Source organism: Vicia villosa, unplaced genomic scaffold (assembly GCF_029867415.1).
Source record: "Vicia villosa cultivar HV-30 ecotype Madison, WI unplaced genomic scaffold, Vvil1.0 ctg.002503F_1_1, whole genome shotgun sequence".
Taxonomy (NCBI): domain Eukaryota; kingdom Viridiplantae; phylum Streptophyta; class Magnoliopsida; order Fabales; family Fabaceae; genus Vicia; species Vicia villosa.
In genome coordinates, this window is record NW_026705950.1 from 22025 (window position 1) to 94113 (window position 72089).

General features: G+C 37.5%; 3 protein-coding genes and 1 non-coding gene across 8 annotated transcripts in view; 2 read left to right on the top strand and 2 right to left on the bottom strand.

Moving 5' to 3' along the window:
• Window positions 1-23724: 23724 nt before the first annotated feature.
• LOC131639028 (small nucleolar RNA R71) lies at window positions 23725-23831 on the bottom strand. The gene has a single exon (XR_009294832.1). It is a non-coding gene; the product is annotated as a small nucleolar RNA R71 (small nucleolar RNA).
• Window positions 23832-29975: 6144 nt separating this feature from the next.
• Window positions 29976-32229, top strand: LOC131639016 (uncharacterized). Its single transcript, XM_058909539.1, has 5 exons — window positions 29976-30031; window positions 30134-30426; window positions 30589-30806; window positions 31251-31481; window positions 32209-32229. Exons 1-5 carry the CDS (start codon window positions 29976-29978, stop codon window positions 32227-32229), a joined length of 819 nt encoding a protein of 272 aa, XP_058765522.1.
• A 22937-nt stretch (window positions 32230-55166) lies between these two features.
• LOC131639012 (protein RRP6-like 3) lies at window positions 55167-61378 on the top strand. 2 transcript variants are annotated; one of them, XM_058909535.1, is made up of 12 exons: window positions 55167-55548; window positions 56008-56243; window positions 56348-56446; window positions 56690-56773; window positions 56928-57014; window positions 57652-57772; window positions 58132-58313; window positions 58395-58439; window positions 59056-59561; window positions 59648-60122; window positions 60260-60966; window positions 61081-61378. In XM_058909535.1, exons 1-12 carry the CDS (start codon window positions 55314-55316, stop codon window positions 61085-61087), a joined length of 2784 nt encoding a protein of 927 aa, XP_058765518.1. In that variant the 5' UTR covers window positions 55167-55313; the 3' UTR covers window positions 61088-61378. The 2 variants fall into 2 exon arrangements, with proteins under 2 accessions (XP_058765518.1, XP_058765517.1); XM_058909534.1 differs by having other exon boundaries at window positions 61137-61378.
• A 4438-nt stretch (window positions 61379-65816) lies between these two features.
• The window catches only part of LOC131639025 (NEDD8-activating enzyme E1 regulatory subunit AXR1-like), an 11572-nt gene continuing 5299 nt past the window's right edge, over window positions 65817-72089 (bottom strand). For 2 of the 4 annotated variants that reach the window (XM_058909546.1, XM_058909545.1), the window contains exons 11-14: window positions 71689-71774; window positions 71477-71560; window positions 67467-67647; window positions 66409-66689 (exon numbers count right to left, since the gene is read on the bottom strand). In XM_058909546.1, the coding sequence (XP_058765529.1) occupies window positions 66606-66689; window positions 67467-67647; window positions 71477-71560; window positions 71689-71774 (435 nt within the window). In that variant the 3' untranslated portion in view covers window positions 66409-66605. Of the gene's footprint in view, window positions 66690-67466; window positions 67648-71476; window positions 71561-71688; window positions 71775-72089 lie in introns of all 4 variants that reach the window. The other 2 variants (XR_009294830.1, XR_009294831.1) reach the window with 2 other exon arrangements.

Here is a 72089-nt window from a genome sequence, read left to right on the forward strand (position 1 = left end):
ATCATGATGATGACCTTCAATTTCATTTATTTTTGCTCTAAGGTTATTAATTTTATGATGAACACGAAGAACCCTAATTCTGAGATTGATCATGAAATCGTGTATGATTGATGAATTGTGAAATTGATTGAGGGTTAATGATCAGTGATAGTGCAGAAACAAGATAGCAACTCAATTTTTCATTTATGATGCATGTATGTATGAGTTTGAAGTTCAAGTAGCTTACCTTCAAAAACGGCCAAACTGGAAATTGAAATCGTGCCTGGAGGTGTTACATATGTTGTTTCTTGATCTGGACAGCATCAATGGACCTTATGGAACATGTTTGAATGCTTGGAACAGTTTGAATTCACCTGAGCTAAGCTATGGAACCTGAACTGCAGTTGCTTCAAGTATGAATCGAATTTGAAGATGGAGATGTTACAGGTCATATGTGAGTGTTTAGATCATTCATATGAAGTATATGGAAGGTGTTAGAAGTGTTATTTTGGACAGAAATGATCTTGAATGGATTTTGGCATGATAAGGCTTAGATTATGCATATTTGAGAAGTGAGGTAGTGATTTTGAGTTTGAGATGTTTTTGGAGTGTGTGAGTGGATCAAACACATCCCATATGATGTTTGTGGTTTGTGGGAAGCATCACTTTGGTCAGAAATTCAAAGGTTTAGAGGTTGAGCATTTTACCTCTTTGAAACTTAAGAAACTTGCATTCTAAGAAAGAAAGAGAAAGCCTATAATTTGTGTGACTTTGGTGTGAGTTTGAAGATGATTTGAACCTCTATTTATAGGCCAAGGATTCTGAATGAAGAGCTCTTGCAAGTTGCTTCAAGAATGATGATTTGGCTTAAGAGATAAAATGGAATCTTTCACATTAAATGCAAATGGTTAAAGTTACTAAACCATGGTTAAATTCCAAGCTTCCTATCCTCTTCCATTCTGATCTTCAAATCAGAAAATATCATTCAATTATTGCCTCTATGCATCATTACTTGCATTATTTGGCAAATTGGTTCATAACTTTGCAAAAATGGCTTGAAATTTCAAGTGAAATGGTCACTAATGTCAAAATTCAAAACCATGGCTACACTCCATATTTTTTCATGCTCTTGGACATTTTGGAAAGCTCATATTACACACTTCAAAACCCTAGTTGAAAGTTTCTTCAAGACCTTTAAGGAAATGGGTGAAAAAGATCCATGAACTTTGAAGAAAATGAAGTTTTAAGTGAATTTTTCAAAAAGTACCAACTTTGAAGCACCATATCTCTTAAATGGTTGATCTTATGGAAAAAATTTATATGTGACAAAGTTGTTTATTGGATCAAAATCTACAACTTTCATGTTGGAAGTTTTTTTCAGTTTGTAGGTGAAATTTTGAGAAATTCCCTTTCAAAGTTTGGAAAAAACCATGAAAAAACACTTAGAAATTTTTCTAAGTATGGAAAGTCAAACTTTTGACTTTTTGATTCTTGATTGATTTTCTTGATTTTTATTGATCAAATGACTTCTCATATCATATATTGATGATTTAAAACTTCAAAAGTCATGGTTGACCAAAATTCCCCAAAAGTCAATGGTGATCTTGTACAGTTGACTTTTTCAGACGAATCGCGTTTCTGGAGATTTCAAATGAAACAAGCTATCCTCATCAAATGAATAGTATGAATGGATCATATTGAAGCTTTAGAGGATATTGAGCCATGGTTTGAGTTGTGACACCATGTCCTGATTAAAAAGTCAGTTGTTCAGTGAATTAGGTCAAAAAACCCTAATTGTCGACCTGATGAAATTGATGACTGTAGGTCTTGAATTGAGATGCAATTTCCATGGGATATTGTCATAGGGATTATTTGAGGATGATTGAAACCTTTGATTGACTTCCTGGGGATTTTTAGGGTTTCCCAAATGTGATCCCTGATTTCAGTCCCTGATAGTTCAAAACCCTGATCTGAGGATTTGTCTGATCAATCTTTGTGTAGAAGATGTTATGAGCCAATGGATTAAGTCAAAATGATGCACTTGGGGTCTTGAGGTCATGTCCCAAATCATTATGTCAATCTCTGAGCAAAAGTCAGGAGTATGCTATCTTCAGTCAAAACCCTAATCTGATTGATTCAGAGCCTCTGAGCCTGTTGAGATGGATTTCTGAGGACCAAATGTTGATTGTTGATGAAGATGATTCATTTGAAATGAAGGGAGAACAAAACCCTAATTGATTTGTTATTTGTACTGATGAGTGATTTCCTGATTAAATCCTGCTGAGTCACAAGTAGCAAACACAAGCTATGCAATTTGTTAGAGATGCAAATGATGCATATGCAGATGATATGAGGTGGTATCTTAGGTCAAAAATTGGGGTATGACAGATGCCCCTATTTAAGTTTCTTCAACCCGAGACATGAAGATTGAAAATCTTCGTTTTGATAGGGTGGAAGAGACTTAAATATCAGAAGACGCAAATTTTGGACCTAAGATACCAAAATTGCGAATGATGCAAGGATATCTTTACCGAGGGATATCAAAACTGACTCCGCTGGGGAAAAGAGATCGGGAAGGATGTCTCAATCCGTTTTAGGAAGAGAATCCGTTTTGTCTTTTCGGGAAAGCAAGTGTATGCTTCACCGGGGAATGATAGCTTTGTAAGAAAAGCTTACCTATCGACATTATCGACTATCTGCATGGGGATAGACTTGTTTAATAATGCGAAGGTGAAAGGTATGAAACTGTATTACCGACTATCAGCATGGTGATAGACTTGACAAGGTAAAAAGAGTTTCAAAGGTTCGGTTAATATTATCGACTATCAGCATTGGGATAGACATGTTTAATAATATAACCAGAACAAAAGGTTACCGACTACCAGCCTTGTGATAGTGGTTTTGAAGACATGATCAATTATCAGCCGAGTGATAAAATGATTTCTGGAGACTTTGCTAGGGAAATTACTGGTTATTCAGCCTTGTGAACAGTAATAAGGCCCTGATTGTCAAATGGTCTTCAGGATTGATTTCCTTGAGAGGAAAAAGCTTTTGAAAGAGACATAAGCCGCTCAGATGATAAGGCTATTGCTTATTGTCTGTTTTTTTTCACGACTCTATTTGAGGAATCGGAATTTGAATCTTTGGTAAAGACAAGGTTCTAACCAAGAATGAATTGGAAAGAAATAGTCAAACAAGACTTTGTACCCATGAGGAATGAACTCGAATGGGGATTTTCTCCTTTGTTTTGAGAGGAGAAACTAAAGCAACCTTCTTCCACGAGGAATGATCTCAGTGGGGAACTGGAGAAACAAAATGTTCTTTCTGCTTATGGGTGACAACCTACTTGGAGAGATGACACGCCCATATTTGTTTCTTTTTCTTCTTTTTTCTTTTTTTCTTTTTTTCTTTTTTTCGAGGATAGATATATCCTGAACATGTGAATATTGAGGCAAACATTGAAAAATGCAAGAATGTATAAATGATGCAAATATGTATGAATGATGAATGTCAAGAATGTAGCATGCATGCTGACAATACTGACAGACAAAGAAGTATATACTGGAGAAGGACCAACGTCGCAATACAACCAGATACTTGGCAAATGTTTTTCAACACGGTGTAGATAACACAGGTGATGAATGGTGTTGCGTGCTTTAAACTTCTCTGGGGAAGATGAGCATCTTTTCTCATTGAGATGAAAGAACCTCTTCACTGGAGATTGGAGATCTTCTTCATTGGGAATAAAAGACCTTCTTCACTGGGGATAGAAGAGCTTCTTTACCTCGAGGGGTAATTGCTTCAAGAATTCTTTTCTGGGACAAGAATACCGTTGTCTCAACAATTTTTTCCGGGAGAATCCTTTTTGTTCGTCCTATGGAGACGACTGCTGATGTTCCTTCCGTTGTTCACAACTCAAAGGAAAATTTCGCTTTTATTTTGAAAAAGAAAAGTGAAGTAAATTCATTTAAAACTTATTTTTTCCTTTTTTTTTTTCAAAAACGAATAACACAATTAAAGCGTCATTTTGCAAGCTGAAAGAAATTAAAGATTGCAAACAAATGGGCACAAGGCTCAAATTTATTTAATAGGATGGTAATCAGCTAAAGGCGTGATTCCATGGAGTATTTACAAAAGTTGGAAATGGTAATTATGCGGAAAAGGCTACATTGAAAGCAATAACCACTATTCCCTCTAATAACTTTGAGTTCCAACTGTGCTTGTCGCTTCAGATTGATAATGATTTGATTGAAGATCCTTTGATGAAGTACAGACTTTTCAGGTGACGAAGTATAGACTAATGCAGTTACTTTGTCATAAATCCCTAATTTTTGCCTAGATTGCCCTTTCAGGTTTTCAATCTACCAGGATGAATTTTTTCTGTTTATTGTCTCTAATTTTTGCCTGGACCGCCCTTTCGGGTTTTCAGTCCACCGAGACGCTCATTTTTGCCTAAGTCGCCCTTTGCGGGTTTTCGACTTACCGAGCTGTTCTTTTGTATTTTTTAGACAAAGTATTTCTTGACTGCATCAGCATTCACAGGATGTGGGAGTTCATCACCATCCATGGTTGCAAGAATCATGGCGCCGCCAGAAAATGTTCTTTTGACAACATACGGGCCTTCATAATTAGGAGACCATTTGCCCCTAGAATCTGGTTGAAAAGACAAGATCTTTTTAAGCACGAGGTCGCCTTCTTGAAATTCACGAGGTCGAACCTTTTTGTTGAAGGCTTGTTTCATCCTTGCTTGGTATAACTGTCCATGGCATAGAGCAGTCATACGTTTTTCTTCGATTAAGTTCAACTGATCGTATCTGCTTTGACACCATTCAGCCTCTGATAACTTAGTCTCCATGAGGACTCTCATTGATGGGATTTCGACTTCTACGGGGAGCACAGCTTCCATGCCGTATACTAGAGAAAAGGGAGTTGCCCCTGTTGAAGTACGCACTGAAGTACGGTACCCATGTAAAGCAAATGGCAGCATTTCATGCCAGTCTTTGTAAGTGACGACCATTTTCTGGACGATCTTCTTAATGTTCTTGTTAGCAGCTTCAACGGCGCCGTTCATTTTTGGTCTGTAAGGAGAAGAGTTATGATGCTCAATCTTGAATTCCTCACACAATTCTTTCATCATCTTGTTATTCAGGTTTGAACCATTATCAGTAATGATCTTGCTGGGAATACCATATCGGCAAATGATGTTATTCTTGATAAACCTCACAACCACTTGTCTTGTAACATTGGCGTAAGATGCTGCTTCGACCCATTTGGTGAAGTAATCAATTGCTACCAAGATGAAACGATGACCGTTTGAAGCTTTCGGTTCGATCATTCCAATCATGTCGATACCCCACATGGAGAAAGGCCACGGAGATGAGAGAACGTTGAGTAGAGTCGGTGGCACATGGATCTTATCTGCATAGATCTGGCACTTGTGACATCTCTTCACGTGTTTGTAACAATCAGATTCCATTGTCAACCAATAGTATCCTGCTCTTAAGATCTTTTTGGACATTGCATGCCCATTTGAATGAGTTCCAAAGGACCCTTCATGCACTTCATGCATTAACATGTCTGCTTCGTGTCTGTCCACGCATCTGAGCAAAACCATGTCGAAATTTCTTTTGTATAGCACATCTCCGTTCAGGAAGAAACTGCCAGAAAGTCTCCTTAGAGTTTTCTTATCTTTGTTTGATGCCCCAAGCGGGTACTCTTGAGTTTGAAGGAAACGTTTGATGTCGTGAAACCACGGTTTATCATCGATGACTGCTTCAGTTGCAAACACATAGGCGGGCCTTTCAAGGCGCGTGATTCTGACTTTAGGCACATCATTCCAGTGATTGACTTTGAACATGGAAGATAGAGTAGCCAAGGCGTCTGCCATTCGATTCTGATCTCGAGGTATATGATGCAATTCAACCTTGTTGAAGAAAGTCAACAGACGTCTTGCATAATCTCTGTAGGGAATCAAGCCAGGGTGGTAAGTTTCCCACTTGTCTTTGATTTGGTTGATCACGAGAGCGGAATCTCCATATATGTCAAGGATCTTGATCCTTAAGTCAATGGCTTCTTCGAGACCCATGATACAAGCTTCATATTCTGCGATGTTGTTGGTGCAATCAAATAGCAATCTGGCGGAGAACGGGATATGAGTACCCTTGGGAGTGATGATGATTGCCCCAATTCCATTGCCAAAAGCGTTTACTGCTCCATCAAAAATTAGGCCCCATCTTGATCCAGGCTCAGGACCTTCTTCAGGTAACGGTTCATCACAATCTTTCATCTTCAAGTACAAGACATCTTCATCAGGAAAGTCAAACTTGAGAGATTGATATTCATTAATTGGTTGATGCGCCAAGTGATCGGCGAGAATGCTTCCCTTGACCGCTTTTTGAGCACGGTATTCAATGTCATATTCGGATAACAGCATTTGCCATCGGGCAATCCTTCCTGTTAAGGCAGGCTTTTCAAAGACATACTTGATCGGATCCATTTTGGAGATTAACCAAGTAGTATTGTTGATCATGTATTGGCGGAGACGTTTTGAAGCCCATGCCAAAGCACAACATGTTTTTTCGAGCATGGAGTAACGAGACTCACAATCTGTGAATTTCTTACTCAAGTAATAGATGGCATGCTCCTTCTTACCGGTTTCATCTTGCTGTCCAAGCATACAACCCATGGATTCTTCTAACACAGTAAGGTACATGATTAACGGTCTTCCTTCAACTGGAGGAATCAATATTGGTGGTTCTAACAGGTATTCCTTGATACTGTCGAACGCTTTCTGGCAATCTTCAGTCCATACAACCCCTTGATCTTTGCGGAGAAGCTTGAAAATTGGCCCACATGTAGCAGTCATTTGAGAGATAAATCTGGAGATGTAGTTCAATCGTCCGAGAAATCCTCTTACTTGTTTTTCAGTCTTTGGTGCAGGCATCTCTTGAATAGCTCTGACTTTGTCGGGATCTACTTCAATTCCTCTTTGGCTGACAATGAAACCCAAGAGTTTTCCAGATCTAACCCCAAAAGTACATTTGTTAGGATTCAAGCGAAGCTGATATTTCCTTAGTCGTTGAAACAACTTCAAAAGGTATTCAATATGTTCTTCTTCTGTGCTGGACTTGGCTATCATGTCGTCCACATAAACTTCAATTTCTTTATGCATCATGTCATGAAAGAGAGTAGTCATTGCCCTTTGGTAAGTTGCACCTGCATTCTTTAATCCAAACGGCATCACTTTGTAGCAAAAGGTACCCCATGGGGTGATGAAAGATGTCTTCTCCATGTCTTCAGGAGCCATCTTGATCTGATTATAACCGGAGAACCCGTCCATGAAGGAAAAGACGTTGAACTTAGCAGTGTTATCAACCAGCATGTCGATATGCGGTAATGGAAAGTCATCTTTTGGACTGGCCTTGTTCAAGTCACGGTAGTCAACACACATTCTGACTTTGCCATCTTTCTTCGGAACTGGCACAATGTTAGCCAACCATTGAGGATACTCTGAGGTGACTAGAAAACCTGCGTCGAGCTGTTTTTGAACTTCCACTTTGATCTTGTTAGCCATATCAGGGTGAGTCCTTCGCAATTTCTGCTTAACCGGCGGACATTCTGGCTTCAATGGCAAGTAATGCTGAACAATATTGGTATCCAACCCAGGCATGTCTTGGTAGGACCAGGCAAACACGTCAACATATTCTTTGAGAAGGTCTGTCAACTTACTCTTGATATCAGCATCAAGCAGCGATCCAATGGTCACTTCTTTTTTGTCTTCTTCAGAACCCAAGTTGATCTTTTCTAAAGGCTCTTTGTGAGGCAGAATGGCTCTTTCCTCGTGCTTAAGTAATCGAGAGATCTCGTCCGGGATCTCCTCTTCTTCCTCTTCTTCGGCTTCGAACACAGGAAACTCAAAGTTGGGAGAGGGCATAGGGTTATTGCATTCAATGGGTTTATCAATAGTTAATCTGCACATGTGATTTATATTTATTTCAGAAAATTTATGAATGCAAGAGTGTATGCAGATTTTTTTTGAAAAAGTTTTTTTTTTTTTTTTTTTTTTTGGTTTTTTAGGATTACCATTTCCAGAAAAAGCAAAAATAAAACACATAATGTAGGGAATTCAAAATGACACTTTATTTATGATTCATTTTTGAAACAAAGCCCTAAACACAAACTCATTTGTCTTGGGCAGGACAAAGAGGGAAACTTTTAAAACAAAGCCCTATACACAAAGTTATTTGGGCGGAACATTTAAAAGCAAAGCCCTATAAAACATCTCTCTGCTTTGGGCAAGGCAGGAGGTCAAAATAACAGCGAGGTGATTACTTTGAGCGGCGAACAACATTCGGAACGTCGACAGCCTTCCAGTAGCAACGAACTCCTCTGTGTATTATGTATTCAGGAAAATTCTCCCCAGAATTATCTTCAGCATTGACATTGACCGCTGGTCGAGCAGGATTTGAAGGTCCTGGTTTGTCACCCTTGTTCTTTGTAGAGTTGAAACGGTCTTCTTCTACTTCTTGAAGAGCATAAGACGAGTCACAATCTTCAGAATTTTCAGGATGTATTTCCCAGTCTTCAGGATGAAGAGACTCATTGTCAGCGACACTTTCCGAGTCAGTTGCGGGACCATCTTCCCCTTCATCTTCAAAAATGGCATTTATGTGATAATAACCATCTTCAGGATTATGAACCTTGGCAGATACATCGAATCCGAAATCTTCAGTAACTTCAGGCTGCTGAGAAAATTGACAGGGCTGATAAGCCTCTTCTGGTTGACTATTATGTTCAAAGGAATCTCCCCATCCAGTTGGTTGGATATCCTCAATCGCAATCTTGTAACTTTCAGGTGCAGTATATTTCACCATATAATCAAATTTTCCACTTGGTTGTCCCAAAGTGTCCCATATTTCTGCAGGAACAGGCTCAGTTTCATTGCCTTTGGATTCTTCTGAAGGAGGATATGGTTCTTCCTGAGATATGTATCCCGAGTCATTGAGATAACATTTCCATTCTTCTTCAGGATCAGGTAGACCTTCTTCGATGCATTCCTCAATAAGGACATTGACCTCTTGAGGAATTGGGTTAAGGAACCCTCCACTATGGAACGTTTCTTTGATCGGACGAAGGGTTTCATCCTTCTTGGTGCAGTTTGAGAATGTTGGTGAACATCCGAGACCTGCTCTAGTTTCATTCTTGGTCGGGATCACAACTTGCCCCCAGCCAGTGGTAGTTCCATCTTTCACTACTTTTACTGCCTCTTTGTAAGAAGAAATTGATGCTTTCTTTTTGGAAGACTCGTCTTCTAAAGAGAGACCTTGGAACTGAGTTCCTTCCACATCATCAGCACCGATGAAAGAGAAATTGGATAAATGACTCACCATTAAGGCTTGTTCCCCACTTATTGTTACCAATTTTCCATTTGTCACAAACTTTAACTTTTGATGGAGCGTAGAAGTCACTGCCCCTGCTTCGTGGATCCATGGTCGTCCTAACAGACAGCTATAAGCAGCTTGAATGTCCATGACCTGGAAGGTGATTTGAAATGTATGTGGACCAATTGTCATGGGAAGGTTGACTTCACCGATAACAGATTTTCGCGATCCATCAAATGCTTTGACAACTACACCACTGAACTTCATAGGCATTCCTTGGTAAGACAAGCGAGCAAGAGTCGTCTTTGGCATCACATTCAAGGAAGATCCGGTGTCTACTAACACATTGGACAAAGAGTCTGACTGACAGTTCATAGAAATGTGCAAAGCAAGATTGTGATTTCTGCCCTCCTCGGGGAGTTCTTCATCACAGAAGCTTAAATTGTTGCAAGCAGTTATGTTGGCTATTATCCCATCAAAGTGATCAACAGTCACATCATGATCTACAAAAGCTTGATCTAAGACCTTCATCAGGGCTTCCCTGTGGGCTTCTGAGTTTAACAGCAATGAAAGTATTGAGATTTTTGAAGGAGTCTGCATGAGCTGATCCACAATCTTGTATTCACTTCTTTTGATAAGCTTCAAAATTTCATCAAAGTCTGGATTGACATTGGTTCCACTGGATTGACCAACATCAATGTTTGTATTACTGACAGGAGTTTCCTCAGGATTCTCCACTGGCGTATTGACAGGATTTTGCCTGGTTGCAGGAGCAACAGGCTGCTTTGGAGGTAGTGGAGTATACACACGTCCACTTCTTGTTACACGACTTACATCAGCGATGTTTACGACAGATGAAAGAGTTGGTAAAGGAACTTCTTGTCCATTCTTTATCATTGTTGCATTGTAGTTGTATGGAACTGCCTTGTCAGAGTCATAAGGAACAGGTCCAGGTAAACAAATGATCAAAGGAGCAATAGGAACCTTCGGCTTGTTGTAAGTAACTTCCATGCGCTCAGGCATGTTGAAATGAGGAACGATGACGTTAACTGTAGGCATTTCCGAGTTGATATCTGAGACTAAAAGCTCATGCGGATAACATCCTATCATGTTAACTTCATTTTCATCCCTATTTCGGTAGATCTGAAGAGTACCATTATCCAACAGAACTTGGAGATCTCTTCTCACAATTGAACATCCGTGAGGATCTACACAACATATTCTACAGGAACCGTATTGATGCTGGCGAAAATTCTGCCCCCGACAAAGAGTGGCGTGCATTTGTACCAAATTGGCTCTTGAGTAATTGATATTATAGACCCGGTATGGACCAGGACACCCATATACCATGTTTACAACATGCCCTCCATGATTGGGCAGCGGATTTGCTTGCACATTTGGATTCAAATTTCTGAAAGAGAGAAGATTAGATCTAACCAACCTCTGAACTTCATATTTCAAGGCTATGCAATGCTCAAGATCATGGCCAGGTGCTCCTTGATGATAAGGGCATGAGACCTCAGCTTTGTACCACCATGGGAGTCTCTCAGGTACTGGTGGTGGTGCTTTAGTTTGAATAAGGCCTCTTTCAATCAGTGCAGGGTACAATTCTGTGTAGGTCATCGGAATCGGATCAAACTGTGGAGCTCTTTGCACACGATTCTGATTATTGTTCAGCTGCTGAGCCTGTGGTCGAGGCTGTTGTTGCTGAAACTGTGGGGTAAATCCCGGATTCGGTGCTGAATTAACGACTGGCGCAATAGCAGCAATCTGTTGTCGACGATTGATATTTCCTCTTGGCTTCCCTTGGGATACCATGTCAACACTTTGTTCTTTCTTCTTTGGGAAACCACTTCCGAACTTTTTGGTTCCACTCGAAGATCCACCTTCTTTAGTCAAACGTCCTGTTCGGACTCCTTCTTCTAGACGCATCCCCATGTTTACCATTTCGGTGAAATCACTTGGAGCACTAGCAATCATGCGTTCATAATAAAACGGACTGAGAGTATTCAAGAAGATCTTTGTCATCTCTTTTTCTTTTAATGGTGGATTAATCTGAGCAGCAGTTTCTCTCCATCGTTGGGCGTATTCTTTGAAAGCTTCATGGTCTTTCTGAGCCATGGATCGGAGCTGATCTCTGTCTGGAGCCATATCCGAGTTATACTTGTATTGTCGGACAAAGGCCTCACCTAGGTCATTGAAAGTCCGAATATTAGTGCTATCCAAGCCTGTGTACCACTTCAGTGCGGCACCAGTCAAACTGTCTTGAAAGTAATGGATAAGCAACTGATGATTATCTGCATAAGTAGACATCTTCCTGGCATACATCACAAGATGGCTTTGTGGACATGAACTTCCTTTGTACTTCTCAAAGTCTGGGACCTTGAACTTAGCTGGTATTTGTACACTGGGAACCAAACATAGCTCCTGGGCATTCTTTCCAAACAAATCTTTGCCACGGATAGCTTTAACTTCCAGTTGAATCTTGTTAAACTGCTCTTGGAGATCTCCCACAAGATTACGCTGATTTGTGCTATCACCCTGATCATGATAAATCTCATTGCCATCATAAGGAACAGTGTGAACCGTAGGGGTCGGAACTGTCATAGTGGGTTGAGAAAGTGCCATAGTGACTTGAGAAAAAGTTACCCCCTGATTTGGAGTAAATGCTGAACCTTGCGCAGCAGGCGCTTCAGTTGTAGCTGTTTGAACCCCAGAGAAATTATGGCGGAAACCTGTACCAAAGCTGAAAGGCGGGCCCCAACCTTCTGGCATGGAGAAAGATGGAATACCGAATGCAACTGTAGAAACTGGAGTAGTGACTTCAGATGTTACCGCTGCTTGACTGTTGGGTGGCGGCGGCTGATTCTGTGCGGCCATTAAAGAGTCAACCAGAGTAGTGAGACTTTCCAACTTTTCCTGAAGGGTGGTCACTGTACCACGGAGCTCAATATTCTCTTGTTCAGAGTGTTCCATTACTCTTCTTCTGTTCGAACGAGTATTGTATCTGTGATCTGATTGCGAGCGCGGTCGAGAAACTTTGAGACGCGACAGCTTGACGATCTAATGGAGAAAGATCCAAAAGATGAGACTCTATACAACAGACTCGATATGCAGAATGATGTATGCAAAAAGAAATTTATGATTTTTCCAAACATTTTTTAAGATTATTTCCTTGCAAACATTGGAACATAAACAAATCTTTTATTCATTCATTATATTTTTTTTTTTTGCAATAATGGGAAATGTTACAACATTGGAGCGTAGCTCCTTACAAAAGCAAATGATAAATGAAAATCTAAACAAATCCTAAACATCTTCATCAGATGAAGAACCAAATGCATTGTGCAGCTTGAGCTTCATGATTTCTTTCCCATAGTAAGCTTTCAACTCGGCCTTTTCAGCTCTCAGTTTGTCGACAACATTCTTCCAATCATCAGGAGTCGGAGCGTTGCTTGTCGAGGCTTCAAGATTCTTCTTGCTTTCTTTGATGTATCTTCTGATTGCGGCATCTTTCCGACGAATCTTCTCATCTTTGCTCATGAGCCATCCATCTTGATAATAGAGAGTTTCTTCGTGATCTTTCACTCTTTTCTTCAACTTTCTATTTTCCTCATCAGTTTTACGAAACTTTTCTTCCCAAGCGTCTTTTTCTAACCTCATCTTGGCTAAAATCTCTTGGTATTCTTCCGTAGTGTCAATGGGAATGTTGGGTAGTTGAGACACCACAGGGAACATGGGTTTTTCATAATCATAAGGCATTTGAAACTCCTTTGCTCTTTTCTTTACCCAGCAGGTATAGGCGTTTGTAGCAATGCAGTTTCTTTCCCCACCTTTTTCTTTTCTTCGGACGTCGTACCAAGCTCTCACCATTCTTGTCTTCAACCTTTGAGGATCCTCCCCTTCTCGGTAAAAGTAGCATTCCACTGCGAGACCAATTGGTTTAACTGAATTTGCATATCCGAGTTGTCGTCGGGCTAGGACCGGATTGTAGTTAATTCCTCCTTGTGTGCCAATGAGAGGTACGTTGGCGAACTCCCCACAACTATCAATGGTTTCTGTACCACAGCGAGCCAAGGTATACCAATGAATATCATTATTAGCAAGAGACATAAGTCTTCGAGGCCAACGTAAACCTTCTCGGTTTTCCGTGAAAATAGGGGACTTAGGTAAGTGTGAAACAATCCATTTGTACAAAAGAGGTGCACAACATACAATGAGTCCACCGCCTTGGCGATTCCTATGATGGATAGAGAAATACGTGTCACCAAGCAAAGTCGGAACAGGATTTCCAATCAGAAAGATCTTTATGGCATTGATATCAACAAAGTCGTTGACGTTGGGAAACAGAACCAACCCATAAATGAGCAAGGCTAATACAGCTTCAAAAGCTATCATGCTACCAGTGTCAATGAAATCAAAGGCTTTCTTTATTAGAAACTGCGAAGTCAAACCCGGAAAATTTCCTTTGGTAGTCCAATTACTTTCTATTTCAGATTTCTTCAAGTGGATACTTGCTGCAATGGCTGGTGATTTAGGAATGGCTTCCAAACCATTGAAAGGTATTTTGTCAGACACAGGAATACCCAAAAGATCGGCGTATTCTTCCAAGGTTGGTACCAACTGATAGTCTGGAAAGGTAAAACACCGGTAGACGGGATCATAAAACTGAACCAGAGTTTTGAGAAGTCCTTCATCAACATGAGTGTTCAAGATAGGCAAAAGCTTTCCATGGCTTTTCCTAAAATCAGAAGGATTTTGTACAGAAGATGCTAACTCTTTCAGCCTTTCCACATTAGGCATTTTGAAATCATACTTTTTGGTATGCCTTTTTACCCACTCCATAACTTAATCCTATAATGTTTGCAAAGAAAACTCTCTAAATTTTTGGAAAAATCATGTTTTTATGGAAAAAGATGGGTTTTTTTAATGAATGTATGAATGCATGGATGCGTGGATGCCACATATTCAAACATGGTAAAGCAAACATGGTATTACAAACATGGTAATTCAAACATAGTACACATAGGTTCAAAGGTCCAGCGTCACGAGCATGAGGTCAGAGAACCAAACATGGGATAGTACTAGGGTTTATCACCTGCAAAACATGTTCTACTGATACGTCAGAGTCTACATTCTTCTTTCGGATATTACCGGCTTGCACAACTGAACTTGTGAGCTAGAAATATTCTCAAGAAAAACTCGTCTGAGTGTGGTTCTCCGCATGACAACTATCCAAGTCTTCACCTGGATCGTTTCTGCACCACGTCCTAATAAGGCCAGGATGGGTTGGGGTTCTACAGCCAACTCAGCTTCTACAGTTCAATGAAAGCAATAATGTCTTCGCAACTGAACTTGCTAAACATATACTACAAACAAGGAACCTCCACTGAGCGGAAGGATTCTCATGCTGACTTTTTAAGGACTGAACTCCTTGTATGCCATACATGACTATACCCTCCACCTAATTCTTATGTGTACTTAATCCGGGTTAGGATTTGTCCATAATGTATCACTTGTAACAGAATCACACCAGTAACAGAACCAAGGAACCACACATGTAACAAGAATAAAATAAAACATAACAAATAGAAATAACCCTTTCTTTGGAAACAATAAAAAGATGGTCCCCAGTGAAGTCGCCATTTTTCTGTCGCGGGCGAAAAATCGTTTTGTTTCCTCTTTTTTTTGTGGATGAGACACCTGATGCCTTCTTTGGGCTCGAGTGCTCAAAAAAATGATTTTTCTTTTGTACCGACCAAACTTTTTATTATTTCCAAAGGAGGAAAAGGAAAAAAGCTGCAATAACCTAAAAGTGGGGGGAGAGATCTTTGGGTAAGAGGGTTGGTTATACGAAGGGAAGGTATTAGCACCCAACGTATCTATAGTACTCTATAGGTTTCTTTGTTATGTTTTATTCCATTCTTGTTGTGGTGGAGGTTCTTGTGAAATAGGTGGGACCTAAGGTGTTTGTTTGATTATGCTCGCAAAGATCATCGCGATCCTCTGCATACATATCCCCTAAAGGGAATCAGAGCATCTGTAGCTCGGGGTCTACGGGTGCTAAGGTTTGAATGGTTTTTTTTGTTTTGTTTTGCTCGCCAAGGATCGACCTTGTGCCTACGTATTCTCAAAGGGATGTTGAGAAAGTCAGAGCAATCGTAGTTCCCACTTATGCTAGTGGAAGCAAAGAAAAATAGACAAATGTCGTCTAAATGCTAGATGTATCTAATCTATATCATCACATACATCTGTTTGATTTTGTTTAAAAATCTTTTCATTATAAGCCCGGGGCCATGCCACTTAGGGTGCTTAGAATGATAAAGATGTTTTTGTTTAACCAGCCTTGTGGCAAAAACTTTCAATGAAGTCAGCCTTGTGACAAAAAGTTTTAATTAATCAGCCAGCCTCGTGGCAAAAGTTTCAATGAAGTCAGCCTTGTGACAAAAACTTTGATTAATCATCCAGTACGGTGGTAAAACAGTTTGATTGATTAGCCAGCCTTGTGGCAAAAAGAAATTTGATTGATTAGCCAGCCTTGTGGCAAAAAAGTTTGATTGATTGATTGTTTGTGATGATATATAAGAGATACTCCTAGTATAGAGATGAAAAATGTCTAATCTCCTAGGGTATTTGATTTGGATATTGGGGATGCTTATAAGAAGCCCGTGGGTCCTTGTACGAAGCCCAAGAGGAGGCTATCCGAGGGTCCTTGCATTGTAAGCCCAAGAGGAGGCTATGGGAGGGACAATCCGGGGTCCTTGCATTGTAAGCCCAAGAGGAGGCTATGGGAGGGTCACTCGTTTGTACAAAGCCCAAGGGGAGGCATGGTATAGTTGGTTTGAGCTCTTAGAGCGATTTCACCGAGAAACCATACTCTATGTCCTAACCTAAACTAGTGGAGATTCTTTGCACGAAGCCCAATAGGAGGCTATGGGGAACCTAGTGTTGTACTAAGTTGAACAAGCATATAACATAATCACAAATGTGAACAAGTACAAACAAATATGCACAAGTACATGAACAATTATATGAACAATTATACATATATGACAGAGTGTGTGTATATAATGGAGTTTATGAAGGAAATATACCTGTAAGCATGATCCATTTGTATACACAGGGCTCGGGACTCACACTCGGGGAGAGGTCCATTTGAGTTTATTCAAAACTATGTAAACAGGTATTCACAAAAGGGCTTGGGACTTATACCTACATGGAGGCCCATGGTATATTTTTGGGAAGATTTAAAGAAACCTTCATTTTTGGTTTGTTATTAAAGTTAAAACAAATAGATTGAGCTATGTACAAAAGGCGTACAATGAAATACCTAATTTCATGTACTAGAGTGGGTATGTACAAAGGGGCTTGGGACTTATACCTACGTGGAGGCCCGTGTTTTATTTACAAAACATGGTTGACTGTTTATTTACAGACGCGTTGTTTGAAAAAACGGTTTGAAGATTTGTTTTGAAAGAGTTTTCTGTACAAAGAAAAACTGTATAAAGAAAAGGAAAGGGACTTATACTCTCTAATATTCGAGAGGCCCATGTTTTATTTTCATAAAACATGGTGGATGGTTTAAAAAAGAGTTGAAAGATTTGTTTGTTAAAAAAAAACTGTTTGGAAGTTTATTTGGAAAAAGTTTTCTGTTAAAACAAAAACTGTACAAAGAAAGACGAAAGGGACTTATACTCTCTAATATTCGAGAGGCCCCACATCGTTTTGAAAATCAATTGATCAATTAAAAAGATTTAATCAATAGTTTCCTTTGAAAATCAAAAAGAAATGGTTTACCGTTTTTGAAAAGGAATCGGGATCGCTCGTTTTTTAAAACGATTTGAATTTTGAAAGAAATCAATTTAATCGAGATAAACAAGAAGATTGTCTTCAATTAACACTTAGATGATTAGGGTTTGCTTCAAAAAATATTTACAAGTGATTAAATTTGAAAATCAAATGAAAAATAATATTTAAAAGTATTAAAATTACTTAAAAACAAGTCATTTTAAAACCAATTAAAAATGTATCAAATAAATATTTTTTTGTGATTTTTTTTAACATTGTCAAAATATGTATATTAAATAAAGAGTGTAAAAAAATGAAGTGAAAATAATGAATTTTGATTGGTTAAATGAATGGTTAAAGTTGTGAAGAAAATGAAGAAAAATAGTGATAAAAAATTGGTTTTGTCGTCCAAAGGGCTTGAACCCACGCACCCTTGCTCACTAACCAAAACAACAACCAACTGAGCTGCGCGTGCAGCTTGTTTATGATACGCGTTCAACACATTATATTTTAAAACAATTATTTGAATTCTTTGAACGAAAATCTGGCGCCAAGAACACACCCTAACTGAAATTCAAAAATCTTCAAAACTGTGTTGTTTTGATTGATCAAAGGGTCTATCTCACTCGGTTTTGGACGAGGATCATGATGATGACCTTCAATTTCATTTATTTTTGCTCTAAGGTTATTAATTTTCTGATGAACACGAAGAACCCTAATTCTGAGATTGATCATGAAATCGTGTATGATTGATGAATTGTGAAATTGATTGAGGGTTAATGATCAGTGATAGTGCAGAAACAAGATAGCAACTCAATTTTTCATTTATGATGCATGTATGTATGAGTTTGAAGTTCAAGTAGCTTACCTTCAAAAACGGCCAAACTGGAAATTGAAATCGTGCCTGGAGGTGTTACAGATGTTGTTTCTTGATCTGGACAGCATCAATGGACCTTATGGAACATGTTTGAATGCTTGGAACAGTTTGAATTCACCTGAGCTAAGCTATGGAACCTGAACTGCAGTTGCTTCAAGTATGAATCGAATTTGAAGATGGAGATGTTACAGGTCATATGTGAGTGTTTAGATCATTCATATGAAGTATATGGAAGGTGTTAGAAGTGTTATTTTGGACAGAAATGATCTTGAATGGATTTTGGCATGATAAGGCTTAGATTATGCATATTTGAGAAGTGAGGTAGTGATTTTGAGTTTGAGATGTTTTTGGAGTGTGTGAGTGGATCAAACACATCCCATATGATGTTTGTGGTTTGTGGGAAGCATCACTTTGGTCAGAAATTCAAAGGTTTAGAGGTTGAGCATTTTACCTCTTTGAAACTTAAGAAACTTGCATTCTAAGAAAGAAAGAGAAAGCCTATAATTTGTGTGACTTTGGTGTGAGTTTGAAGATGATTTGAACCTCTATTTATAGGCCAAGGATTCTGAATGAAGAGCTCTTGCAAGTTGCTTCAAGAATGATGATTTGGCTTAAGAGATAAAATGGAATCTTTCACATTAAATGCAAATGGTTAAAGTTACTAAACCATGGTTAAATTCCAAGCTTCCTATCCTCTTCCATTCTGATCTTCAAATCAGAAAATATCATTCAATTATTGCCTCTATGCATCATTACTTGCATTATTTGGCAAATTGGTTCATAACTTTGCAAAAATGGCTTGAAATTTCAAGTGAAATGGTCACTAATGTCAAAATTCAAAACCATGGCTACACTCCATATTTTTTCATGCTCTTGGACATTTTGGAAAGCTCATATTACACACTTCAAAACCCTAGTTGAAAGTTTCTTCAAGACCTTTAAGGAAATGGGTGAAAAAGATCCATGAACTTTGAAGAAAATGAAGTTTTAAGTGAATTTTTCAAAAAGTACCAACTTTGAAGCACCATATCTCTTAAATGGTTGATCTTATGGAAAAAATTTATATGTGACAAAGTTGTTTATTGGATCAAAATCTACAACTTTCATGTTGGAAGTTTTTTTCAGTTTGTAGGTGAAATTTTGAGAAATTCCCTTTCAAAGTTTGGAAAAAACCATGAAAAAACACTTAGAAATTTTTCTAAGTATGGAAAGTCAAACTTTTGACTTTTTGATTCTTGATTGATTTTCTTGATTTTTATTGATCAAATGACTTCTCATATCATATATTGATGATTTAAAACTTCAAAAGTCATGGTTGACCAAAATTCCCCAAAAGTCAATGGTGATCTTGTACAGTTGACTTTTTCAGACGAATCGCGTTTCTGGAGATTTCAAATGAAACAAGCTATCCTCATCAAATGAATAGTATGAATGGATCATATTGAGGCTTTAGAGGATATTGAGCCATGGTTTGAGTGGTGACACCATGTCCTGATTAAAAAGTCAGTTGTTCAGTGAATTAGGTCAAAAAACCCTAATTGTCGACCTGATGAAATTGATGACTGTAGGTCTTGAATTGAGATGCAATTTCCATGGGATATTGTCATAGGGATTATTTGAGGATGATTGAAACCTTTGATTGACTTCCTGGGGATTTTTAGGGTTTCCCAAATGTGATCCCTGATTTCAGTCCCTGATAGTTCAAAATCCTGATCTGAGGATTTGTCTGATCAATCTTTGTGTAGAAGATGTTATGAGCCAATGGATTAAGTCAAAATGATGCACTTGGGGTCTTGAGGTCATGTCCCAAATCATTATGTCAATCTCTGAGCAAAAGTCAGGAGTATGCTATCTTCAGTCAAAACCCTAATCTGATTGATTCAGAGCCTCTGAGCCTGTTGAGATGGATTTCTGAGGACCAAATGTTGATTGTTGATGAAGATGATTCATTTGAAATGAAGGGAGAACAAAACCCTAATTGATTTGGTATTTGTACTGATGAATGATTTCCTGATTAAATCCTGCTGAGTCACAAGTAGCAAACACAAGCTATGCAATTTGTTAGAGATGCAAATGATGCATATGCAGATGATATGAGGTGGTATCTTAGGTCAAAAATTGGGGTATGAAAACCTCGCATACACAGATTATACAAATATTAGAATTAGGAAAAAATGCAGAAAATAAAATTTTAGTCGCAGAGCAACAAAATTCTAATTGAAATAAATCTAAAAACTCTATAATCTTCGGCAGTCCGCGGCAACGGCGCCAAAAACTTGATCGGTAAAATAGCAAGTGTACTATTTTTCCTCTGTAGTAATAAAGGGAAAATTTCCCGAATATCGATCTTAAGGACTGCGTGATATTATAGAGTTAGTAGGAATTCAATTAAACAAAAAGCCTTGGGGTTTTTGGTTTGGAAATTATAATTGCGAATAAAATAAAAGTAAAAGATGTATTTGGCCAAATATGAGTAATCTGCCAGGGTAGGTGTGTGCATTAACATGTAACAATTCTGAACCCTTGTTTCATAACAAAATTCAACTTATCAATTACCAGTTCTTAAGGGTGTTTGTTCCTAATTCCTTAGTGGGCAAACCTTTGAACATTCAATCCTAATCCCAAAGTCCTTTAATATTAGTGATGAATTCAAGCATTATTATTATCAAGAATGTTCCGGTTACTATAGGGTATCCCTAGTCCTAGGTGATATCTACTATAATATAATGGTGTAAAAACCCTAACAATGGAGGTCAATCCTAATTGTCAGTCATAAATCAATCCAGTTGGTCCGACGAGGAAAGCATTAAAAACCTTATACCATTAAACTAACGTGAAAGAGAAATATGTTATTGAAACTCGAATTCAAAATCATCACAAATGTTAATCAGGGACACCCCCTAGCATTGGGGGGTTTAGCTACTCATATTATCCAAAGAAATTACAAAGATATCAAATAAAGACATTACAATAGAGATGATGAACTTTGATCCTCAATGGCTTCCGCTCATGAGAGTTCTCTGTTCTTCTCCAATTGCATGAGCTTCTCCTCTCAATCCTCCAATTCTTCGTGTGGCGAAAAAGATCCCTAATTCATCTTGAAAACCCTCCTAAATAGTGCAGACTCACTTAAGTTGGTTGGAAATCCCAAAAACACCCTTGCAGGCCAACCACTGAACAAAATCACAAAAATCACTGAAATCAGCGTCATCACCCAACACGGGCCGTGTTGTGCAACACGGGTACCCGTGTTGGCCCTCTGTTATTTATTTTTCATGCTTTAAGTCCCAGGCTTAGCAACACGGGCACCCGTGTTGCACCACTGTTTTTTCATTCTTTCCAAACTTCTTTCCAGCGCTCTTCCTGACACGGCCCGTGTTGAGTAACACGGCCACCCGTGTCAGGCCTCCTGAATTATGCTTTCTGAACTTCCTTGAAACTCCGAGTTTTGCACTGATTTATTCTGATTTATCCATATGAGCCTGAAAACATTAAAACACACAACCAAAGCATAAAATGACGAATAATAACATAAAACACTAAATAATATAACTTAAAGATACTTAAAAATAATGGTAAATATATGTGTGAAAACCACTGATCAGAGAGCGTATTAAAACTAATTAGATATTACTTATTTTTAAAAAGTGCTTTTAAACTCAACACGGGACAGCAAGAGCGTACATTAGGGAATATTAGCATAATCTGAGTCAACAGAGCGAGAGTTTGAGACAAGGATTTTTAATTAAATAACGTCTACATGAAATAGGCATTTTATCAAGTATGATATTTTCAAAAAGCGTTTCTAGATCTGGTGGGACAGCGAGAGCGTACATTATGAGCTAGGATTGTAGTCTTAATCAATAGAACGAGAGTTTGAGAGGAGGACTTTTAAATGACATAATTAGTAAAGATTTTTGATTTAATAAGAATCTGGCCAATGGAACTTCGGATTACCTAAGTTAGACGAACTTCGAATTAGTTAAGATTTTAGTTTCCCCACTTATAAACTATCCAAATATTCTTAGTCTTAGCTTTACACAGTAACCTTAGATTAGGGGTGATCAAAACCAAACCAACCCAATAGAAAACCGCAAACCAAACCAAACCAAACCGAAACCGCAAAAAACCGCATTTGGTTCGGATTAGTTTGGGTCATCTTTTAACAAAACCGCATGGTTCGGTTTGGTTTGCGGTTTGTATTTTATAAACCGAACCAAACCGAATCAAACCGCATTATGTTACAACCTAACTTTTACTTAACTCACATTCAACCCAAACTTAAATCTATAATACTTTAACCTTATGATTACGAACAATTTTCTCATCCTTACAAATGATTTTAGTCTCGATCTTCTCAAATCTCTAATAGCATTATCGCGTCTTCTTTGCCACATACATTTTCCCTCTTTTTCTATAATCTCTACTCTCTTATATTCTTTCTTTTTCACCTTCTCATTTTTAGGCAAATGTTCCCTATTTCAGTTTCGTTTTTAATCGCACATCTTCTTCTCTAATCTCTCAACTCTTTTGTTTTTCTTTTTCACCTTCACTAATCTCTCGTATCTTCTATTTTTTTGTTTCATTCTAATAATTTTTATATTGGTTTATACTATTATTTTATGTTTATTATTCCACTTTTGTCTAATTTAATTTTTACATATTAAATAGAAAGTTATTGTCAAAACATGACGGGTTTTGTTGTTATTTAATAGTGTATGAATGTCTAAATACAAAGTTTCGTTATCATCTATATGTATATGAATGGTTCAATAAAATATTTCTAAAAAACCGAACCAACCGCACCGAACCAAACCGCATTAGGTTGGTTTGGTTTGGTTCGGATTTTTTTTAAAAGCCAACCGAACCAAACCAAACCGCACGATTTTTTCTCTTGCGGTTCGGATGATTTTTTTTGTCAAAACCACCCAAACCGCACCGCGATCACCCCTACCTTAGATAACGGTAGATTGATTCATAGTCCCTGTGTATTCGATATCTTTTAAAACTACATGACACGACTGTGCACTAGCAGTCATCAGATTAATAGACACATAAAGTCGCGATCAAGTTTTTGGCGCCGTTGCCGGGGACTATTTAAGTCGATATCATAACTAACTGTTACACCGTAGAGACTAAGGCAATTCTTTTCCTTTTCTTTGAACAATTGTATGCCAAATACTCGTTTACAAGGAGGGGAATTAATACAACAAAATCGAACGTTTTATTAACGTAAGGCGTCGAATTCATCATCTTCCCGAAGTAGAACCGATTACAGTTTCCCAGGAATTAATTCTTTCTGATCAACAAACCCCGAAATTAGATATGGCTGCCAATCGTCCTCTTAGGGACTATGCCGCTCCTTCACGAGCTAAGCCGCACTCAAGTATCGCTCCACCCGCGATTGAGGCAAACAACTTCGAACTAAAACCTTCGCTGGTGCAAGTTGTCCAGCATAACCAATTCTCTGGAAGCCCTGTGGACGACCCAAATCTCCATTTATCCGTGTTCGTGCAATACGCCGACACTGTCAAAGCTAACATTGTCAATCCCAAAGCAATTTGATTACGTCTTTTTCCTTTCTCCTTGAGAGATAGAGCTAGAGCATGGCTTCAATATTTACCCTCTAACTCCATAACTACCTGGGACGAATTGAAGAGAGTTTTCTTAGCGAGATATTTCCCGCCCAGTAAAACTGCAATGCTAAGAGGTCAAATCAACGGATTTACCCAAAAAGACAATGAATCACTCATCGAGGCCTAGGAGCGATATAAGGATATGCTAAGACTTTGTCCTCATCATGGACTTGAGCCATGGTTGATCATCCATACTTTCTATGGTGGTCATTATATAACACCAAAATGACTTTAGATGCCGCCGCAGGCGGAGCTCTGATGGACAAACCCCATGACGAAGCCTATAACCTCGTAGAGAACATGGCGCAAAACCATTAGCAATGGGGAGGAGAACGAACCGTTGTAGAAAAATCCTAAACCAAAGGAGGAATGAACGAAGTCAGTGGTATAGACCGCGTTAACGCCAAAGTAGACTCCTTGACTCAAAAGATCGAGAACTTAACAATAACTCCTGCAGCCACCGTGGCTGCTGTAGCTCCTAATTACGAGATATGCGGATTAACTGGACATGTCATTGCTGAATGTCAACTTTTGACAGGTGTTCCACCTGATCAAGTCACACAGAATCTGACTCATCTTTGTGTTTTACAAACTTAACCTATGTCCATCTGCTATAGTCATCAATAATTACCAATCCACACTTCTTGCCTCTGATGTATATAGTTTTCACTGGTCCAAATAGATCAATGTGCAGAAGTTCTAATGGCCTAGAGGAAGAGACAACATTTTTTGATTTAAAAGAGTTTTTAAAACTTTCCCTTCTGACATGCTTCACACAGAGCTTCTGGGTTGAACTTCAAATTGGGAAGTCCTCTGACCAGATTGAGTTTGTTAATCTGAGATATTCTTCTCAAGCTAACATGTCCCAATCTTCTGTGCCAGACCCATTGCTCATCGTTAACAGATAGGAGACAAGTTACTTTCTGAGTTTTAAGATCAGAAAGATCAATTTTATATATGTTGTTCTTTGTCTTGCCAATGAAAAGGATTGACCTATCTTCTGACTGACAGCTTTATAGGATTTTGATTAAAGATTATGTCATAGCCGTTGTCACTTAATTGACTTATGGACAACAAGTTATGTGCTAATCCTTCTACTAATAGAACATTAGTTATGGAGGGAGAATTATCGTTTCCAATAGTTCCAGAACCGATAATCTTTCCTTTTTAATTTCCTCCAAATCTAACGTCTCTACAAGATTTAAGCTCCAAGCTTTGGAACATAGACTTTCTTCCCGTCATGTGTCATGAGCATCCAGAGTTCATATACCATGACTGGTGTTTCAATTGTGCTGCTAAGGACATCTGCAATATATATTATCTTCTCCTTAGGTACCCATATCTTTTTGGATCATTTGGTGTTAGTGTGCCTAAAGTTCTGTTTGAACTTAGGTCTAGCATGAAAGTTTTCAGAATAAGAAGTGTATTTAATGTCATGTGTGTGACCAAATTCAAATTGGGTGTGTAAAGGTTTATATGTAATAACCATATCATCAACAGATTTAGTTTGATATGGTTCTTTCCCTTTGGGTGTTTCATAACCAATTCCTTTTCTGGTGTTTCTGTTAACACCATATATCATTGAAGCCATTTTTCTTCTGTCTATGCTTCTAGCAAGAAATTTTTTAAAACCAGAGTCATATTCTTTTAGAATATCTTTCAAACTTGAAGCAGTATCTGAATTAGAGATTTTTTGAATTTTTAATTCTTCTATGAGTTTAAGATTACTTTCTTTAAGTTCAGAATTTTTCTGCTTTATGTTTCTCAGTTTCAACTACAAAATTATTTTTAAGTTTCTTGTATTTGATTCTGAGTTTACTATGGTTTTCCAGAAGTTCTGATAAGCTTTGTACAAGCTCATCTCTAGTAAGTTCAGAGAATACCTCATCAGTTTCTGATTCAGAGCCAGGGTCATCTCCTATGGTAGCCATTAATGCTAAGTTGGCATGTTCATCTTCTAAGTAAGATTCAGCTTAAGAAGATTCTGAATCATCCCATGTGGCCATCAGACTTTTCTTCTTTTCAAATTTTTTCTTTGGCCTTTCTCTCTGCAGCTTGGGACAGTCATTCTTAAAGTTTCCTGGTTCTTTATATTCATAGCAGACAGTGCTTTTTCTGCTCGGCTTCTTATGTCCAAAAGATTCTGCTTTATTTTCTAGTCTCCTGTAGTTTCTGAACTTCCTTTGTTTATGCTTCCATAATTGATTGACTCTTCTGGAGAGAAGAGATAACTAATCTTCTTCTTCTTCTGATGCAGAGTCACTAGAGCTTTCCTCTTTAGCGTGAAAATTGTTAGTTTCAAATTTTCTAATAGATTTAAGGGAAACAGACTTACCTTTCTTCTAAGGCTCATTTTCATCAAGTTCTATCTCGTGGCTTCTCAATGCACTGATAAGTTCTTCAAGAGATACATCATCTAGATTCTTTGCAAATTTGAACGCAGTAACCATTGGTCCCCGTCTTCTAGTTAAAATTCTGATTATCTTCTTGACATGATCTGCTTTGGTGTATCCTTTGTTCAAAACTCTCAAGCCAACAGTCAAAGTTTGAAATCTTGAGAACATGGTTTCAATGGGCTCATCTTCTTCCATTTTAAATGCCTCGTACTTCTGGATGATGGCCAAAGCTTTCATCTCTTTAACTTGAGCATTTCCTTCATGAGTCATTTTGAGAGACTCAAACATATCATGTACAGTGTCTCTGTTGGTGATTTTTCCATATTTTGCATGTGAGATAGCATTCAGCAAGATAGTTCTAGCCTTGTGATGATTTTTGAACTCTTTCTTTTGTTTCTCACTCATGTCTTTCCTATCAATCTTTTTACCAGCATCTATTGGATGTGTGTAACCATCTAACATAACATCCCACAGGTCAGCATCTTGTCCTAGAAAGAAACTTTCCAGTCTATCTTTCCAGTACTCAAAATTTTCTCCATCAAACACGGGGGGTCTCGTAAAACCATTGTTGTTTTGCTCATTTGCCATAGTGTTTTCCTTCTGGATCTTTTGCTGACATTGTTAAGTGTTTGCACCCAGAACCAAGAGATATGATGCCAATTGAAGGGTATGAAAACACTTAGAAGGGGGTTGAATAAGGGGTTTTCTTTCACAAATAAAAATTCACATGATATTTTTATCCTGGTTCATTTAAACTCAAACTACTCCAGTCCACCCGTCAAGGTGATTTCGCGTCTCTCCGTCGAGGACTTAATCCACTAATCAAAACTTAATTACAATTGGTTCACGAAGGCAATTGCCAACGTCTTCTTGAGAATCTTAACCACAACTTGGTTACTGAAGAAACAATATACAATGTCTTCTTGAGAATCTTAACCACAACTTGGTTACTCATGAAACAATATAACAATAACCTCTAATAACTGAACTTAATGCTTCTTAATCTAAGCTATATCACAACTGTGATTTTTCACTATGTTTTAGTACAATGGATATGACTTTAGTATGATGACATGAACAAGTATTTTCTTCCAGCATAAGAGTTCACGTTTTTCTTTCATGTGTTGTATATTTAAGTGAGCGTCTACTAGCTTTTTCAAATTGATCTTCTATTTGTAGCCTTTGGAAAATGTTGTCTGTTGCTTCCTCGTAAGCTGTCCTGCAATAAATGTTGCATGTCATATTGGTTATTTGTGCTTTGCATGCTTCTTAATATTTGTTTCTCATAAATGCTTCAGCCGTCTTTTAGTCATTATGTCTCTAATGGTATTTTATCTTGTATCAGAACTTTGCATTTTATTTTTCCTTTTCTTCATAACTTCTGTCTTGAATTTGTGAATATAACTTCGATCATAATTTGTCTACAGCGGTTGGTGCATTCAGAAGTCTTCATGCATTAGAACTTCTTGAAATTCAGCGTGACTTTTCTTTCTTTCTTTGTTCAGCTTTACATAAAGTCCATGTTCTGATGGTACTTGAGTTAGAACTTCTTCTGAAATAAGAAACATATAATTAGAGTACCATATTTACTTATACAAAATTTATTTAATTGTTATCATCAAAACTCTAAGATATGATTAGAACCAAACTATGTTTTAACTATATATATATATATATATATATATATATATATATAAGCGGGTGTGATTTCGGGTGCGGGTTTCACACTATCCAAACCCGCACCCGAAATAGTGGGTGGCACCCGAACCCGAACCCAAATCCAGTCAACTCGTGTTTTCACCCGTTGACTCGGGTTCGGGTGCGGGTCTGCTTGCCATCCCTAATTAGAAATATTAGAAGACACACTTCTAAAACACAGTCATCCAATGCTTAAAAGCTTATGAATAAACACAGAGCATACAACTCAATGGAAACACCAAACTCTTCTATCAATATGATATTAGAGTTGCTCACAATAGATAAGACTGCACAAACCCTAACACAAACTACAATGTAAGTTCACACTTATTCAAACCCCCCCTTTCTAAGTGTTTTTTTCTATCCTTCACTGAGAAGTTAGGAACTCAAGGAACGTGAAAGAGGAACAGAAGAGGAAGAGACCTATCAAGAACTTTTGGCTAAGGTAAAGGGGGATTCTTACGGTTAGCATATCTTATCGTGTTATAGATGATAGGGCTGATTAGATGTATTGTTTAGGTCAATTGGATCATAGGTTAGATTGGGGTTTGGGGGATGGTTTGATGAAAATTGTATAGATTTGATAAACTTTGCATGACTTGATGATGTTATGATGATAATAGATGCAAATTGTATGCTAAAAGTGTGTTATAATATGTGTTGTGTGGTTGCATGTAAAACCTTGTCGATTGGAATCGGTTTGGTCAGGGTTTGGTGGAATTGGGATAAAACTCGTATGCTGTTTTCTGCGATTTGGGGCTTTGTGAAATCGCCAGTTCGCGCCGCGTCCAAGGGTTGGCACCGCGAACTGCTTGGCAGAAAGGTCAAGGAAATTTGATTCGCTCAGTTCGCGCCGCGAACCTTGTTTGTGCCGCGTGCTGTAAGTGATAGTTGTTTTGGAAAATTTTTAAAGATGCATAATTTTCAAATCGTAAACCCGTTTTTAGTGCCGTTTTGAGTGTGACACACCTTATGAAATAATTTATCTATTTAGATGATGAAATGAAGTGTAACTTAATTATTTTAAATTATGATTTAATTGCTTGTTGAAGGATGTATTGTACATATATGCGATGAGATGTGTTAATACATGCTATGTTTGAAACGATAATCATGTGATGATCTGTGTGTTATGAAGATGATTGGATGGTATTTTGAATGATGTTAACATATGTAAACATGCTCGATGATGATGGTGATGATGATGATGATGATTTGAGTATTAGATGAGATTTACTCATAGACTTGACGAGGATATAAGTATGTTTCATATATGTTTGCATTCATTCATAATCATATGTTTGCGGGCTGAATCCGAATGAGGTGTGGATTCAGTGAAGGGCATAATTTCCATTGTGCGGAATTTGTGCTGGCAGGGCCGTATCTAGATGATGATAGATCGGTCGGTGGGTTATTCCCATTGATGAGGATTGGTATCACATGCATAGTGTCACTTCATACATATGCATGATTAGTGTGACTTGAATGATGAGTATGAGTGTATGCTTGAACGATGTATTCTGTTGACGTTTGTGTAAATGATGAATGTTTCCTGATAATCTGAATATGATGAAATTGGGTGGATAATATAACTATGAGGTGTTATTGTTTATGATGCTACAATATTTGTTAATCGTGAATGAAACTCACCCTTACATGTTGTTATTTTCATACTGAGGAATAGCGGCTTTCGACTTGGTGAGGATTAGTTCATGAGTCAGTGTGTTAGTTTAGCGTCAGGTGTCATGCTCTGATATTATAACACTGGGGAACGCGAGTTTTAAGATTTTGAGTTTATAATTTTGTTTGTTGTTTTGAATTATTTGTGGGATATAGCTTCAAGGATGTTGAGCTTATCTATATGATTTAATTTCTGCTGTGCAAATATGAGATATTATGAATTATGATGAATTTTCCTCGGTGAATGCATGACAATGACATACTACGTTTATCTTCAATTTGAATTGTGGCACCCTTGTTTCATGTTACTCTGATATAATTATTTAAATTGCCGCGGGGTTTTGAAGGGTGTTACAATAGTGGTATCAGAGCATAGTCGACCGTTGTGACCAGAGTCTTGTGTCAGTCTTCCCTGTGTATGTGACTATTGCGGGTTAAACACTATTGATACTTTTGTTCTGACTAAATTGTTTATGATTTAAGCAGAGCAATGGCTGGAAGAGGTGGAAGAAACAACGATGCTATCGCTGAGGCTCTGGGCATGATTTCTGGTATGCTGGGATGGAATGCAAATGGAGCCGGGATTGGTGTTGACAGGCAATTGGGGAATTTTCAGAGGAACAATCCTCCATTGTTCAAGGGTACGCATGATCTGGAAGGTGCTCAAAAATGGCTCAAGGAGATCGAAAGGATTTTCAGAGTCATTGATTGTGCAGAAGACCTGAAAGTGGGGTATGGCACTCACGTGTTGTCGGAAGAAGCTGATGACTGGTGGGTTACTACGAGAGCTAAGTTGGACGCTGATGGTATAGCAATCACTTGGGCTATATTCAAGAGAGAGTTTCTGAGGAAGTACTTCCCTGAAGATGTTCGAGGAAGGAATGAGATTGAATTCCTGGAGCTGAGGCAAGACAATATGACAGTTCCAGAGTATGCTGCCAAGTTTGTAGAATTGGCAAAGTACTACACTCCTTACAACAATGACGAGGCTGGTGAGTTCTCGAAATGCATAAAATTCGAGAATGGTCTCCGTGATGAGATTAAACAGGGTATCAGATATCAGAGGATTCGACGATTTGCTGATCAGGTCGACTGTAGCAGAATATTTGAAGAAGATAATATCAAGATGAAGTCATCTCACTCTTGCGAGTTAGTTGACAAAAAGGGCAAGAAGCATGTGGATAGATGTAAGCCATATGATAGAGGTAAAGCGGTTGACTGGAAGAAACCTAGCGGGGGAGACTCTAGTGCTCTTGTCAGGTGCTACAACTGTGGCGAGGTTGGACACCGTAAGAATGAATGCAAGCTTGAACAGAAGAAATGCTTCAAGTGTGACAGAGTAGGCCATATTGCCACTGATTGTAAGAAGAAGGTTGTGACTTGCTACAATTGTGGTGAAGAGGGTCACATTAGCCCACAATGTACTAAACCAAGGAAGAACCAAGCTGGAGGAAAAGTTTTTGCATTGACTGGGTCGGAGACTACTCCAGAGGATAGATTGATTAAAGGTACGTGTTTCATTCATGGCACACCTTTAGTTGCGATTATTGATACTGGAGCAACTCACTCTTTTATTTCTATGGATTGTGCTAAGAGATTGAATTTAAAAATATCTGATATAAATGGAAGTATGGTTATTGACACTCCTGCATCGGGTTCAGTAACGACTTTGTCTGCTTGTTTGAATTGTTCGGTCGATATTTTTGGTAGAGAATTTGGAATGGACTTAGTGTGTCTTCCATTGAAACAACTTGATGCAGTCCTGGGAATGAACTGATTGGAATTCAATCGTGTTCATACCAACTGTTTTTCGAAGACGGTATTATTTCCTGAAGCTGTTAGTGCTGATGATCTGAACATGACAGCTAGACAAGTGAATGAAGCTATTGAGGACGGTGCAACGGTGTTTATGTTGTTTGCATTGATGAACTTGAAGGAGAAGGTAGTACGTACTGAATTACCAGTGGTATGTGAATTTCCGGAAGTTTTTCTAGAAGATGTAAACGAGTTACCGCCGAAAAGAGAAGTAGAATTTGCTATTGAATTGGTTCCGGGAACTAGTCCAGTGTCGATGGCACCATATAGTATGTCACCATCAGAGTTGGCTGAACTGAAGAAACAATTAGAAGAGTTGCTTAAGAAGAAATTCATTCGTCCGAGTGTTTCTTTGTGGGGTGCGCCGGTATTGTTGGTAAAGAAGAAAGAGCCTATGAGACTGTGTGTAGATTACCGACAATTAAACAAGGTTACTATCAAGAATCGGTATCCATTGCCGAGGATTGATGATTTGATGGATCAGCTGGTTGGAGCTTGTGTATTTAGTAAGATTGATCTGAGGTCTGGGTATCACCAAATTCGAGTGAAGGAAGACGATATTCAGAAGACGGCATTTAGAACGAGGTATGGTCATTACGAATATTCGGTAATGCCGTTTGGAGTTACAAACGCACCTGGTGTTTTTATGGAGTATATGAATAGGACCTTCCATCCCTATCTTGATAAGTCTGTGGTAGTATTTATAGACGATATTTTGATATATTCAAAGAACGAAGAAGAGCATGCGAAACATCTCAGAATTGTGTTAGAATTGCTGAAAGAGAGGAAACTTTTCGCCAAATTGACAAAGTGTGAATTTTGGTTGGATGAAGTTAGTTTTCTTGGACATGTGATTTCTAATAATGGTATTGAGGTTGATCCTACGAAGATAGAAGCGGTATGTCAGTGGGGAACTCTGAAATCAGTGTCTGAAATTCGTAGTTTCCTCGGTCTTGCAGGTTACTACAGTAAGTTTATAGAAGGATTCTCGAAGTTAGAATTGCCGTTAACTACATTGACGAGGAAGGGTCAAGCGTTTATTTGGAACTTGAAATGTGAAGAAGGATTCCAAGAGTTGAAGAAGAGGTTGACAAGTGCTCCTATCTTGATTTTGCCGAATTCGACAGAAACGTTCGTGGTATATTGTGACACATCACTGATGGGTTTAGGTGGTGTATTGATGCAGAACCAACAAGTGGTCACTTATGCATCGAGACAACTCAAAGTTCCTGAAAGGAATTATCCGACTCATGATTTAGAGTTAGCAGCTGTGGTTTTTGTTTTGAAGTTGTGGCGACATTATTTGTATGGCTCGAGATTCGAAGTGTTTAGTGATCATAAGAATCTGAAGTACCTCTTTGATCAGAAGGAGCTTAATATGAGGCAGAGGAGGTGGCTAGAATTCCTTAAAGATTATGATTTTAGTTTGAATTACCATCCTGGTAAGGCAAACGTGGTTGCTGACGCGTTGAGCAGAAAATCCTTGCATATGTCTATGCTAATGGTGAAGGAATTTGATTTAATTAAACAGTTTAGAGATTTGAGTTTGGTATGTGAGGGCACTCCTAATAGTGTTAAACTGGGTAGGCTAAATCTGACTAGAAATAATCTTGAAGAGATCAGAGAAGGTCAGAAAGCTGATGTTGAGTTAATTGATAAGTTGACTTTAATTAATCAAGGTAAAGGCGGTGAATTAAGAGTTGACGAGAATGGTATATTGAAGTTTGGTGACAGAGTTTGTGTTCCTGATGTTGCTGAACTCCGAAAGAATATTTTGGAAGAAGGACACCGTAGTGGATTAAGCATTCATCCTGGTGCTACCAAGATGTATCATGACTTGAAAAAGTTGTTCTGGGGGCCTGGAAGGAAGAAGGAAATTGCAGAGTTTGTTTATTCTTGTTTGACATGCCAGAAGTCAAAAATTGAGCATCAGAAGCCATCTGGGTTTATGCAACCGCTGTTCATTCCTGAATGGAAGTGGGATAGCATATCAATGGACTTTGTGTCGGGTTTGCCGAGAACTGTTAAGAATTGTGAGGCTATTTGGGTTATTGTGGACAGGATGACGAAGTCTGCATATTTCATACCGATAAGAATGGATTATCCGATGGAGAAGTTAGCTCAATTGTATATTGAGAAGATAGTTAGTCTACATGGTATTCCTTCAAGTATCGTGTCTGACAGAGATCCGAGATCTACGTCTAAGTTATGGGAAGGTTTGCAGAAGGCTTTGGGTACTAAGCTGAGGTTGAGTTCGGCTTATCATCCGCAGACTGATGGACAAACTGAAAGGACGATTCAATCGTTAGAAGATTTGTTGCGTGCTTGTGTGCTAGAAAAATGAGGTGCTTGTGATAGTTATCTTCCTTTGATTGAGTTTACCTACAACAATAGTTATCATTCGAGTATTGGTATGGCTTCGTTTGAGGCTTTGTATGGTAGAAGATGTCGAACGCCATTATGTTGGTATGAATCTGGTGAGAGTGTTGTGATCGGGCCAGAAATTGTACAACAAACTACGAAAAAGATTAAGATGATTCAAGAGAAGATGAAAACTTCTTAGAGTCGTCAGAAGAGTTATCACGACAAGAGGAGAAAGACACTGGAGTTCCAAGAGGGAGATCATGTGTTTATGAGACTTACTCCTATGATGGGTATTGGTCGGGCGCTGAAGTCAAAGAAGTTGACACCGCGTTTCATCGGTCCGTTTCAGGTTTCTGAAAAAGTGGGAGAAGTATTCTATCGTATTGCTTTACCGCCGATGCTTGCAATTTTGCACGATGTATTTCATGTGTATCAGTTGAGGAAATACATCGCGGATTCGTCTCATGTGATCCATGTGGATAATGTACATGTAAAAGACAATTTGACAGTTGAGGCTGTACCTATAAGGATCGAAGATCGGAAGCTGAAGCAGTTACATGGCAAAGAGATAGCTTTGGTCATAGTAGCTTGGGGAGGACCGGCTGAGGGAAATGTTACCTGGGAGTTAGAAAGCCAGATGAAAGGCTCTTATCCGGAACTCTTCACTTGAGGTATGTTTTCGAGGACGAAAACTCTTTTAGTGGGGGAGAGTTGTAACATCCGTATATTTTAATTTTTAATTTAATTGGAAATTGAATTAATAATTAGAATTATTTTGGTTTTATGAAAATAATTGGAGAATGATGGATTATGGCATTGGGCCAAATGTGGTGTTAGTAAGAATGAGGTGTTATGTTAGTAAGCCAATTACTAATTTTAATGTTATTTTTAATAAAATAATAAGGAATTAGAGAAGGAAGTCCAGAACGTGAAAGAAGAGCTGAGTGTTAGAACAAGATTTGTTCTGATCAATATTCTTAGTTTTGATGATAACAATGTATATGAATTTTGCTTGAGATAATGTGGTACTCTAATCCTATGCAATTTCCATTTCAGGAAACATATAAAGAGTATGCACAAAATCAGCGCAAGAAGCACTGACTCAGAAGGTTCAAGTATGCAACATCAGAACATGCTCTCGCAAGACATCAGAAGATGGTCAAGCAGAATCAGAACATGGTCTATTGAAGCATCAGAAGAACTTGAGATCAGAAGCAGAAGCACTGAAGTTCTCATGGTATGACGCTAGAAGCACTTCAAGGTCAGAAGATAAGAAGATGCTCTGCACCAAGTTGTTTGACTCTGATGATATTCAAACGTTGTTTATACAAACATCAGATCAGAAGCAAGTACAAGATGGCAGGCTACGCTGATTGACAAAAGGAACGTTAGAAGCTATTAAAGGCAACGTCAGTTAAAGCAGGAAAAGCAAGGCTCGAGGTAGTTGACAAAAGAGTGAAACATTAAATGCAATGTTGTACGGATCACGCAACGCATTAAATGCTCCCAACGGTCATCTTCTCAAACGCCTATAAATAGAAGTTCTGATGAGAAGCTGAATACAACACTTTGCGCAAACATACAGAAACGCTGTCAAATTCAAAAAGCTCTCAAACTTCATCTTCAACCTCACTTCATTACTGTTGTAATATCTTAGTGAGATTAAGCTTAAACATTAAGAGAAATATCACAGTTGTGATTATAGCTTTTAAGAAGCATTGTAATACTCTTGTAAGAATTTGTTTACATTCATTTGTAAAGAACTAGAGGAGATCAAGTTGTGATCGGATTCTCTAGAAAGTCTTAGAGGGTATCTAAGCATTGTGTTCCTAGAGTGATCAGGTTGTGATCAGAATACTCTAGAAGACTTAGAGGGTATCTAAGTGGAAAACCATTGTAATCTTGTGTGATTAGTGGATTAAATCCTCAGGTGAGGTAAATCACTCTAAGGGGGTGGACTGGAGTAGTTTCATTAACAACGAACCAGGATAAAAATATTGTGTTCATTGTTTTTATCTTAAGAGTTTTTAAAGTCACACTTATTCAAACCCCCCTTTCTAAGTGTTTTTTTCTATCCTTCAATTGGCATCAGAGCGCCGGTTCTAAGGTGCAAGCACTTAACCGTGTTTAGAAAAGATCCAGGAAGAGAAAAACGCTTAAGTCAAGATGGCTGGTGAAACTCCAACACCTACATCTACATCTGGCTCTGCTGAGCAATACAATGGAAATGGTAACAATGGCTACACTAGACCACCAGTATTCGATGGTGAAAACTTTGAATATTGGAAAGATAAACTCGAAAGTTACTTTCTTGGTTTAGATGGTGACTTATGGGATCTTCTGGTGGATGGTTACAAACATCCAATGAAAGCTAGTGGTGTAAAGCTCTCAAGACAAGAAATGAGTGATGATCAAAAGAAGCAATTCAAAAATCATCACAAGTGTAGGACAGTTTTGCTGAATGCTATCTCTCATGCTGAATATGAGAAGATATCTAACAGGGAAACTGCCTATGATATATATGAGTCACTGAAAATGACTCATGAAAGAAATGCCCAAGTCAAGGAGACCAAAGCTCTTGCCTTGATCTAGAAATATGAAGCCTTCAAGATGGAGGATGATGAAAACATTGAGAAAATGTTCTCAAGATTTCAAATGCTAACTGCTGGATTAAGAGTTCTTGACAAGGGATACACCAAGGTTGATCATGTCAAGAAGATCATTAGAAGCTTGCCAAGAAGATGGGGTCCTATGGTGACTGCTTTCAAAATTGCCAAGAATCTGAATGAAGTCTCTCTTGAAGAATTGATCAGTGCCCTGAGGAGTCATGAAATAGAGTTGGATGCTAATGAACCTCTGAAGAAAGGTAAGTCTATTGCATTAAAATCCAATTATAAAAAATGCACTAACGCTTTTCGGGCAGAAGAACAAGATTCTGAAGAATCAGAATCAGAAGAAGAAGAAGATGAACTGTCCATGATCTCCAGAAGGGTAAACCAACTCTGGAAAAGCAAGCATAGGAAGTTCAAGAACTTCAGAAGTTCTAAGAAGCTTGAAAAAGGAGAATCTTCTGGAAGCAGAAGATCTGACAAGAAGAAGGTCACATGCTATGAATGCAATGAGCCTGGTCACTACAAGAATGAGTGTCCAAAACTTTAGAAGGAGAATCCCAAGAAGAAGTTTCATAAGAAGAAAGGTCTTATGGCAACGTGGGATGATTCAGATTCAGAATCAGAATCAGACTCTGAAGGAGAGCAAGCAAACATTGCACTGATGGCCACAGTTGATGATGGATCAGAATCTACATCAGAATCAGATTCTGAAGAGGTATTTTCTGAACTATCTAGAGAAGAGTTAGTTTCCAGTTTAACAGAACTTCTGGAACTCAAGGCTCATCTTAGTATCAAATACAAAAATCTGAAAAAGCTATTTGACTCTGAAACTAAGAAGCTGGAAATGGAAAATTCTGAACTGAAGGAAAAAGTTTTAAAATTATCCAAAGATATTGGATCTCCTTCTGACTCAGAAAAATCCATTCCTAGTCTCAATTATATTCTGAAAGAATATGACTCGAGTTTTAGAAAGTTCTTATCTAGAAGTATTGGCAGAAGTCATCTTGCTTCTAGGATATATGGTGTTTCTGGAAACAAAATGATTGGTGTTGGCTATGAGGATGATACCCCACAAAAATTTGAACCTGTAGATGATATGAAAATCACATACAAGCCATTGTATGATCAGTTCAAATATGGCCACTCACATGATATTAGGCTCACTTCACATGCCAAAAGCTTTCATGCTACACACACTAAGAAGCATGTGACACAACCTAGAAAATATCATGCTGCTAAACCTAAAGAATATCATGCTGTACCTCCTGTTGTTTATTATGCCAAACCCAAGTTCAATCAGAACTTGAGGAAAACTAACAAGAAAGGACCCAAGAAGTTGTGGGTACCTAAGGAGAAGATAATTTCTGTTGCAGATATCCTTGGCAGCAAAGAAGACAAAGCACAACATGTCATGGTACCTGGACTCTGGGTGCTCGCGACACATGACGGGAAGAAGGTCTATGTTCCAAGACCTGGTGCTTAAGTCTGGTGGAGAAGTCAAGTTTGGAGGAGATCAGAAGGGCAAGATTATTGGCTCTAGAACCATAAGTATTGTTAACTCTCCTTCCATATCTAATGTACTTCTTGTAGAAGGATTAGCACATAACTTATTGTCCATAAGTCAATTAAGTGACAATGGTTATGACATAATCTTCAATCAAAAGTCTTGCAAGGCTGTAAGTCAGAAGGATGGCTCAATCCTATTTACAGGCAAGAGAAAGAACAACATTTATAAGATTGATCTTTCTGATCTTGAGAAGCAGAAGGTGACTTGCCTTATGTCTGTTTCTGAAGAGCAATGGGTCTGGCACAGAAGATTAGGCCATGCTAGTTTGAGAAAGATTTCTCAGATTAACAAACTAAATCTGGTCAGAGGTATCCCAAATCTGAAATACAAATCAGATGCTCTTTGTGAAGCATGTTAGAAGGGAAAGTTCTCCAAACCTGCATTCAAATCTAAGAATGTTGTCTCTTCCTCTAGGCCGCTAGAACTTCTGCACATTGATCTGTTTGGACCAGTCAAAATAGCATCTGTCAGAGGGAAGAAATATGGATTAGTCATCGTAGATGATTATAGCCGCTGGACATGGGTAAAGTTCTTAAAACACAAGGATGAGTCTCATTCGGTGTTCTTTGAATTCTGCACTCAGATTCAATCTGAGAAGGAGTGCAAAATCATAAAGGTCAGAAGTGATCATGGTGGCGAATTTGAGAACAGATTCTTTGAGGAGTTCTTCAAAGAAAATGGTATTGCCCATGATTTCTCTTGCCCTAGAACTCTACAGCAAAATGGAGTTGTAGAGCGAAAGAATAGGACTCTACAAGAAATAGCCAGAACCATGATCAATGAAACCAATATGGCTAAGCATTTCTGGGCAGAAGCAATAAATACTGCATGTTATATTTAGAATAAAATCTCTATATGACCTATTCTAAATAAGGCTTCTTATGAGTTGTGGAAGAACAGAAAGCCCAACGTTTCATATTTTCATCCTTTTGGATGTGTTTGTTTCATTCTGAATACTAAAGATCATCTTGGTAAGTTTGATTCTAAGGCACAAAAGTGTTTCCTTCTTGGATATTCTGAACGCTCTAAAGGCTACAGAGTATACAATACTGAAACATTGGTTGTTAAAGAATCAACCAATATCAGATTTGATGATAAGCTTGGTATTGAAAAGCCAAAGCAGTTTGAGAATTTTGGAGATTTAGATATTGATATATCAGAAGCTGAAGAACCAAGAAGCAGAGTACCAGAAGCTGAAGATCTCAGAAGCAAAGGATCAGAAGATCAAGTTGTTGCATCTTTAGAGAATCTCATAATTTCTGAAGAGCCAACAGTCAGAAGATCTTCTAGACTCACATCTGCTCACTCAGAAGATGTCATTCTGGGAAAGAAGGATGATCCTATCAGAACCAGATCCTTTCTAAAGAATGGTAGTCAGAACAATTGATCAGAATCAGAAGATGAGAAGTTATATCCTTCATCAGAAGCAAATTCTTTGTAACACAACTGTCACCAAGTGCTTTCTGATGGTGAACACGTGTTCACACGATAGGTAAAAGCGTGTGTGAAACTGATGGGACGCCGCCCTAGGTAACTGTGTAAATCATTTCAAACATCACGTTCTCTCACCTAACGTAACTCCTCATTTAATGCATTTGATTTCAATTGATTCTGTAACTGTTCATTCTCATAAATTTATTGCATTCTTTTTCAAATCCGCCTCTATATATTCATTTCAAATCATAACGTTTATCTTTTTCGCTCTCATTCTCTCTCTTCTTGCATGCATTTCTGCAACTCGTTTGCCCTTTTCTCTAACCCTAAACACAAAACCAAAAAGAAATCCAGTAATCTCAGTTGTGCTAGAATGGATGCTTCTTCATCACAAGTCGTTGGTTCATCTTCTCAGCAACGTCAACAAGGAGAAATCACTTGCTCGATTCCTAGGAATGAGTTGGAAGTGATTTGTGAATTAGTGGTTGATTTTGATAGTCTTGAAGAACATGAGTTTCATCTCAAGGATGACATGCTCTTTCAAGGGTGGACGTCATTGTTTTCTGAGTTTTGTGGACCGGTTTACCCAGAACTGGTAAAGGAATTTTGGGTTCATGTTGTCGTAGCCCCAAAAGCTATTATATCGTTTCTTCATGGTAGAATGGTTGTCATCACTGAGAACATTCTGAGGATGATGTTCGATTTAAGAAACCCTGAAGGTGTCTTTGAATCTGATCAGAGAACAGATTGGGATGCCGTTCTGACTGTTCTATACACAGATGTAGAGAAAACAAAGTGTGTCAAAGACATGAAGGATCTTTACAAAGTCTGGACCAAGATTCTTCTAGGGTGTTTCTATCACAGAAAATCAACCCATTCCCTAGATTTTGTCAACAAAGAGCAGCAATACATTCTGTACTGCATTGCCACTCAGAAGAAGGTTGATATTATCTACATAATTTTCAATCATATGTGGAATGTTGTAAGGGACTCCAGAAATGCTTTCAGAACAAAGAAAGGTAATATTATTCCTTTTGGAAGAATAATTACCAATCTTTTGGTTCATACCAAGAATATTGAAGACTTGGAAGCTCAAGGAATTGTCAAGGATCCTGTTACTGATACAGGAAGCTGCTTGAATGCCAATACCTTGAGGAAGATGAATCTTATTCAAGCTGTCAGAGTCATTCCTCAACCTCTCCCTGGAGCAAGAAGCAGAAGAAATCCTGTTCTTGCTGAGTTTGAAACGTTCTTCAGAAGTGAGCTGCCAGAATTTAAGGCTCTTTATCTTGACACTCTCAAGAAAGGTGGTGCTCAAGATGCTACTTGTGAATACAAGACTACACTCTAAGATGTTTTTGATTTATGGCAAACTCAAATGAGCATCCAAACAACAAGGAGGAATCGTAAAAGCAAAGCATTTAATCACTCATGAAAGCACAAGATGATCTACTATGCATACAGGTCGACTCAACACAAGCTGAACAAGAAAAATGCTGAAAATCAGCAGTTAGGTCGACCTACTGTCAACCCAGGTCGACCTAAAATGAAGAAATCTTCATATCAGTCTGCTAGGTCGACCTACATAACAACTAGGTCGACCTAATCTGAGAAAATGTTCCCAGAACGCATCAGAAGAGGATTCTGGTCGACCTACTCCTTCAACAGGTCGACCTAACTGGGAGCAAACTTCAGCAAGCACTACTAGGTCGACCTAACCCCTACAAGAGGTCGACCTAACTGATCAAGAAAGTTCAAAAATCAGTTTTTCTTGGTTCCAACTGTTATGCAATCATATATATTATGCAAGGGTAATTATTCAATGCAACACCAACGACTGAAAGATACACAAACGCTTCTCATCTTCGTTCTTCATCATCTCCAACACAATTACACATAATCATTCTTGCGTTGCGGGTTAGTGATGAGTTCGATAACGTCCATGGAACGGAATTGAAGATTCCTAGTGGGTGAAGGTTTGTGGGGTTTGTTGGTGAATAAAATCTGCGGGTTTTGTCCTCCACGACGGGTGGTTCTTGGGGGTTTTTATCAAGAGGCGTTCATTGAGGATTCGGCTGAGTGTAACGATTGAGGAACGGGGAGTTCAAGGAATCAAGACACTGCAGAAGGGAATCAAAGTGAAGCTCTTGGATAACCTTGATCTTGCTCAAGATTAAGGGGGAAGAAGATTCAAAGGATCGACATAATTGGTTTATCGTTTATCGCTTTGTTATCTTCTTTGTATATACTACTTTCAACATTAATGAAAGATTACCCAATTTCAATTTGGAATTGGGGGCAGACGTAGTCGTAGCGAGGACGATCGACGAACTGCCTAAACAAATATCGTGTTCTTGTCGCTTTTACTTTTTCATTTACATTCTGTTCATATTTGGTTATAATAGCAAATTGATCAACGATTCGAGTGTTAAGATTGTGAACTAAGAACGTTCATAAACATCACAATCCATCACACATTGAATTACCTTCAATTTGATCATTATCACCAAGTGTTTGTATATTTGTTTCTATCACTCTTACTGCATTGCAAACATTGTCCATCATACAAAAAGTTAATCTGATTTTCAATAAGAGAAACGCCTTGATTCTGCAACATATACTCTTATCATTCAATTCAAGTCCTTGACTGGTTTTTAAACACATATATAATCGTTTCGATAGTGGTTCGGAATAGACGCGAGTCGATCCAGAATCACTTCCGCTGAAAAGTTGTTTAAATCCGTAAAACTGTGAACGATCTATTCACCCCCCCTCTAGATCCTAAGGCCAGCGTCTAACAAGTGGCATCAAGAGCTCTGGTTTATTCCGTGTTACGTGAAACACTTATTGGAAAGATGGCTTCCGGACCTAAAGGGGCTCATAATAGAGCTCCAGTTTTCAACGGCGAAAACTACGGCTATTGGAAGGATTGTATGTGTGTCCATATCAATGCAATTGATAGGAACATCTGGACAGCTATTGTCAATGGTCCATTTCAGATCACCATGACAAATGCAGCTGGTGCAGTTGTTCCAAAACCAGAAGATACTTGGAATGCTGAAGATGAAAAGAGATATGCATACGATTGGAAAGCGAGAAACATTCTAATCTCAGCTCTAGGAGTTGATGAATACTATCGCGTTTCCCATTGTAGATCAGCTAAAGCTATGTGGGACACATTGCAAGTTGCCCACGAGGGAACGGATGATGTCAAACTAGCTAGGATCAATACGTTAACTCAAGAGTTCGAACTCTTCCACATGGAAGATGGTGAATCCATCGAAAACATGCAGAAGAGATTCGTTCATCTGAAAAATCGATTAAATTCTCTTGATAGACCTGTTTCCAATGCAGTTGCTACTAACAAAATCTTAAGGTGTTTGAACAGGGAATGGCAACCCAAAGTTACAGCAATTAAGGAAGCAAATGATCTCAACACTTTAGACATTACCACCCTTTTTGGTAAACTAGAGGAACATGAACAGCATCTTAAATGCCTTGACATGCATGAGAAAAGGACAAAGAAAGAAAAGAACATGGAGAAAGAGGTAGAGAAGAAGTCAATAGCTCTAAAAGCTTCGAGCTCCAAGACCTCAAAACGAGAGCCAAAGGATAGTGACACAAGTGATGACGAAGACTCCGATGATGAGGAAATGGGACTGTTTGTGCGAAGATACAACAAATATCTAAAGAAAAATGGAGCAAAACATTCCGACAAAGGCTTGATCAACTATAGAAAGCAATCAAACATGTTCAAACAAGATGACGACAGCAAAGGAAAGATCAAAGGTCTTTGCTTCAATTGTGGGAAAGCCGGTCACTACAAACCGGATTGTCCATACCTTAAGAAAGAGAAGGAGAAGAACCAAAGCAAAGGTCATAACAAATCTAAAAGAGCCTACATAGCATGGGAAAGTGTTTCATCTAGTGAAAGCTCATCAAGCGATGAAGAAGAATCAGCAGATCTTTGTTTCATGGCTCATCAAAACAAGAAAAAGAAAGCTGTAAGTCATCTTAAACCTGAACTCGTAGATAAGGTATCTCATTCTCAACTAAAACTTGCTTTTGAAGAATTACATAGAGATGCAATTAAAGCTTTCAAACTTTTGGCCTCAAATAAGAAAATATTTTCATATCTTGAATCAAAAGTTGAGAAAACCGAAAGGGATATGGAAGCTTTAAAACAATCTATGCTAGACATTCAAAAGGACAAAGTTGAAATAGATCCTACATCATGGTTCGGTTGTGAGACATGTAACATTTGGCAAAAAGAAGTAAGAGATCTAAAAGCCAAGTTAGACAAGGCTCTACAACCAAAAGTGACTTTTGCGGTTGATCCAAATAAGTTCAAAAGATCGTATACTCCTTTATATAGCAAATACACTTTTGTACCAAAAGCATCAACTAGCAAAACTCCATATTCTCATCATATTACCTGTCATTATTGTTGCAAAAAGGGACATACCATTGAAAAATGCAAATTTAGGAGAATTTTGGTTCCTAAAGGAGTATTTCAATGGTTGCCTAAGTGCAACAAATTGTGTACTCACCATCCAGGACCCAATGAAGATTGGGGACCTTCCACTCTAATTTAATTTCGCAGGAAATGTGTCTTGACATCGCCGAAAGGTGGTGGTTCCTTGACAGCTGGTGCTCAAGACACATAAAGGAAGACATACCACTCTTGGTATGTCATTTATGAAGAAAGATTGAAGAACCATACTTGGCAAAGGAAATGAGTATGGCAAACTGACAAGAAGACTCCACACAATGATGACAAAACACCTACATATTGAGAAAGCGGTAACATGTTTATTGTTCACTTCCAAAAATTTTATTGATGCTATAATATGCTATCAATTAACATGCTTATAGTGACTTCATGTGCTCTTATCTACTCTTCTCAAATACTTATGTATATGTGTTCATCATTTTCATTCATAACATAAAATGGTTGTGCATTCAAGCAAATGACAAAACAAAAATACATCATATAGAAACATTTCTAAGGCATTTTCATCATTGAAGGAAACTTAGGTCGACCTACTCTGTATTTGAGTCGACCTACATAAGAAGCTTCTTTAGAAAAACTAAAAAGGTCCAGTTGCGTCGACCTACTCACAATTTAGGTCGACCTAATTTGGTCATTTGTTTTGTTACTTCTGTTAGGTCGACCCAGCTTCTCTTTAGGTCGACCTACTGCGTTAATTTTTCCATATTTGGGTCTGTTAGGTCGACCCGACCCACTCTCATTCATTCAAAACATTCCATTCTTGCATTCCCTCTCATTCTCATCTCTTTTGGTACGGCTAACCCTAATTCCTCAAACTCAAAATTGTCCAAATATCATCCCTCTCTCACTCAAAGCATCTCCAACCATGCCTCCAAAATCAAGAAAAGGAAAGGAAATTGCTTCCAGTTCATCATCTCAACCGGTAAGTGCTCTTGTTCATCCTGATTGTAGAGAAAACTTTGAGAAGTGGCAGATGAAAAGAAAAATTGTTAAGCAATATACTTATGATCCAAATCTTGTCGAAAACATGCATATCCCTGATGTCGCTGCGTTAATTGAACATCAAAATATTCATCCCTTAGTGCAATGTGATACCCCGTACTGTGAAAATACCGTTAGGGCTTTCTATGCAGGATTTACGAAAGGGGACGGTTGTAATTTCCGTTTCAAAATGGGATCTAGGTCGCATGTTGTTGACAAACGGGTCTGGATTAGTATCTTTGGTCTGACAATCGTAGGTGATGAACTCCGTATGGTAGACGGGGATGTACCGGGAAACTATGATCATGAGGCCTACATGAAGTCAATCCTCAAAGACCCTTCCGTATTTGACAGATCAAATGAAACAATAACAGCCGGTCATTTGAAGCGAGATCCTAGGCTCTTGAATTGGGTAATCTCAAGAATCATTCGACCAAGGGCAGGAGGATATTCGAGAATTGAAAGGAATGAAGTGGTGCTCATGTATCTGCTGCAAAATAGAACGCGTTTACACTGGCCTCATTTCCTAGCTGCTAAGTTTCATGAGGTCAAACAGAAAACTACAGCCCTGTGTTATGGATCAATCATTCAAACAATTGTCAATCACTTTGGTATGCGACTTGATCACTTACACTACACTCGCATACATCAATCCCAAGAATTCTCACAAACCACCTTGACTCTTATGGGATATCATTGGAATCCTGTTAGGAAAACCTATTATCTCATTCAAAAAGGAACAGGGAAGGTTATCTACAACTATGATGATCCTACGGAGTTTGGAAACAATGTAGGAAATGAGGAAGAGGGAAACGATCAAGAAATAGCAAATGATGAGGATCAAACCATGGAAGACATAGCTCATGACACGGATCCAAATTGGCAATATGTTCCGTCTCAAGAGGAAGAAATTCCTTGGGGTTACACTGCTCCACCTCCTCCTGATCAATCCAACATAATATCTATGCTTGAAGCTATGCAACTTCAACAACAGCAGAACTTTGAAACTCAACAGCTTCAATTTCAAACAATGCAGCAGCTTCAACAAGATAGATATGAGGAACAACAACGTCAATACCAATCGTTGTACGACTTGGTTCAGGAACAAAGGAACGATTTTGAGACGTTTGCATCCAACTCTGTATTGAGGCAGAATCAGTTTGAGGAAACGGCATTGCATCGCCATGCTAACATAAGCCAAAGCTTCAACACTCTTAACATGTCTGTGCTGGATTTGTTGGAACAGGTTGAAGAAGATCGACCTCATACATTTCAAAGAGGAAGAGGAAGAAGGGGCAGGCGTTAGGACATATTGTTTATCATATCATCATTTCATTGCATTTCATGTCATTAAGTTTTTTTTTTGTTAAAAACATTATATGATGTAGTACTCTCTGTTTTCTTTTATTAATCTCTTGAACTACTATGTATGGTGTTGGTTTTTCTTTAAAATATGTTTAGTTCTTATGATTTCACCATTTACATGTTATTTATCTCTATGACTACCGGTATTCTTTATTTCTCTTGTTACTCTCCTACTCTGTTTTCTTTGTTTCTCTTTTTGATGTTGTCAAAGGGGGAGATAGATACAATAGATGCTGAGTGTACGGGGGAGCTTTGTGGAGAGATTGCTTGGTTGAGAAATAGATGCTGGATGTACGGGGGAGCCTTGTTGAGTCTGTGTCACTTCCACCAAAGCTTTTGACTATTGGTTTGCCATCATCAAAAAGGGGGAGTATGTGAATACAAGACTACACTCTAAGATGTTTTTGATTTATGGCAAACTCAAATGAGCATCCAAACAACAAGGAGGAATCGGAAAAGCAAAGCATTTAATCACTCATGAAAGCACAAGATGATCTACTATGCATACAGGTCGACTCAACACAAGCTGAACAAGAAAAATGCTGAAAATCAGCAGTTAGGTCGACCTACTGTCAACCCAGGTCGACCTAAAATGAAGAAATCTTCATATCAGTTTGCTAGGTCGACCTACATAACAACTAGGTCGACCTAATCTGAGAAAATGTTCCCAGAACGCATCAGAAGAGGATTCTGGTCGACCTACTCCTTCAACAGGTCGACCTAACTGGGAGCAAACTTCAGCAAGCACTACTAGGTCGACCTAACCCCTACAAGAGGTCGACCTAACTGATCAAGAAAGTTCAAAAATCAGTTTTTCTTGGTTCCAACTGTTATGCAATCATATATATTATGCAAGGGTAATTATTCAATGCAACACCAACGACTGAAAGATACACAAACGCTTCTCATCTTCGTTCTTCATCATCTCCAACACAATTACACATAATCATTCTTGCGTTGCGGGTTAGTGATGAGTTCGATAACGTCCATGGAACGGAATTGAAGATTCCTAGTGGGTGAAGGTTTGTGGGGTTTGTTGGTGAATAAAATCTGCGGGTTTTGTCCTCCACGACGGGTGGTTCTTGGGGGTTTTTATCAAGAGGCGTTCATTGAGGATTCGGCTGAGTGTAACGATTGAGGAACGGGGAGTTCAAGGAATCAAGACACTGCAGAAGGGAATCAAAGTGAAGCTCTTGGATAACCTTGATCTTGCTCAAGATTAAGGGGGAAGAAGATTCAAAGGATCGACATAATTGGTTTATCGTTTATCGCTTTGTTATCTTCTTTGTATATACTACTTTCAACATTAATGAAAGATTACCCAATTTCAATTTGGAATTGGGGGCAGACGTAGTCGTAGCGAGGACGATCGACGAACTGCCTAAACAAATATCGTGTTCTTGTCGCTTTTACTTTTTCATTTACATTCTGTTCATATTTGGTTATAATAGCAAATTAATCAACGATTCGAGTGTTAAGATTGTGAACTAAGAACGTTCATAAACATCACAATCCATCACACATTGAATTACCTTCAATTTGATCATTATCACCAAGTGTTTGTATATTTGTTTCTATCACTCTTACTGCATTGCAAACATTGTCCATCATACAAAAAGTTAATCTGATTTTCAATAAGAGAAACGCCTTGATTCTGCAACATATACTCTTATCATTCAATTCAAGTCCTTGACTGGTTTTTAAACACATATATAATCGTTTCGATAGTGGTTCGGAATAGACGCGAGTCGATCCAGAATCACTTCCGCTGAAAAGTTGTTTAAATCCGTAAAACTGTGAACGATCTATTCACCCCCCCCCCCCCCCCTCTAGATCCTAAGGCCAGCGTCTAACACTACTGCTAAAGGTGGTTGTAAGAAAGCTTCCACTTCCAGGCCTGCAGTTTCAGAAGATGTTTCAGAAGCTGCACCATAAGTTGTTGCCAATAAAGAAAGAAGGACAAAGCGTAAGTTTGATCGTCCTTCTGTTAACCAGGAGAAGGAAACCCAAGAAGAAGCTGCTCCAGTAGTTGATGAGAATGCTGCTGGAAGAGAAGTTATTGCTGAAGAAAATCAGGAAGTATTAGTTGAAAATGAAAATAATGAACAAGAAGCTGCTGAGAGAAGGAAGAAGAAGAAGAAGAAGAGAAAGTTGAAGAAAAATAAGAATGTAGAAGATGGAAAGGAAGTAGAAAAGAAGAAGAAAAAGAAAAGGAAATTAATAATAGTAGGTTCGGATGAAGAAGAAGAGATTCCAGAAGCTGTGAACCAGCAAGAAGAAGAAAATCAAGAAGGAGTAACTCAAGAAGTTGAAGGTCAAGAAGCTGTGGATAGAGAGAAAGAGAGACTGGAAAATGCCAGAAGAAGAGAAATTTCTCTTGGGAAGGCGAAGACTGTGCATGAGAAGAAGAAGAAGCAGAAAAGACTTGAAGCTGAATTTGAAGCTCTTCAGAATATGTCCAAAGGTATACATATTTCAGAACCTGACTCTGTCTCTGTTTTTAATTCAGAATCTGTACCAACAGAAGTTCCGGTTACCCCTCAACCAGAAATTCTACCAGAAACAGCCCCATCAGAATCACCTCAACTCACCCATGTTCTCACACCTCCTTCTTCTCCCCAAACCAATGTTCTTACCCCTCCTTCTTCACCTATCACAAACGTTCTCATTCCTCCCTCTCCATCAACAACCAATGTTGCTTCTGACCATCCTCTTGAAATCCTCATTCTTGATATCCAACCCCTTCAAACCCTCTTTCCTCCTCACTCAAATATCTCCACTTCTCAACCTCCTCCTCATGCTAACTATGAACCCATTTCTTCCCCCACTCAAGATAATCCCACCATCTCTGACCTCCCAGATTCTGCATCACATAAGCAATTGTTTCGTGATTGCAACTACACACCCAAGCCTCGTCCTGAACCTGAGTTAGTGGTGTTAGACTCTGAGAATGAAGCAGAATCATCTCTTTGTTTCGATAGAGAACCTCAACCCTATTTCTTTCTGAGACCAGACTTTGCTATTACCAGACTCAAATCCCGCCGGGAATTTTCTGTTGGTGTATGTTTTGAACTGTTAAATCTGAGACTGCAAACAGATTTAGAGACTTTGAAGGCAGCACATCATGCCAGGATGGATGATGTTGAACTCAGGAATCTCTGGAGGATGTTCAGAACACATATGAACTATGAGTTGTGGAAGCTTCAGAAGATATGTGAAGTAGAAGCTCCTGGCCATCTTGGAATTCTAAGATCCTATGAAGAGTTCTGGCATAGTCCCCTTGGAGGCAGGTATTGTTTTGAAGAGAAAGCTTTTGTTGATGAACTGGCAGAAGCTTCAGAAGCTGAACAAGAAGCACACTCTTGGGAGATTGTTGTGTGGAAGCCTAAGTTTCCTGTTCTGACTAAAGATTCCCAATGGATATTCCACTGGCTTAGGGCGAATTCTTCTGAGCAGGCTCCTACCATGGTTGTTCCTGAGGTTGTCTATCATCTAGTTGTTGTTGCTCCCATTCCTCCAAAGAATCTGGCTGAGATTCTTCAAGCTCTGGAGAATGAAGATTTTGATCTTCCTACCCCAGAATATGATGAAGATGCTTCTATGGAAGAAGCTGATGCTGAGAAACAAGATGCTGAGAATCATTCCTCTGAGAAAAGTCCTGTTCCAGAAACTCAAAAAGATGTTCTTACTTTGGATGCTTCTGTTGGACATGCTATCCCACTGAATTCTGATGGTGAAACTTCTGGTGAATCCTCTCGTCTGGAGAAGACTTTTGAGGCTCTTCAACAGAATCAAGTTGTTCTTGCTTCTCGCCTGGATAAGCATGATGAAGCACATGAAGAGTTCAGAGTCTTCATGAAGAAACAGAATGAAAGCACTTCTGGGATTAACGACATGCTGGCCAAGATCATGTCTAAGCTAGGCTAGTCGTAGTCTTTTGAGTCTTAGTTGTCTCTTGTTCTTGCATATGCTTTCTTGCATTGATTCTTGTATCTTCTGATATCTTCTTATGATCAATGAAATCTTCTTCTCTCTCATATTGTTTGTTTTTTCATCTGAATCTTTTATGCTTTTTGATGTTATGACAAAAAGGGGGAGAAAATGTGATAAATGATCTGATTTATATTATCAGTTGCTGGGAGTAAGTCTCCACATTTCTAACAGAATTTACAAGTTCTATGTCTTTGAGATTTTTGCAGGATTGAAGACTTTCTAAAAATCTCAACATGAGAAGCAAAGACATGGGGAAAAGCATTTCTATATAGAAACATGCTCATGGGATCTGAAGCAAGCTTAGCGCTGTGAAGCTTCAAGATCAGAAGCAAGAAGGAAGAATGTTTCTGATATTCTCGTGGCAGAATATGCTATAACACATTCTTATTCCTTATATGTTCTGATGCATTTTTTATGTGTTCTGATACAATTTGTTTTGTGCTCTGATACATACTATATGCTCTGATACATATTTTATGTTCTGATTCATTCATGCTCTGAATTTTGTCGTTTAGCTTGTTCTGAAACATTTCAGGATGTAGAGATGCTCTGAAGATGCTCTGGTACATTCAACAATGTTCTGATACAATCTAGCATGCAATGATTCAAGAAGAAATTCAAAGCTCTGAAGCTGTCCTATGGAAGCAAGAAGCAGAAGCTCTGAATGTTCTGAAGTTCTAAGCATATGTGATCGTCTCAACTGAAATGGAAAATACTCAGGGAAGTCCTTTATTTATAAATTTCTTCCAGTATTTATTTCAGGGGGAGATTATTTATCTCAGGGGGAGATTGTTAATCTCAGGGGGAGACATATTCACACACTATGTTTATATGCTTATGCTATAACTGTGTAATTGTCTTTAGCCGTCTGATATTCTGATTGCAAATTCATATCATTTATATATGTTTTTGTCATCATCAAAAAGGGGGAGATTGTTAGAACAAGATTTATTCTGATCAATATTCTTAGTTTTGATGATAACAATGTATATGAATTTTGCTTGAGATAATGTGGTACTCTAATCCTATGCAATTTCCATTTCAGGAACATATAAAGAGTATGCACAAAATCAGCGCAAGAAGCACTGACTCAGAAGGTTCAAGTATGCAACATCAGAACATGCTCTCGCAAGACATCAGAAGATGGTCAAGCAGAATCAGAACATGGTCTATTGAAGTATCAGAAGAACTTGAGATCAGAAGCAGAAGCACTGAAGTTCTCATGGTATCACGCTAGAAGCACTTCAAGGTCAGAAGACAAGAAGATGCTCTGCACCAAGCTGTTTGACTCTGATGATATTCAAACGTTGTTTATACAAACATCAGATCAGAAGCAAGTACAAGATGGCAGGATACGCTGACTGACAAAAGGAACGTTAGAAGCTATTAAAGGCAACGTCAGTTAAAGCAGGAAAAGCAAGGCTCGAGGTAGTTGACAAAAGAGTGAAACATTAAATGCAATGTTGTACGGATCACGCAACGCATTAAATGCTCCCAACGGTCATCTTCTCAAACGCCTATAAATAAAATTTCTGATGAGAAACTGAATACAACACTTTGCGCAAACATACAGAAACGCTGTCAAATTCAAAAAGCTCTCAAACTTCATCTTCAACCTCACTTCATTACTGTTGTAATATCTTAGTGAGATTAAGCTTAAACATTAAGAGAAATATCACAGTTGTGATTATAGCTTTTAAGAAGCATTGTAATACTCTTGTAAGAATTTGTTTACATTCATTTGTAAAGAACTAGAGGAGATCAAGTTGTGATCGGATTCTCTAGAAAGTCTTAGAGGGTATCTAAGCATTGTGTTCCTAGAGTGATCAGGTTGTGATCAGAATACTCTAGAAGACTTAGATGGTATCTAAGTGGAAAACGATTGTAATCTTGTGTGATTAGTGGATTAAATCCTCAGGTGAGGTAAATCACTCTAAGGGGGTGGACTGGAGTAGTTTCATTAACAACGAACCAGGATAAAAATATTGTGTTCATTGTTTTTATCTTAAGAGTTTTTAAAGTCACACTTATTCAAACCCCCCCTTTCTAAGTGTTTTTTTCTATCCTTCACTGAGAAGTTAGGAACTCAAGGAACGTGAAAGAGGAACAGAAGAGGAAGAGACCTATCAAGAACTTTTGGCTAAGGTAATGGGGGATTCTTCCGGTTAGCATATCTTATCGTGTTATAGATGATAGGGCTGATTAAATGTATTGTTTAGGTCAATTGGATCATAGGTTAGATTGGGGTTTGGGGATGGTTTGATGAAAATTGCATTGATTTGATAAAATTTGCATGACTTGATGATGTTATGATGATAATAGATGAAAATTGTATGCTAAAAGTGTGTTATAATATGTGTTGTGTGGCTGTATGTAAAACCTTGTCGATTGGAATCGGTTTGGTCAGGGCTTGGTACCGCGAACTGCTTGGCAGAAAGGTCAAGGAAATTTGATTCGCTCAGTTCGCGCCGCGAACCTTGTTTGCGCTGTGTGCTGTTAGTGATAGCTGTTTTGGAAAAATTTTAAAGATGCATAATTTTCAAACCGTAAACCCGTTTTTAGTGTCGTTTCGAGTGTGTCGCACCTTATGAAATAATCTATCTGTTTGGATGATGAAATGAGGTGTAACTTAATTATTTTAAATTATGATTTAATTGCTTGTTGAAGGATGTATTGTACATATATGCGATGAGATGTGTTAATACATGCTATGTTTGAAACGATAATCATGTGATGATTTGTGCATTGTATGAAGATGATTGGATGGTATTTTGAATGATGTTAACATATGTAAACATGCTTCATGATGATGGTGATGATGATGATGATGATGATGATGATGATTTGAGTATTGGATGAGATTTACTCATAGACTTGACGAGGATATAAGTATGTTTCATATATGTTTGCATTCATTCATAATCATATGTTTGCGGGCTGAATCCGAATGAGGTGTGGATTTAGTTAAGGGCATAATTCTCATTGTGCGGAATTTGTGCTGGCAGGGCCGTATCTGGATGATGATAGATCGGTCAATGGGTTATTCCCATTAACAAGGATTGGTACCACATGCATTGTGTCAGTTCATACATATGCATGATTAATGTGACTTGAATGATGAGTATGAGTGTATGCTTGAATGATGTATTCTGTTGACGTTTGTGTAAATGATGGATGTTTCCTGATAATCTGAATATGATGAAATTGGGTGGATAATATAACTATGAGGTGTTATTGTTTATGATGCTATAATATTTGTTAATCGTGAATGAAACTCACCCTTACATATTGTTATTTTCAGATTCAGGAATAACGGCTTTCGACTTGGTGAGGATTAGCTCATGAGTCAGTGTGTTAGTTTAGCGTCAGGTGTCATGCTCTGATATTGTAACACTGGGGAACGCGAGTTTTAAGTTGTTGAGTTTATAATTCTGTTTGTTGTTTTGAATTATTTGTGGGATATAGCTTCAAGGATGTTGAGCTTATCTATATGATTTAATTTCCGCTGTGCGAATATGAGATATTATGAATTATGATGAATTTTCCTCGGTGAATGCATGACAATGACATACTACGTTTATCGTCAATTTGAATTGTGGCACCCTTGTTTCATGTTACTCTGATATAATTATTTAAATTGTCGCGGGGTTTAGAAGGGTGTTACACAGCCCAGCTGTCTTGGACGCGATGTCGAATGAACCAAAATAGGACATCTTGTTTGACATGTCTTATTAGTTGAAGATATAACATCTTCTTCAACATCTTCACATAAGTTAGTTTTCCCAAACATAATGCCAACCAAAAACCAGAGAATTAACACTGGCTAACATTATCAATTATGCTTGTGCCATTAGAAATCATATAGTGGACGTTCAGTTCTCTGCGCAATATGTTGATGGTTACTTAGAGTGGTACCTTATTGTATCACACCCTCACATAATCTCACTTGTTAAGCATGGAGTTAATGTTGGATCTTTTGATACAGGGGGGCTTCCTATGATGTGCCACCGCCTCCACGTGGTGTGGATGACCAGCAACATCTTCAGATAATAGTAGTCATTATAGATAACCTCATGGATTTGCTAAACCAAGATGACGAGGTTTATACTTTGGCGTCACAGGCACCAGACATAGCCCGTGGGGGACCTATGTTAATATTATTATTAGTTTCTTACTATTTCTAAATTATGTGTATTATTACTCAAGCATTTACACCATACACCTTATTAAATAACATTTTGTCGCTTTCATTATTGCAAGATGAACATAACTTAACACATTATAATTAACTTAACTTAACACAGAATATTACATAACAATAATAAATAGAAAAAACATAAACACTACCATATGATATTGGGCGTTTCACCATCTTTATTACATCGTCAAAATATCTAGAAATTGTCGCATCAAACTTGATGTGTCTCTTTGTTAGGATACAATGATATGTTCTCCACATAACATTCAAATCTTCATCAGTCTTAAGCTCAATATGGTCGTATTCACCTTTCCATTAGTATCGATCCATGGTGCACGAAAATTGATCTTACCCACCTTTATGTTCTTGGTGTCAAACAACATATTATTCAACTTGCATCTCAAAAGAGCGAGAAAGGTGGTATCCTTCGAGAGCCCAAAATCAACGGGAGGTTTCACCATGTTTAAGTACACACGTGTTAAAAACGAATAGTGAAGCATTTTAAGATGTTCTTTTTAACAACAGATGATACATATTTATACAAGTTTGGGTTCATTCTAGACCATACACAACTGTCAGTACAATTACAGTCGTACAAAATTGTCGACAAAATCTCAACGGTTAAAAATTAAACTACTATATTTTATGAAATCCTGCTAAAATTCCGATAAATGAATAAAACCCGTACTTTTACAATATCAAAACTTTCAAAAATTTACGAAAAATCAAATTGTTTTTTAAAAAAACGAGTAATTTTCTTTACACGCCAACTTTATTATAAAAATTAGTATAATATTGGGGGTGCTAGGTTTATGTGTTGGGATGGCAAATAAAAATCTCCGATTCCAACTTGTGCTTTTTCACTCATAGACCCAATTCTTTAACACAGTCATCATTTTGAATTTGCCACGTAAGTCCAACAAAGCACCTTCTGAATTATTACATCGCCGCCACAGGTAACGGCCGCAACCCACCGCCTCAACCGTTCTCTCTGCGCACAACCCAAACTAACTCAACTCCTCAAAACAGAGAAGAAAATGAACAACGAACGAAAAACGCGCGTGGCATTCACGATCGCCACTTTAGCAGCTGCAATAATCACCATCGTCTTCACCGTACGCCGTCGAACGCGGCGGAAGCGGCGCGAGTCTCTCTCGAATTCGTGTTACTCACATTCCGAACCGAAGCCACAGTCGACGTTTAAGCGAGTCTTAGCTGATAACTCATATACGCCGTTTAAGCATTTGAGCGTGAAAGCCTCCGGTAGTAACGGTACGTTTCGTTGCTTTGGAGACGGAAAATAAATCTTACGAAAATTCATGTGTTCATATCTTCATTCTCCGTCGCAGTAACTTCATAGTTGTTGTTTTCGCGTTTTCGCTTGATTTCTATTGTTTGAGGACTTTTTATTGTTGAGATTTTTGCTTAAGGTTAATGAAATTAATAGTTGAAGTAGTTTCAATTAATCTAGTTTAACCTAGTTATCAGTGTAAACACGGTATAATTTTTCGATGTTTGATATAACTTAATTGATTGAGTTTTAAATTTGAAATAATGTGTTTTATTTGAAATTTGGCGCTGAGTACTGAAAGCTAGATCTAGAAATTCATTGTTTACGTTTCTTTTGGATTCTTCTTGATCTGCTATATTGAATTTTGCATGCAAGATTGTTAACTGTTAAGATCAAGCTGAGTGTAGTGTTTTTTTTTTTTTTTTTTTTTGTGGTTACAGAGAATGGTTCAAATTTGCATCCGTATGAGGCAGAGATTACAGCATTGTTAAGTAATCACCAGCCTGAAATTGAACTTGGAGCTGAGAAATTAGAAATGAATGATTCATATATTTGGGTCGATACGGAGACGCAGTTAAAGGAACTGGTCGATGTATTGAGCAAGGAAAGGTTCTTTGGTGTGGATACAGAACAACATAGCTTGCACTCTTTTCTTGGGTTTACAGGATTAGTTCAGGTATTTCATGTTATCTCCAAAATTTGTTTGAGTATGTTAAGCCAATAACTTAAGTTTTGATGATTTTGTTCATGATACATATGTGTTTTTATGTTGTCAACCAGATTTCGACTCAACAGGAAGATTATTTGATTGATACTATTGCCCTGCATGATTCTATAGGAATTCTTCGGCCAGTTTTTGCTAACCCTTCAATTTGTAAAGTATGTAAGTTATCGGTGTCATGTTTCGATAAGTTGATCTTTGTAAGGCTAATTTCTTTTTTGATATAATAAAGTTAGAATAATTCAGATTCATTTTACTTTTTAAATATCTAGGCTGCACCACGTGTTTGGGATCAAATTAAAGCATAGCATTTATCATTGATACTTTAATTTATTTATTTGTCTCTGTTTTTGTTGTTCAAATCTATTCGCTTCAGTTTTTTTTTTTCAATGGAAAATTAGGTGTTCCATGGGGCCGACAATGATGTTCTCTGGCTACAGAGGGACTTTCACATATACATTGTTAATCTGTTTGATACTTCTAAGGTAATCTATGCTATCATGTTGCCTTATTATGCATCCGATGCCATTTACATAGTACCATGCAAAATTTCTCCTCCTCATGCATGAAGTGAGCGGAAAAGTCTTCCATTTACCATTGACGTGCAACTTATTATTTATCTGTGTTCATGCTGTGCAGGCATGCGAAGTGCTATCGAAACCACAAAAATCACTTGCTTATTTGCTAGAAACTTACTGTGGTGTGACAACAAATAAATTATTACAGGTTTGACTTGATTATACTTGATTTCCTGCATTGAATGAATTCATCGGTTGTCATCAATGATGATGTAGTAGTTGTAGATCTTAAGCATTTTCTTGTTAGCATGGCTATATTAAGTAGAATGCAATTTCCATGTTTTTCTTTTATTCATGTAATAAATAGCAAAGTTGAATCTAAAATGAATTCTGTCTATTTTAAAATAATGATAGACTTCTTTAGTGGCTTATCTAGAATGTGAAAATTTATTAACTCTCTTTTACGAAGATTTTGTAATTTTTCTTTTAATTATTGTTTCACATGTTTAGTCAGATACACTATAATGATATTTCTCTTATGCACTTGGGATTGCAATTTTAACTTCTAATAAAGGAATTCAATCTCAAACAGCTGACTTGAGTTTATTGAACTGATGAGGAGGACGTCAGAAGTAAGAATAAAAATGATTATAATTGAATGATCAAGTTATTCTATATGTTGAACTAAAAGGAAATGCTAGATATTTAAATAATAATAAATAATAATTTATTTTTAGCACGAGGTACATCAAATATAGAACATGCAATTTTTTCTCGTAGTTAATCAATGACGTCTTTTCAGATACTGAATAGAATTACTATGTCTTTTATATGCTTGATTGTAGCGTGAAGACTGGAGACAACGCCCTCTCTCAGAAGAAATGGTACATTATGCACGAACAGATGCACACTATCTGTTGTATATTGCAAACTGTCTGATTGCTGAACTGAAACAACTGGACAATGGTATTCCTTCTTGTCTCATATTGTGATTCAAGATAGCAAAGAGAAACCAGAAATTTCTCACATAAAAGCAATACTCATTTTAGTAGACCGAAGCTTTGAATATCTATCATGTCAATCTCTCTTTCTCCTCTGTTATATCTTTTCCATGCCTAAAAAATCGGCTATAGAAATAAGCAGATTGTTTCAGAATGTGCAAGATCTGCTGCAACCCATAATTATTTTGTAGTCCAAAGCAGTTTGTCATTTTGAGAGGTTAACTTTAATGAATTGACTGAAGCAACGAGCTTTTTTTACAACTTATTAAGATCATTCTTTGTTAATATTGTTTGTTCAACATTCTGAATATGTTATTGTATCAGATAACTCTTGTTCCGATGACAAATTCCATTTTGTTCTTGAGGCTAGTCGGCGTTCAAACATGACTTGTTTACAACTTTTCACAAAGGAGGTTGAAGCTTCGCCTGGAGAATCTGCTGCATTATCATTATTTTCACGTCATCAGAGCAATCAAGGGTTTCCTTCAATTTCCAATGAAACCCAGGTTTTCTGCTTTAGTATGGATTTGAAGTAGTGTGAGTGATTAAGCTTGATATATTGATCTAACTCGATTCTTTGATTACAGTTTCTGTATACCGTGAGGCAGCTGTGCACATGGAGAGATTTGATGGTGAGTTATGTATAAAGTCTCCTTAAGATTAGCTACCACTAAAGAACAGTTTTGTTACTATAAACTATACCTTTTTTCATGTCTTTGAGTTGAAGACCACTGTAACATGTTAGTTTGCAAATTTAAGATGGAACAGGAATTTGTTCTCCGTGTTGATAGTTAATGGAGAAATCTTAACATGCACCTTAAAGTTATGTAACATACTCGCATGTGGTTTACACATGATAAACCTTTTGGAAATAAAACTTTGGAGTTATACTGGTCTTAAATAAAGGAAGAAAGTTAACCAAGTATATTGAAGACTGCTTAAATATGTTTAAATTTATTCCAATAGAAAATACTTGACATTTGTTCAGTAATGATAATCCGTCAAGTTTATAGTATTCAAAGTATTTAGGCTGAGGTTTTGTTTCTTACATAATTTATGACCAAAAGAATATGTAAAACTAAGTCAAACAGTATCTACTTTGTTTAAATAATGAACTAAAGTCGTAAATCAAGATTTTGTTTCTTGGTTACAAATTTGATGTGGTGCTGATTATTTTCTATTTGATGTCAGAAAATTATGTTTTTAGCTTCATAAGCTGATTATTTGTTGGCATGTTCATCCTTTCAGGCTCGTATTCATGACGAAAGCATAAAATATGTACTGTCAGACCAGGCAATTGTTGCTTTGGCAAGTCAGCTTCCAACAAGCCACTCTGAAATATATAATACCATAGTTCAGACTGATGTCAATGCAGAAACGGGTCTGAGCTCTTGCAATCCTTCCCCATCTCCTGTTGTTTGCAGCCACCTGAGTGATATCTCTCATCTGCTTGCAAATGAGTTGGTTAACCATGGTGATATTTATTCTGTGAATCTTCAGAAGTGTCTAGGTCAAAATGGAAGTTGTAAACTTAACATATTTAATTATGCTTTGTTGGTTAATAGTAACCCAAGACCAACCTTACTATCCTATAAGCACTCGAGCCTAAAAAATCCTAGACAACATTCAAAGAAGGATTCTCGAAATTCATTCGTTAAAAAATTCTCTTGCAAATCTCCTGTTTATCACAATTGTCGGATATTTGCTAATGATGGGAGGCTGCTTTGTTACTGTGATCGGAAGAAGCTTGAATGGTTTGTACACTTTTACTTGCTTTTATTCCATTTATAAAAGAAACTAAAAGGTGCTGCTTCTACATGATAAATGTTCAACTCTCCAGGTACCTTAACCGGGATCTTGCAAAGCTTGTCGAGGAGGATCCCCCAGGTATAATGCTTCTTTTTGAACCCAAAGGCCGCCCAGAGGATGAAGGCAATGATTTTTATATCCAGAGTAAGAAAAATATATGTGTTGGGTGTGGTGAAGGAAGTCACTACTTACGATATCGAATAATCCCATCATGTTATAGAATACATTTCCCTGAACATTTGAAGAGTCATCGCTCTCATGATATTGTCCTACTTTGTGTGGATTGCCATGAAGTTGCCCATGCTGCTGCAGAGAAGTATAAAAGAAAAATAGCTTCTGAATTTGGGATTCCTCTGTATGTTCGGAGGGTAATTCATCCAGGGAAAGAGACTGAAAAATCTAATGATGAGGGAGGTGTATCTCCATTACAATTACGATCTGCTGCTGTGGCTCTTCTACGTCACGGGCCAAGAATGCCTCTTGAGCGACGTGAAGAACTGACCGAGGTTTGATCATATTTTTGTCTGTTATTGATTGCCAAGCCTGTGTACTCAAGACTAAACCCTAGTAACTTATTGTTATTGAAAAACTTCAACTGCAGGGTCTTCTATTTATAACATTAGTTTTTTTTCTTCCTTTCTAGATTGTAAAGAAATATTATGGAGGAAGGGAGATATCTGAAGAGGATCTAGAGAGTGCTTTGCAAGTTGGAATGCGTCCTTATGAGAGAAGAAGATATGAGAAGAAGAGAGGGGTATCATTTAAACATTCCACAGGAAATGCTGTTGCAGTGCCACAAGGGGAAAATCATGCTGGTTACGCACCTGAAATTGTTAGTAATGTGGGGACATTGAATATTGATACTCTTGATGGTTCGTATGCAAATGAAGAAACAGTAAGCGGAAATAATAGAGAAGATGATATTGGAAAACCCTCTTTGACTTCTGATCTTGCTGTTGATAAAGCTACTTCAAATGGAAATACCATTTTAGTTAAAACTACAAATGACGACAATGATGATAATGATAATGATGATGATGTTGAAACAAGTAACTCTGCTGTAAATGTTGATGAGAGTCTGAACAAAAGCCAACCAATTGTTGTTAGCGACTTGTCTTTGTCTTATTCCAAAGACGAAGAATCACCTAGAGATGAAGATTCAACACAAGCAAAACATCATTCAAAACTATCGCTCTTGGGACATGGTCCACACGGTAAACACGTTGTAGATCATTTATTGAAGGAGTATGGTGAAGATGGCATTCGAGAGTTTTGTCAAAGATGGAGACAAGTATTTGTGGATACTTTAAAACCGCGTTTTCTTCCTGGTGGATGGGACATAAAACACAGGTAGACTAGTTATTATTTATTTTTCTACTTGCTCGAAAAAAATATACTGACGCTCATTTAGGTGCGATTAGATTGTTATGTGAAGTACATTAATAATAATATTATGTATAGCAGAAACTGAATTATTATTCCTTTCTCCGACACTTTGATTTTGGACGATATTTTGCCAGTGGAAAGAGGGATTTCGGCGAGTTCAGTGTATACAAAGGAGCTGCTGCTGCTTCTAGTTTGGAGTGACTCTGCAGATTGAACGAGTAACATGCATATTTTTTGTACTCCAACGCCATCAAATTTTCAATGAGATACACACCTCCTCGTTAACGTTATTTGCTTGTACTCTTCAACAACAAAAATTACTGATTCTGTCCACCTTGTTTTGACAACTCCATCAACAATTTTGTTAGTTTTATGATTCTCGGAACAATTTTTAGTATCTTGTTTTAGTTGTAAAAGAATGCAAGTTACAATATTTATGCACATTCTTCAATTATTTAAACATTAAAATTAATATTCTCGTGAAGTTACAATGGAAAGGCGTTTCACAAACATGACATCCACGGCTTTGGAACACCTTGTGTAAATGGGGAAAATGAACTATTGCATTTGTGTGGAGTGTGGACACAGTCCCTGTAAATTGCTCATATCTACATATAAAACTGAAGCCATTCGAAATCCTGCCACTCAAAATTCAGTTACTGAGGAATTATGGTATGACAGATAATTGAACTATAAGTTTACAATTCAGTTACTGAGGAATTATGATATGACAGATAATTGAACTATAAGTTTACTTACTGATTTGAGATTCTGCAACTCAAAATTTGGATATTTTGTTGGTATTTTGCTCATAACTCATGCTACAAATTTGTTTTAAGAGTGAAACTTAAACCATTACAGAGTCGATAGAATTTATTTTTAGTAGTGAAACTAAAATTATTATAAAGTAGATAGAATTTGTCGTGTGTTAGACCTTGGGATGACCTAAATTGGTTAGGTATGGTATGAGATATACCGGTTGCAAGTTGATGAACTAAACTTGAATTTTAGGTAGACTATACTCTACTGAATTGTAGGTAGACTATACTGTAGTAAGTTTAAGACAAGTCCTTAATCATAACTGAGAATATGTGGATTCCTGTACTACTCGAAAGAAAATTAAATTGCTTACATATTAGACTCAAGAAATGTTAAATTCTATCCAGTATTTTAGTTACAAGTTGAATGAAACTTTATGCCCTGTTTTTGTACATGTTATTTAGTTGAGCTAAATCAATTGGTGAATTAAACTCTGAAATTAAATTAATTTTCTTGATCTAGACATTATAAGCTTTCTTGGAAATGTTTGTTTACTCGAATCGGCCACCGTTTGATATTTTAATTAATTTGTAGTTGACTAATGTTAGAGTATCATATTACCAAATCATGTTTTGTTTTAGACATACCTTAACTTTGAGCAACGAATTAAATATCTAATGACATTTGAAAGGAGTAACCACTCTAAGCATAATTAAGGTTGTGGATTGTTAAAATCTCTCTATGATTTAAAGCAAACAAACATGAAGTGGTATCAGAAGTATACATGTCTTCTTATCAAGCAAAGATCCAGGCAGTCAAATGTAAATCATTCATTTTTTACGCATAGCTCAAAATTCACTGCACTCTTATGTTGATGACATAATTCTTACAAGAAATTCCTTAAAAGTGTTTTTGACAAAATTAGGAGAATTATGGATGGTTTGCAAGTTCAAGATAAAGTAGATAGCATATTGAAGTAGCACGCTCCAAAAGTAACTCTTTAAAGGATTGTTTTGATCTTATAATAGGATCAAAGCCAACTTCAACTCCACTTAACCCTTCAATCAAATTACATCAAGATTTTGCAGTGGCTTACGAAAATAAGAGAATTATACATGTCACTCCTCAAATTATACATGTCATCCTCCTCTTTTCCTTAACATTATTTACTCAAAATTTTTACCTTTTCTGAAAAAAATTACTGTGACAAAAATCATCAAAAAGTAAATTTTCGATATCTCTTTTTGGCCGATACCGGAAATTCTTTGTTCTTTACAAAATTATTTACCAGAAATTTCAAAATTTCCGGTGCGATTTACAAAATATTACGCCGTTCTGAAAATTTCACGAATTTCCGGTCGAAAACCAATACCAGAAATTCCAAATTTCCATGGTGTACCGGAAATTTTTTTAGAACCTGAAATTTTCCGATATGGCAGATAAAATTTTATATCGTTGCGGTCCTGAACCGGTACTGGATATTTCAAATTTCTGGTATCAAATTTAACCGCTGCTACATACCAGAAATTTGAAATATCTGGTATCGAAAATTTTAAATTTCTGGTATGTAGCATCAGGCACGGTAAATTGATAAATCCAACAAAATTTCTGGTATTTATGTGAAATTTTCTGTACGGTATCGAAAATTTCAAAAAATCAGATATTTTAAAGAGATAATTTGGTAATAACACCCTACTTAGGGGGTGGCATGTATAAAATGGGAAGTGACAAGATAAATTCTCCAAAAATAATGACGAATATTGCTTTTGCTACACAATAATTGAGTCAATTTCTCTCTTTTCCAGCTATAGTTTATTGTGAGAAAATTTGCAAAGTTGTCAAGTACCTAACAATCACATGAACACCAGTTAGAGGCTTGTTTTTCTCGAGGATTTCATCATTATACATCTGTGAGCGGAAGATCCAGCGTTGTGCGGCTGTTGACCGATGTGCGAGGAGGTGGAAGGCCAAACAGGCCATTCCAGGAGGAGTGACTGAGTACAGGCGTAGGCTGGATGCTCTGACGTTGGATGAAGTCCTCTGGACACCATATACAGGTCACCGCGTTCATCATCCTTTTGATGTATCTTCTTTATATTCAGGGTATGTCAGATGGGAGAGTCATGTGGCTAGACACTTGCTTAAGAGGTGTCTACGTCAGTCCTAGAGGCTCCAGCTGGTGGCATTGATCGCTGGTTTCAGAATCACATCCTCAGCTCCTCCCGTGAGATCCTTGATACAGTCGTTGCGGTTCAGCAGCCTGGGCAGTGTCAGGATGGATACCTGGAATGGTTCCTCAATGTTTCACACCCTAGGGTCATACCATATGTTGCAGCATCTGATGTTCTAGGGCCTTCACGTACTAGAGACTTTTCCACTCCACCACCACCTCCACCTCCCGCAGGTGACCAAGACAGCCGCCTGCAGTACATCGTCGTTCACTTAGATAGCCTCATTGGTTTGGTGAACCCTGATTGTGAGGTTCATAGTATTTTAGCTAGGTTGACGAATGTTGCCCGTGGAGGACACATGTAGATTTATTTTGTTATGATTGTATCATTTGTATTATTTGTATATTTTGTACGAACATCTTTTTTATTGCATAATCTTTTTGGCTAGTACATATTTCGAGTAGATAAAAAAAGTAACATCAATAACAAACAAACATAGTTAACAAACATCATATCACAAACAACAAGCATAAACAGTACTCTGAAACATGAAAACCTTGACACTAACGGATGACTCTAGACGAATCAGACACTTCATTATGTCGTCCACGGGTCTTTGGATCTGCGCATTCAATTCGATCGGACCTTTAATTATCCTATGGCAAAATGATTTCCACATGGCCTTCACATCTTCATCATTTCAACTCGATTAAGTTGTATTTCACCCTTCCATTGGTATCAATCCAGTCCTCCCGAAACTCAATCTTTGTCACCCTTATGTTATCGGAATCAGGCAGCAAATTATTCAACGTTTCTTTCAAGGTGGCAAAGGATTCAGGCCCATCTGGAATCTAGGTTTGAACAGCAGGGTTGGGGCCATTGAAATACACTTCTACATTAATTAAATACTGAGAAAGAAACATTTTGTTGAAATGATGTGTTATCCAATAACTCTAACACCTCTATTTATACAAATGGTGATGCATTCTAGACCATACAAATGTGTCGATGCAATCAGGACCCTCTAAAAGTGTCGGTAAAATTTCAACCGTTTAAAAAACCAAAAGTTGAAACATACCGGAAATTTTAGTTATAATGAAATTCCTAGTACTCCGAAAATTTGAAATTTACGGTATACTGAAAATTTTAAAATAACTACAATTTCTAGTATGATGTATCAGAAATTTCTTTATAACAGAAAATTCCGGTATGTTGTGCCGGAAAGTTTACAGTGCATACGTAAAATTTCTTTCGAAAATTCTTTGTATCTTGACTTTTTTCAGCAAGGATAAAATTGAGTTAAAGAAAATGAGGGATGCCAAATTTAATTTTAGGGGTGACATGTAGATTTTTTAAACGGTTTGGATACCACAAGATCCATATTTGATTATTGCTTCTGTTAGGAACATCTTTGATTTCATGCAGAAGCAACAAATAGTCTTCGGAGCAAAATACAAACCCTTAACTTTTACTTCGTGTGAATTACAATAATTGTTGTATCTACTTAAAGACCTCAATGTTTCATTCAGTTTTGTATAGTGACAACTAAAGTGCAATGGATTGTTATTTTGTTATGGAAAAAGTTCTACAAAAATTGTTCAATCTACTTCAAATTTCTACTAAGGTCCAGTTGGCGCTTTCATATCTAGGGCTGTTCAAAAAATTCAAAAACTGAATTCAACTGCTGAACTGAACCGAACTAAAGTTAAAATTACCGAACCATTATGTATGATCAGTGAACCAAACTATTATGCACATGCAGTTCTAGAACCGAACTGTAACTGAAACCAAACCGAACTCGAACCGAACAAAAACTAAAAATTAAAAATACTTAAAACAAGTTTAAAATTTTTTAAAAATAAAAAAAAAATAAATAGCTTCACAGTTCAGTTCTTTGATAAACGATTCGGTTTAAAAAAATTGCCTTCTAACGATTCAGTATGGTTCGGAATTTCACAGTATACCAAACCGATAGTTTTGGTTCAATTTGATTCTTGGTAAATTAAATCGGTTCGGTTTAGTTCGAATGGATTTTTATTATGGTTCAATTTAGTTTTTCTCACGAACCGTAGCATGAACACCCCTACTCATATCCAAGCTGAACATGCTCAACTATCATTTTAGCTTTTGGGGGCGCTATAAAATGACATTCAACATGATCAACAAGGAAATACACTTCAATCAATATAATGCAAAGCTAAGCCTATTTGAGCTACAAGTCAATCAATATACAAGAGTTGTTCATTTTCTTCTCTAAACTTCTCCAAGTGTTCTCTTTTGCATCAAAGGATGCCGTCATCAAGAGTTTCTTTGATGTTTAATGAACCAGATTATAGTGCTTCATTATGCATGATAGCATGATTTTCCTGCATGAACAATATTCATTTAATAAGGTGGACCCGTACATTTTTGTAACTGAATATCTCTTCTCTCTATCTGTATTGTCCAAGATCAAATTTCCAAACATGTTCGCAACTTAGCGAGCAAAAAAAGCCTCAAATCTGCGCATTATAAAATGCATGGAAGAAGTGATGGTAAGACTATAATAACAAAGGCATCTTCCAATAGAACTCTACATCAGAACCATTGTAAATTACATTGTAAGGATAAAGCGTACCCAAAGAGCTACGATGCCAAACAAGTCAGTTAATAGTACTACCATCATAAAACCAGTTACAATAACAATAGCTGTGACTTGTGATCAATGCCGTTAAATATGTAGGTCCCAGATATTGGTACAAATTGTCTTGTTATGAGCTGCAAGAAAAAAAAGTAATGCAATTATTCCCCAACTCAAAGATTTACTCTTAGATAGGAGAAACAAAATGATTATCCATTCTTTACACATTCATTTGAGAAATTGGGACGATTCTGTAATGTGTTAATGCTTAGTACTAGCTGAAACTATACACGCATCAATATTAATTAAGTCATTAAAAGTTGAAGTCCCTCAAAATGGATTTTATTAAATTCTTGTGCTTTGTCTTTCCATGCTAATGCTTTAATTACAGACAACACTGGCTTATTCTCCATCTTTTGTTCACTGTGCGTAAGCATGGAAATTTAGTTATTAGGGAAAACTTTCTGTGGTCGATAATCTACTACTGATTCTGGGTGTATACTAACCACACAATTTTTACGTGGAACTTCTATAAAAGTAACTATTATTTTCTAACATTGCAATGCAAGTACTCGCAAAGGTTACTGTTGAGCTCAATTTTAATTCAATTAGGAAACAAAACATGCATGTTTACATATAAAATATGAGTTTGAATAGATTTTTATAATAATGGGTGAGTAAACACATCAAGTGTCATAGTTTAGTTGACTTCTCTTTGTGTTATTTGCTTATAAGAATCTCTTTATGTTTAGCTTTTTATTCATGCACTAAACTTGCAAAAGCTCAAAAGTGACTGATCGAAACCAAAGGGGCCAATAAAATTTTCATGCTAACAATATGAAGGTTTATACAAGTAAACCCAAGAAAATAAGAAGAGAAAATAAAACTATTCCAGATGAGCTCGAATAGCAAACCTTGATCGCTTCTTGTGATGCAATTCCTCCAACCAAAGCAGCAACAGCATGAAGCTCTGCAGCACCAAATCGACACATCTCATTGATAAGGTCCTCAGCTAAAGTAGCACTATTGCATCCCAAGTCATTAAGCAGGCCAACTGCTGTGCTCTTTAATCGAGATATATCCTCGTCCATTGCACTGCAAACCTCAATCATAGGTCAGATAAAAATTATCAAACGAATTTTTCAACACACTCCCTCCTATTATTTGAAATTTATATGGATCCTCCAAAATTTATATAGTTTGAAAAAAGAAGAAAACTATAAATGTGCAGTCGCGGGATGAAGTTTGTCATGCGGCGATGACGGTCACCGTGGGAATAAGCTTGTCGTGCAACGGTGGTGGTGGCCGCAGGATGGAGGATGCCATGCGATAAGAGAAGAGTATTAAGATGTAAGTTATTAAAACAGTAACCACTAACCAGTACACCTATGTTACTTTTTGTAGAGTTTTAAAATGGGCCTCTCCGTACGCAACATTTGGGATTGTGTTCAGATTCGGGTCACACAGCGAAACCTATGTTTTCTTAATGTTTTGAGGTTTTCTCTTTTTCCGCAAAGGCCGCCTGCTTCATCGTGGCCATGGTAATCAAAGTATTGATTTGAATTATAAAATCCCACGAACTTGCAATTATGTTTTACCTTCACTGATCAAGAGTATGCATAGAATCTTATTTTGGTGGAAGTGGGTGGAATCACCCCTCTTGATCATTGATTAGTATAACTTCTTCTCAAGTTTGAGGCTTATGAGTTTGTATTACTTAACTTATTGACTTCCTTATGCTTATGATTGAATCTAAAAATATACTATAAGTATCTGGTGTGATTTAAGGTTTTAATAATCGTACTTGTACTCTATACTTGTGAATTTTAAATTTCCGCGAGCATTGTGATTTAAGATTTTCTGTCTTACAAATGTTATTTTATAAGCATATAATTTATATGCATAATATATGAGTTTTAGTAATTAAGCATAATTTTGCAACGAATGTTAGGTTCCTCGATTAACAATTTTACTTTCTCTTCCGATTTTGCGCAAAATCTTGATGTTAACTACTCTGATTCCGGCGGCGGAATGAAACCGATATGCCACTGCCATTGAATGATGGTCTGTCAAAAATGGTGACATCTGCCATGACCAATTTTCGACAATACTAGCCACATGATTCTTATATATACAATCACAAGGAGAATCAACTAGTAATTATATAGGATCAAACCAAATCCTTGATAAACAGTTACTATTTAAATCCTTGTGTAACTGTATCATCATCTCCTAACAGTTACTATTTAAATGATAAACACGTGTTAAATGTTTTCCAGCACAATCCTTCAAGCTAGAGCATATTTGCCCGATGAACCAGTCTTGTTATAAACATGGTCAAACAGAGAGCCTTTGAAGGACCTGCTGAAGATGTCAAATTAGATGTGATTCATCCTAAAAACATTATCTCAACACAAAATCAATTGTGAAGAGCAGCTTGAGTGTCACATTAGTTTGTGTCCAAATTTTAGTTGTTGTAGTAGCCTAAGCCAAGTAAACATGACCTAAGCTACTGCCATAGCACAGTATTCAGCTCCCACACTGGATATATGGCATCTATGTTACATTTCTAGCACCTCCATGAAATCATATTTCTTCCAATAAGAAGAAAATATCCAAATAGAGATCTTCTATATGATGGTAATCTTGCCCAGTCAATATCAGAGCAAAAATAAATTTTGACATAACACGTATCTTTATAAAGATATAATAGTCCTCCTCCTGGTGCATTTTGTATCGAAGGATACATATAACGACACCCCAGTGGCTATCACAAAGGGCATTTAGAAGTTAGCTTACTCTGTTCACTGCAAAGGTGATATCAGATTTGGTGACATAGAGATGCGTCAATATCTTTCCTGGTTTTTCTATGGGTTCAACCTGACCCAGACGAAGCATTAAATTAGGTACATACGAGTATCAATGGCACGACAGTCAAGCATACTGGGGTCTCAGTAAGAATATCCAATAAGGTATTGATATAGACTAATGCGACGGAGCCTAACAAGATAAATGCACAGTCCAGAAGGAGAATGAATGGAAAAAACAGTGATCAACTTCATTCCTTGTCATGGCAAACCATATTAAGGCAGTGCTAAAGCATCAAAACCAGGCATAGTGAGACTGCTTCTACTCCGCCTCCTTTGTGTACTTACCACTGGCGGACACAAATTCCATTGGTGCTTTCTTCAACTAATCCTCCAACTATCCCTCCACCTACGCCACCTAAGCTTCTCATTGCATTTAGGAAAGGTGTCAATCCTGTTAGAATATTTTATAATATTGATATTATTTTAGAGTATCTCTTATGATTAGATTATATAATAGTTATTAGAGTCATGCTAACTGTGTCCTAAGGACAATAGTTAAGGAAGCTAAAAGTAGAAGTTTTGTATTGAAAACATTTTTTAACTATAATAAAGTTGAATACACCATTTTTCAACACAACATTTCTACACTTATTTCCTTAACCAATTCCCTAAGGGCACTCATTAGTACTTTCCTAATTATTATTATGATTTGTTTTTGAATCGGGATTGAGCTTATGTATCCCAATAAATAGGGATTAATATTGAGCCTTTTGTTTGTTTAAAAAAAAAGAGAGTATAAGTCAGTACCAAACATATTTCACTAATATTTCCTATTTTATTTTCTCTCTTCCTTTAATATAAAATCTCACAACTTCAGCATGGTATCATAATCTGGTTTGATCCTCCTTGAACTGTTCTGCCACTATTCTCCTGCCAGGTTCTCATAAGTTTCAGAATGTAATCATAGTTATCACTTTTGTTGCAACCTCTTCATTTTTATTACTGCTGTCTCTTCCGGCCACAACTGCTGCCTCTAATGATGCTACTGGAAATATTTTCCAGCGATTTTTCTAACAAAACCACCTTCCTTGTGTGCGAAATCTCCTTATGTAGCCACGAAAACTTCAGGCCCGGAAACTGTCCCACAATCACTCGTGCAGCTCTAACAACCGCCACATTTTCTCCCATGAGCCTCTACCAACAGCGCACGTGTGGGCGTTTCTAACGTAGTTATTTAGTCGCCTGCGTTTGTTTTCTGTTTGGGTTCTAGATTTGCCATTAGTTTTCAGTTTTGAGAGATGTCAACACGGGTTCTTCAAACAGCCCTTATTGGTTTTTGACCTATTTTCTCACTCCATCCTCCGATCATGACCTCTTTTCCGCTGTGTTCGGATTGATTTAACTTCAGGTTCAGTTATGCCCCTGATTTGGTCTTTGGGCATGGTTCTTGCTTCAAATTTTGTTTTTCTGGTCAAAATAACTGTTTTTGCCTCAGATCCTGCGTAATTAGTTGTCAATACTTGTGTGCAAATATGAAAGGTTCTCTCGCAACTTCCACGAGTCCTCTTGCAGCACAAATTGCTCTATGCCATGAAGAATGATATACTAAAATGTTGTGTGTCTTCTTATGAGACTGCACATCATTAAATACTCGCAAGGGGATTCAAGTGGTAATATATAGAAAGGTCAAATAAAATCCTTGATTTGAGTAGCTATGTGTTAGGAACCCAAATTCAAGAGAAATAGAAATTGGATTATTAATTGAAAAACAGTAACTATAGCAGAAGAAGAACCCTGCAATCCCAGAGTTAAGCTCCTCAGAGAAGAGACAACTCTCTCTGCCCAAACCTTTATGGTTCCTAACTGAATAATTTTCAATGCCCTCTCTCTTGATATCCCTATCCTATACAAAAACCATTCTCATCTAACAAACCAGCCACATCAGCAAATATAAACCATTCCTCTATTTGACACATTTGTTGGACTTAGGCCCAAACCAAGAACCTAAAAATTAAGTGCCTAACACTATATGTTACTAATGTTTAGCAATTACTATTATTTACATAACAAATAGTAAACACATTAAATATGTATTAATTAACAGTGAGACTTACTTGTCAAACTGTCCAGGAAAACTGTTGTAGTTAGCAGCAAACCGGTCAACAGCCCGAAGCAAAATATAAATTCCCACAGCAATGCTGTCATGTATAAAAATAGGAAACCAAATTTTCAGAAAGCTAGTCACTCTAGATTATATCTTTAAACAAATAAAAGACCCAGAAGGATAATATTCATACAGAAGCATTAACTATAAAATGGACATAACCTGTAATCCTCGTCAGTCAGGTACTTTTGTAACTCTGGTAGGTTTGGAGAATTAAACTCATCTTCAATCAGACGATATCTGCAAACCTATAAAATAAAGGTTAGCACCTACCCAGTGTAGACTCAGCAAAAAATCTCCCATACTGTAATAGCTATTTTAGCCAAAGGGTGGGAACAAGTACTTAGGGGTGCAGGGGATAGCCATTTCCAATCGCCAACTTTAAATATACTAAATTTACATGATATAAAAGCCATTAATGTTAGGAAAAGGATCCCGAGAATTGAAAAAAATGAAGAATTTTGGTGAGAAAATTGGAAAAAAAAACTAAAAGAGAATCTCTCCACCAAGGGTTTCCCTTTTTATATAGAGTTACTACTTTATTCATAATTGTTTACAATACT

Coding starts and splice junctions, on each gene's coding strand:
- LOC131639016 (XM_058909539.1), top strand. CDS start 29,976: ATGATTTCTGGTATGCTGGGATGGAATGCAAATGGAGCCGGGATTGGT. Junction 30,807..31,250: donor CCACTGATTGTAAGAAGAAG/GTTGTGACTTGC, acceptor TGTTTTTCGAAG/ACGGTATTATTTCCTGAAGC. Junction 31,482..32,208: donor TAGAATTTGCTATTGAATTG/GTTCCGGGAACT, acceptor TCGGTCTTGCAG/GTTACTACAGTAAGTTTATA.
- LOC131639012 (XM_058909534.1), top strand. CDS start 55,314: ATGAACAACGAACGAAAAACGCGCGTGGCATTCACGATCGCCACTTTA. Junction 57,773..58,131: donor ACTGAAACAACTGGACAATG/GTATTCCTTCTT, acceptor TTATTGTATCAG/ATAACTCTTGTTCCGATGAC. Junction 60,123..60,259: donor GACGTGAAGAACTGACCGAG/GTTTGATCATAT, acceptor CTTCCTTTCTAG/ATTGTAAAGAAATATTATGG.